General features: G+C 32.1%; 2 protein-coding genes and 1 long non-coding RNA gene across 3 annotated transcripts; all 3 read left to right on the forward strand.

The window, feature by feature from the left end:
- LOC110012620 lies at window positions 22,937-23,805 on the forward strand. Its single transcript, XR_002287845.1, has 3 exons — window positions 22,937-23,163; window positions 23,244-23,350; window positions 23,445-23,805. It is a non-coding gene; the product is annotated as an uncharacterized LOC110012620 (long non-coding RNA).
- On the forward strand, window positions 25,978-29,618 carry LOC105171179 (inositol-3-phosphate synthase-like). The gene is made up of 10 exons (XM_011092207.2): window positions 25,978-26,263; window positions 26,368-26,436; window positions 26,772-26,907; window positions 27,020-27,267; window positions 27,589-27,815; window positions 27,900-28,015; window positions 28,131-28,307; window positions 28,432-28,620; window positions 28,715-28,777; window positions 29,217-29,618. The coding sequence occupies exons 1-10, from the start codon at window positions 26,076-26,078 to the stop codon at window positions 29,334-29,336; spliced, it is 1,533 nt and encodes a 510-aa protein (XP_011090509.1). The 5' UTR covers window positions 25,978-26,075; the 3' UTR covers window positions 29,337-29,618.
- On the forward strand, window positions 62,409-66,311 carry LOC105171180 (protein UPSTREAM OF FLC). Its single transcript, XM_011092208.2, has 5 exons — window positions 62,409-62,819; window positions 62,947-63,016; window positions 63,696-63,808; window positions 63,898-64,717; window positions 66,088-66,311. Exons 1-5 carry the CDS (start codon window positions 62,597-62,599, stop codon window positions 66,200-66,202), a joined length of 1,341 nt encoding a protein of 446 aa, XP_011090510.1. The 5' UTR covers window positions 62,409-62,596; the 3' UTR covers window positions 66,203-66,311.

Genomic DNA, 72,089 nt, shown 5'->3' on the forward strand with positions numbered 1-72,089 from the left:
TAACATGCAAAGTAGATGCAAAGATCAACAAATCATCCACATATTATTTCAAGACTTATGATAGATACACTTGTCACACTCATTTGGTTTAAAACCATTTTCAATCATGCATGAATCAAATTTTCATGCCATTGCTTACGTGCCTGTTTTAAGTTATATAGGGATTTAGTTAATTTATAAACCTTGCTTTCTTTGCCTGCTTCCAAAAAACCCTCAAGTTGGTCCATATAAATTTCTTCATTTAAGTTCTCATTCAAAAATGCAGTTTTTACATCCATTTGATGGATATGTAAATCAAATATTGCAACAATAGCAATTAAAAATCTAATGGATGTCACTTTAGTTATTGGAGAATACATATAAAAAAAACACTAGACCTTCATTTTGCTTGAAACCTTTAGCAATTAGTCTACCTTTGAATTTATCAATTGAACCATCCGCCTTTTATTTTTTTCCTGGGGACCCATTTACACCCAATTGTTTTATGACTCAGTGGTAAATCCACTAACTTCCAAGTTTTATTTGAAATTAGAGATTCCATCTCATCATTCAGACTCTTTTCAAAAAATAGCATTAGGTGATAAAGAATCTTATTTTAAAGTAAGAGGGTCATTTTTAATATTAAAAATATAGAAATCAGGACCAATTTTTTTCTACTTTAGCTCTTTTACTTCCCCTTAGTTCAACATTATTTTCCTTATTTTTCAAAAAAGAAGTGGAAGAGCTAGGTAAAAATAAAATATTCTTTTCAATATTTTGACCCCCACTATTTTTAGAACTAAATGAAAACGTTTCTTCATGATAGCATCATCTGATTCTATAATCACATTATCTTCCAGATTTAAAAATCTGTAAGCGGTACTATTAGAAGCCAAGAAAAGCACAAGTTGTAACTTTTGCTCCCAATTTAGAAATTTTATGATTGGTTAACCTCACATAGGCTAAACAATCCCAAACTCTAAGATATCCCAAGTTGGCTTATAACCATAGCTCAAAAGATATTAATTTAGTTTTTTTATGTGACACCCTATTCAACACATAACAAGCAGTTAACATAGCTTCACCCCAAAGATTTGAAGGTGCACAAGATTCAATAAGCATGGCATTTATCAAATCAATCAATGTTCTATTTTTTCTTTCAACTACAGCATTAGATGCAGAAGAATATGGTAGAATAACTTCATGAATTATTCCCAACGATGTAACAAAAGAATTAAATTCATTTGACTCATATTCTCAGCCCCTATCACTTCTAATTCTTTTATTTTCTTACCGAATTGTTTTCAACTTCATGGAGATAATTTTTCAACTTTTCAAAAGCTCACTTTTATTTTTCATCAAATAAACATACCTATATTTAGAAAAATCATCAACAAAAGTAATAAAATAACGATTTTCTCCACGAGTTAAAATTCCTCCAAGTTCACAAATATCAGTGTGAATTAATTCTAACAATTTAATTTTTTTTCAATACTTGGATGCGGCCTTTTTGTCATTTTGGCTTTACTACAAGATTCAAATTTCTCAAAATCCTTTTTTATCATTGGGATTAATTCTAAATTACTCATAATTCCCATATAACAATGATTAATATGACATAAACGAGCATTCCAAAAATTAATAGAAGAGAGCATATAAACAGAAGTAGAAGATACTTTATTCACCTCAACATTTATTTTAAACACCCCATCACATGCATACCCCTTACCTACAAAAATACATTTTTTGGTAATTACATATTGATAGATTCCATAATCTGTTTGAAACCTGCCTTGCTGAGTAGAAAACTCGACATCAAATTCTTCCTCATGGAAGGATTATAGAATGTCTTTCAAGGTCAATATCCTTCTTGAGGTAAATTTCAACTCAACTTCTCCAATTCCAAGCACTTGGGTGGTATGAGAATCACCAAGCATAATAGTTCTTGGCTCATCAAAATGAGTATACACCTTGAACCAATTTTTCTCATAACAAACATGGCGATTTGCACCAGAGTCCGCCCATCACCCATCAACACTTTCAACTATGTGTATGTCTATTATCATTGCCACAAGTGGCTCCTTTATCACGTTAGCTTGCGAAGCAGGCTCACATTTTCCGTATTTGCAAAATCGAGCAATATGCCCACTCTAGCCACAGACATAACATACTCTTAGATTTTGATCTTGTGCTTGATATTTTCAATATTTTTCTTCGAAAATTTACCATAAATTTTCTTGAATTTTTTTTTTTTGGCTTCAAACAGGTATTTCTATAAGAGTTGGGTGCAACATTATTTGGTGAAATTAAATTCACCTTTATTGTAATAGGTTGTGCATTACTTTGGTGGCTGCATAAGTGCATCTTGGCCCCTTGCCGCTTCTTTTATGCGGATTCGCATTATCAATATTTCCAGTGACATTTTCTTTACTAATGCGCATTGTTTTTTGAAATTCCTTCCATGAAGGTAGAAGTTTGTCAATGATGCCACAAACAACAAGGTTATCTCCAATTTTGATGTCCTCCGATTGAAGCTCTTCAATAATCATAATAAAATCTTGAGCTTGGTATGCCACTAATTTGTTATCCACCATTTGGAATCGAAAAAAATCTACTAGCAGCATATTTTTTAACAACTGCCTCTTTGGTATCATACTAATTCTGCAGCGTTTTCCAAATTTTCTTTGCAGTAGAGTATGTTCTATCATAAAATAATCATAGAAATTATCAGATAGATAGTTGAGAAGATAATACCGATATTTGAATGCATCATTGTTGTAGTTCTCCACTTTCTCTTGTTGGATAGCAAACTCATCATCATTCATGTTAGTGTCATCAATCGGGTTTTTTTCAGTGAAAATATAGAAAAATTGAGAAGGCTTAGGTAAAAAGTACTTACCCTTCCATCTCTTGAAACGGGTACCATTGAAACAAAATGGCTTGTCGAAATCTCCTAAACTGATTTCAACTGTAACCATTGAATCTTCTTAAAATTATTGTAGAAATAACAATTTATAATTGAAAATATAAAAATAAATTTTCAGACTGAGGCACAGATATCTCGCTCTTTTTAAGAAGATTCAAGCTCACTGCAGTAAACTTCTCACTGGTCCAGCAGTATCACTCTTGACTTGTCCCCTCCAGGCCTGACAACGTCATACAACTCTAACTCACTCTAGACAAGTAGTAGAGTCCAAAGTTCCACAAAAAAACAACGTCTTCCAACAACTAATATAACTCTCTCTTATAATTGCATGTAGTATATGTATATGTGTGTCACAAAACAAGTAGAATGATTTCCTTTTATATGTGTAGAAATTATTCACCATCTTAATGTGAATTAGTGGACAATTATGTAATAGAAAGTGGTGATAAATGGGTAGTAATATGTATGAATATGTTGTAGTAGTGGGATGATGATATTGAAGAAATATTATTACAAACATTATGACTATAAATATCCACTAGCCTCAACTTCAATAGGAGGAATATGAAGAGACATATATTTTAATTTAAATATTAAAATATATATTAATATATACTCACACAAACAAATTTTATTTATTTTGTATATTACTCAAATTTAACTAAATTATATTTCCATTCGGATTTTTTTATTTCTAAAAATGTCAAGTTAAAGTTTGCTTAATTTAATCATAAAATTAATTTTGAGTGATTACATAATCAATATGAAAAGCTCTAGAACATTCGATCAAAATTTCAATAAGTAATTAATATAAATAAAATATGTAATGAAATGATTATTATTTAATTTTTTTAAAAATTAAATAAACTTAGTTGATTCATTTACTAAAGTCTAGAAATTCAAATTTAAATTAATGAATAAATGAATATTTTTGGGCATTAGACTATATCAATACTCATAGGTATGTTAGGGTATTAAATGATTACCTATACCTATGGGTATTTTAGGGCATTAGACCCTACCCTATCCTTACCCACTCATTTAATTTCATTGGCCTAGGGTAGAATAGGGTCTCTTACCCATTAGGTAAGGTATAGGTATGAAAATTGTTTTGGGTATGGGTAGTGTAATACTCTATCCATTGCCAAGCCTATCTGTAGGTTAGTATAACTACTTGGCTAAGAAATACTCAGTTTATATGCTATGTAAGAATGTTCCCTGCAAGTGTTAAAGTAATGCGAAGTAGGATAAGGGAGGTTTCTCTATCTCCTACTAGTATAAGAGATGCTTTACCACACAAGTTCAGCCAGAAAACTAGGTAAGTAGGTAAGATAATTCTTAACCTAAGTAGATACTCTTTTGCTGGAACAAGCCTGTAAGTTTAAGCAACCTATTATAGAGCAAGAAATATTAACCTGCTTTGCCCAATTGATGCATGCGTACTTGTTCTAGCTGCTCCTATCATTAGCCAACCCTTACTAATTTATCCTGGTCTACGAAAAAGTAGTTCGAACCCTATCAATTATTTATCAAAATTATAAAAGTAAAACGAACCCTTATAGTAATTGTCGAAACCAAGACATCTAGAAGGCGGGGATTTTGACAAGTCGATCTACCAAGTATGAATGCTTGGCAATACTTTAGACAACCTAGGATTAAGATACGTCATTTAGAGTGATTATATATGTGTTTAGCTCTTCGAACTTATATTCAAACTAATTTAAGTATCGAAAGGCCTTATTCAGAGAGCTCTCAACTCGTCTAATGTGTGTTTATTATTCAAGTTCCCCACTTAGTCCAAAGATTACACTGCCCTTGAGGTCAGTCACTTTCTAAGTTGGATCAAAATTCAAACCCACAATTCTTTAACTATCAAAACTTCAATCTTATTAGTCGATCAAGACTTTGAAACAAAAGAAAACAAGTCCAAGATGAACAGAAGTTAAAGTCCAATTTCTACTGACAATGAAATGTGGTGAAACAAAAATCAAGTACAGACAGGATTTTCACTAGAAAACAATGTTTGATGGAAATAAGTGTCTCTTTTACCTGTCGTTTTTCATGCTCAAAGATGTAAATTTTCCAGAGACTTCCTTGTCAATTATTTCTGTCTTGTCACATTTCACCTTATCTTTTACTTTTTCATCTCATTAATTGTCACCAAAAAACCTCGACATTTATTGTGATTCTTGATAAAACCATTAAATTATTAAGAGGGTGTTTGGTTGAACTTATAATAAATTTTTTAAATATTTTAATATAATATCATAAAGTATTTGTAATTATAATTACGTGATCATGCGGCTTATAAAATATTCGATTATTAACAAGAAAGTAAGAGATGCTAATAATTAATCTTTAACATTTAAATCGATAGACGCTACTTACTTAGTTTGATCATATCAATTATAAAATTTTATAGTTTTATTTAAATTATATTACGTTCAAATATTTGGAAATCTTACTTTATCTTAATTATATTTTAAAAAATATATTCTACACAAATATTTCAGAAACTTACTTTATATTAGTATTTAAAAGTTGTATAAACTATCCAAATAATCTTAAAACTTACTTCAAAAATAATGTTATTATCTGATAAATTTAAAATTAATATATCTGGTAAAATATAGGGAAAAAAGAACCATTTTGGCCAAACAACCTTAAAGTAGCAGATCAAGAATTTCAAAATACCGTGTTTGCTTAGACCACATATATTTATACCAAACACATAATACCCCCCACCCCCCAACCCAAAGAAAAGAAAAGAAAAAGTAAATTATTAACTTTGTAACCAACACACTTGCAAAAATCAACTCTTCCTGCACTAAAAAGAATTACTATTGACTATAATAGTAGTGAGGGAAAAGTATTATTTTAGTACGCTAAGTATGCTTAATTTTAATTTTAGTTCGATAACTATGTCCATTTTTATTTAGGTCCAATAACTTACGAAATTGCTTAGTTTTAGTCCACTGGCTGATTTTCAGACAATTTTACCCCTATGAGTGCATATGGACTAAAACTGCCTTTCAAAAGTTGTATAGGGGTAAAATTATCCGAAGATCAGCCAGAGGACTAAAAGTAAGCTATTTCGTAATTTGCTGGACCTAAACAAAATTGGATATAGTTATCGGACTAAAATTAAAATTAGACATACTTAGCGGACTAAAATAATACTTTTTCCTATTAGTGATTATGGTTAAAAATTATGGTAAATGACTATTATTAACTATGGTTAAATAAAATCGATGCAAAAAAACTAAATTTTTCATTATAAAAAAATTATTTGACACGGCTAAGACTTATGGTCAAAATATTTGCCATGACTTTTTAGTCATCTTTGCAAAAAATACGGCCAACAACCGTTGCGTGACCATAGCAGATAATTATTTGCTACAACTATTTGTTATTAACTATGATAATTAATCATAGTTAAATATTATAATTCTTGTGGTGACGGTAACTACAAAATGTAGTGTCAAAAGATGCACATTCTCATACCTAAGTAGATGGAAACCCATCCCTTACCCTTTTTCTCATAGTTTTGCTATTGCACTCCAACTACTTGATCCCAATTACCATATAATCATCATCAAACCAACTATATTACATAAAATCTCCTAATACTTCATCAAACCCTAATTTTTGTATAGGTCAGCTCCACTATGATCGTTCATTCACAATAGACACTAAAATAATTATTGAGCCCAACCTTAACTAGTACCGATCCACAGCTTCTTGATGAGTCTAATAACCCAGACCTCGAACCATCACAACCCTTCATTTATTAGGGTTTACGTACGTTCCATAGATCTAACGCCACGATCTTGTAGTAGATTAAGACTTATCAAAAACTACGAATTAATGTTCAGAAAATTACATAAAGCTAATTAATATTATTAATAGGGAAAAGTATTATTTTAGTCCACTAAGTATACCTAATTTTAATTTTAGTCCGATAACTATGTCCATTTTTGTTTAGGTCTAATAACTTACGAAATTGCTTACTTTTAGTCCTCTGACAGATTTTCGAAAAATTTTACCCCTATGAGTGCATATGGACTAAAACTGTCTCTCAAAAGTTGCATAGAGGTAAAATTGTCCGAAAATCTGCCAGAGGACTAAAAGTAAGCAATTTCGTAAGTTACTGGACCTAAAAAAAAATGAACATAGTTATCAGACTAAAATTAAAATTAAACATATTTAGCGAACTAAAATAATACTTTTTTCCTTTATTAATACGGAGAAAAACATGTATAGTAGGGGTTTGAGACAAGAAATGCACAAACATAGTAGTATAGTTGAAAAAAGAAAATTAAAACATACTATAGAAAATAGAAAGATGAAACCTTTCATGTGATCATGTTCATGGTCCTCCCCTTGGAGGGCATAGGGTCCACCCCTTAAGAAAGTGATTGTACCTTCTAAGAGGAAAATGTTAAATGGGGTTGTACCCTCCTCAAATAATTGTTGTAGTAGACTGCAAATGGGCAAAGGAACAACTGCTCAAAACATGGTTTCCAAGTACTTAGGCAAGTGAAGGGCCAATCTTGGCCACAAGATGACCAAAGTGAGCACATGGCCACACACAATTTTAGTGGTAGGTGATTTAGTATCTTTCTTGAAAAATTCTAACTTTGTTTTTTTTTTTTTAATAATCTTTTTCCCAATGTCTTGGTTTTGTCCTTTGGGTATGAGAGATTGGGACATCCCCGTAATAGGCCAAAGCTTCTTTAAATAGTCTCATTCCATTAGAATGATAATGGTCCCAAAAGCAAGACTCTTTATTTCCCATTTTTGTGCTTTATATCTTTGCATAATATTGATGTCGACCGATTTTAAGATCATTTTACAGTACATCGTAGTATGTATTATTTTTAAATTATAGCTGCGGCAAAAAATTAGGCATTTTCAACGTTCATTTTTCTACTAGCTAATGGTGTATATCGATTTCTTATTGAACTATTCCATTAAAAAAAATACAAATCATTGGTTCTTATCCATATAAAATACAGTCAAAACATAAAGAACTGTAGGGCTCACGTGTCTATTGTGGAAATAATGAAACGAAAATTTCAGAAAAAGAACGAATTGTTTTACGTCATCAATGTAGGATTTTTTAAGTTATTAGAAGTAAAATTCCCATAATACTTTTGTATTCCCTACTCTTGCTTGATATTTTATTTTCTGTATATCAGTATATATTTACGCTACGTTTGAATTGCATGTTGAAAAAAAAATTACAAAATTGATAAAAAGAAAATATAATATATATATATAGCACGAAATATGAGAAGAAACACTAATTTAAATTAAAAAATTTAGACTGATAATTGGTTCATAATTTCATATGATAGATGCATTGATGATCTAATTAACTAAAGTCGCATTCGGCCTCTAACTTCATAGGAGGACCATTGTTTTGGGTATTGGTCCACATGCCAAGAATACCAATTATATTTTGATTCCTCCACCATCACAAATTACACTATAATGATCATTCATATCACGAGTGAAAGTTAATTTGCTTTCTGGGGCTGGTGGAAATAATGAGTAATGTTGTGGTACAATGATTCCTAGGTTCAAGAATGATGTTGGAGTTAATTATATTGGAATAGTCTAGGAGGATAGATCCAAATATACAAATATTTTTTATTTTTATAAAATTATAGTTATATTTCTTGAATGATGTTAGTATAATATTTTTTAGGATAAAGTAATTTTTTTTTATTTTTTTGTGGAAAAAATATCACATGTGCACTGCATGTGATGTTTTTTCGACAAAAAATTTGATTGAGAAATAGTTATAAATGGCTAAGTACAAGATTTTGTTAAGTTGAGATGGTAAGTTGACACAAAAAAGTTCAAATGTCAAAGTGTAAAAACGGTAATAGTTTGGATGACAAATGTATTAATCCTATTTTTCGAGAGGTATTTGTATAGCTTTGCGTTTGAGGGAGTGTAGTTGTAATTACAACTATAACTTAGGGGGTGTAGCTATAATTTTGCAAAAAATGCATATGATGTTTGTATATTTGGATATAACCTCAGGAGATGTCAATGTAATTACCCTAAAAATAATAATAAACGGAATGTTTGCAACTATTTAACATAAGTTGAAAAAAGTATTTTTCTGCATTACAATTTTTATTTTTGAATGGTTTAAAATTAAGTTAATTCAAATCAAAATCTATAAGTACTTAATTCTCTACAACTTCAACAACTTGTTGGTAAAAATATAAATATTAAGTTTTTTCGCCAAAGACTTTTACTTTAAACTTTCTCCATTTTTTATTTTTGTTTTCAGACCACCCCAACTTTCACTGCTGATTAATTTAAACTTTTTTCAATATTTTGTTCTCACAGTAAAAGCGGAAGGTATTGTAAACATATAATATTAGGTAAATTACAACGAGCTTTCCTAAAGTTTAGCGTAATTATGAATACCTCTTGTTGTTTGAAAAATTACCAATATCCTCTACTTTTAACTTCCACTCGACATCCAGCCAAATCCATTAGTTTCCGTTAGATTTGATCCAATTTTTATAGTGAACTGATCATAATGCCCTTGTGAAATATAAATTATAATCTTATTTTTAAAAAAAAGTTAGAAATTTTTTATGGACAAAGTGGAGAATATTTCTTTACACGTTTTCAAAGTTTTTCATTCAAGTTGTTTGATATTTTTATAATTTTTAAATTAAAAAAACAAAGTACATCGATAAAAAAATTGATAATTTCAGGCTCCATCCAAATACTACATAATTTCATAAACCATCGCGAGATATTGATACTTTTTAAAATAATAAAATGATATTTACAATTATTGTAAATCTAAGAGGGGGACTCGTTAAAATTCACCCTATAATATTGGTTGCTTTCCTTTTCGTATAACATTTATAAGTTATGAGCCGGATGTTTCATTTTTATGAAATTGAATAGAAATATAAGAGGGCAACCTTCAGAGTTTAATTTTGAGTCGAACCTAAATAATTTGAAATATTTTTTTAAAAAATTCATTAGAGCTTTTGAAAAATCATGCTGTCAATAATTGTCCCCACTATGTAAGCATTAAAATTAAATCTATGAAAGAAAATGACAAAAAAAAAAGGAAAGGAAAGAAAGAAAGGCAAAAATAGGAATGTGTTTGTGAGCAAGTGATGTGACTTGCAATGGAGATTGAGTATGACCTTAGTAGGAAAAAGAAAATTGTGGAGCCTCATAGTCCACATGTAGTTACCCTCTTTGTGGCCCTCTTAAAATATTTTCCAAAACTTTCACTTCTATATCTTATTATTTAATAAACTCTATGGTTTCAAATCGAAACAGTCGAGATAAGATTTATATAGAATGCGACTATCTGATTTGGGTTGGGTGTCAAAAGGTCGTCTCGAGGACAGTTCGGATAGCAAATATTCGGGAGCTTGGAAAAGAAAAACAGATTGCCAGACTCGTCCGGTAGTTTCTAGTAAAATTCCTTTGATACTTAAGTTGATTCAAGTGACACTGAAGTAAAAGTGAAAAATGTCTTTTTTAAAGTAATAAATGGCATATCATGATCTAAAATAGCGGCGGGTCCATACTTGTACAGATCTATGTGACTTGATCTTGAACTTCAGAGTATGACAGAATGAACGGTTGTGGTTGTAGCTAGGTCAGACCAGATACGGCCTAATTTTGAGGTAAAAACACACGGATCTTTGTCCTGTTTTGCATTTAGGGAAAGGGGTATTTTTGTCATTTTATTGTGATTGCTAATATGTAGCAATCACTATCTGCTATGGTGGTCGATTGATTCCAAATTTACTTTCCAGTTTGTTAAATCTCACGTTACATGTAAAATCTCTTATGCGCATTCATCTCAAATGTGTACTAATTGTGGGTTATATGGAGTGGGGCACAACCAGAATCCCACATCGATTATTCTCCTTATTATCCAACAGAGAGACAAATAGAAATGCTAACTATATATTTCTTGACTATGAGAATAGCAATTTCGATGAACGACAACATATTAAGTGATAATTTTAAAATTAAAATTAAGAATATATATTAATTAAACAATAATAATTTTGATTTAATTATCGCGACATAATCTTAAAATCTTATTAGTAATAATTTTTGCTGTCATTATTGATAATTTTTTAAATATCTCACATTTGATTATTTTTTAATAAATTTAATCCGGCGGTGATCATTTTAGTCCCCTTCACTCTAACATAAATCATTTTTTAATAAATTTAATCCGGCGGTGATAATTTTAGTCCCCTTCGCTCTAACATAGATCATTTTTTAATAAATTTAATCCTGCGGTGATAATTATAAGTTGTTGGGATTAAAATTATTAACGACGTATAATTACATGACTAAAAATGTAATTTTACCTCAAAACTAATAATTGCTAGTAAAAACTATTACACAAATATTATCATTAGTGTAAAAATTATGCAAATCATTACAACAACTAGACAAAATAAATTATCACTTAATATACATCATTAATAATGATTCTAATAATTATCATTTATTATTTTTGTCTCTTATATATGTTTTAGTGATAGTATGTCAAATTTAAATTAGGGGTTAATAATATTTTATAATTCGAACTATGATAATTTTTATATTTTGGCATCTAAACTTTTAGTTGTGTCAATTTAACGTCTCTTATTTACAAAATTTTATACTTTGCTATTTATAACTATTTTTTCATCAATTTTTTTGTCAAAAAAAAAAAGAAATCACATACAGAGAACATATGATATTTAAGGGTTGTGTGATGTAATATTTTCACATATGCACAGCATGCGATATTTTTTCAACAAATAAAATGGTCATCTATGACAAAGTGCAAATTTTACGAAATTGAGATGATACGTTGACGTAAAAAAAAAAATTTAAATGCCAAAATATAAAAACAAGTATAGTTCGGATAACAAAATATAATTTACTCTGTAAATTATAGTTACTCTCAACAAGATGAAAGCCCATCCACTAAAAATAAAATTATAATAATAACATAAACATATGACCAATTTTATTTTTTTATCTAACATGATTAGTGACCCTTCTGTTTTTTACGTGGCTTGTGATTCGATCTGTGTCGTGTTATTCGATGTATTGTTTATTCTGATTTCGTATAAGTTTTACGATGAAGTCGTGAAGATGTGTATTACTACGGAAATAAAGTTTTTTTGGTTTATAAATCATTCAAACTCCTCGTTTGTCGTTAATCAATATGAGTTGTTTGCTTTCACCAATTCTTTTATTAATTTCACAAAAAGAAAAAGAAAAAGAAAAGAAAGAAGCTGGGACAGTTTGGTCATTAATATAATTCATTGAATTCTCATGAGTCGCCTTCAAATGCTGGTTCCAGTACGTTCACACAATAAGGCCCGTGGGCCATTCTCTGAAAACCAACCAATGAAAACTTGACACGTCTCTTCCACGCGTAAAGCCCACTCCAGCACATGTCCATTTGTAACCCCTTCCTCTCCTCATCTCTCCCCCTTCCTCTCCTCATCTCTCCCACGTGTCAACAAGCACTTTTCCTTTTCTTTCTTTTTGCCGATTGAATTTCTATTTTAAATTATTTTATATTTTTAATTTTATATAATATATACAGTAGAATTATATTTTTATAGAGAGGTTTAATATTTTTAATTTTTTATTTTACAAAATTTTAGAAATAATTTTTAAATTTTAAAAAAATTGGACACATTTGATCATATGCTTTACGGGATTCATAGGACTAAATATATCGAGTTATTTTAACTTTGAAAATACGGTAAGCATAACGTGCCAATTTTTTTAATTTTAAAATTATTTTAAATAATTTATAAAACAGATAATTAAAAGTATTGAATTTTTTATTTTAAATTATATTATATTTTTTATTTTATATAATATATTACAGTAGAATTATATTTTTAATCTCATAAAATAGAGGGGTTTAATATTTTAAATTTTTTATTTTACGAAATCTTTGAAATGATTTTTAAATTTAAGAAAATTGGACACATTTGATCATTTGCTTTACGAGATTTATAAGATTAAATGTATCGAGTTATTTTAATTTTAAAATTATTTTAAAAATTCGATAAGTCTAGGACTAAACATACCGAATTTTTTTAATTTTGCACATCTCTTAAAAATAACAGAAATTACAATCATTATACCAAAATGGAAAAAATTAACCTCAACAAAATTAGCAGTACCAAAAAAAAAAGAAAAAAAAAAGAAAATCTCGATTTGGAGTGGGTAACTTTCTTTTCAAATTGAAACGGACTTTGTAATATATTTAGAACGAATCTTTGATGTCGATGTCATCTAATTATTTTGTTGAATTTTCGCTTTTTTGTAACGGGTAATGTGTTACAAGACCCCTTTTAATTATTTATTTAAAGAGTATGTTCGTAAATTCGTTCCAAAATATTGTCGCAATGGATGATGGAACGGTAGAATCTGTGCCTACATTTAAACAACATTGTTTACAAAATTTATATCGGATTTTAGAACGTTTTTTGCTCGTAAAAAATTCAAGTATATAAATAACACTTATCAGATATTTTTCCACACTCACAGTACTTCCATCTCTCTCTCTTTCTCTCTACCTCCCATGTCACTGGCCGCTCCTTAGACAAGATCACCGGCAGTGACTTGCGGAGGACGTGCGGGTGGCTAGAGGATCTAGTCGGCACGCAGGCGCAAACGTCCATCGAGCAGAGACTTCTACCAATTAGGGATTGCATACTATTCATATGAGAACTTTCTTAACGTGTGGGGGTGCTATCCGCCAAGTATGAAGTCATTTCGAGGACGTTTGGTATAGAGATATAAGGGTGAAGATTGGGCGCCACCCTACGTGCAAGCATAAGAGAAATCTGTGAAGCAGAGTGCTTTATCCTTTGAGATTTGCAGAACTGACTCAATTGCGAGATCCTTGGGGTGTATGTTTCAGAGTTAGACAGTTCCGTTTTAGTAGAAAACGATGACGATATTTGGAGTCTGCCAGTGTAGTGGCGAGACTGTGGTTTCAGAGTATTGCATGGGCAATTCCTCAGCGATGGATGATTGGATGGGCTGAAAATCTTGGATTATGATGTAGAAGTCGTAGGCGATGCAACGGTTCAAGCGACACGTGATTTGGACGTCAGTTGAGGGAGATGCAGAAAAAGATGCGCTCCTTGGCCATTTCAATGTCTACTCTTGAAACAAGGAAAAATATTTTTAAGCCTATTATAAGGGGCACATGCAGTGGTGAGCTCCATCAAGTCATTCCCATGCACAATGGTAGCGACTGTAGCAACTCTGGCACTAAATGAGCATCTCTTGGGGGCATGTTGGGGGCTTCAAGAGCTGTCTCTAGGCGTCTCAAAGGAGTGTTTAGAGTCCCCAAAAGGTTTAGAACTGGACGGGTGGCGTATGTCCAGGATGGCTTACATTGGGCACAAAAGAGGCCAAGAGGTTCCGTTTGACATGCAAGGTTGCTCCGCGGGCTGAAGGATATCAGGGGCAACACCTCTCGTGCGAATGAGTGATCGAGGCAAGCACTCTAAGACCTTGTGATCCAACTCATGGCACACGCTATTGAGTTCTAGCCATCTATGGTGGTCTGTTGGCGTGTTTCGAGATTGTGGGCAGACGCATGGCGGCAGACTAGCTAGTTGGGGCTGGCCGCGAGAATGTGCCAAGGTGTGCATGCCGAAAGCCTTAGCAAACATGGGCATTTTGGATAGGCGAGCGAACGGGCATGTAGTGCCACGCAGAGAGGCGTTTAGATATTGTGCTAGCGAGCTTCAGTGTCGAAGACACGCAGCGAACAGTTGGTAAACTCTGAGATGTGCGAAGGCTGGTCAAAGATTGGGTGTAATTTGAGATACTGCACGGGCGAAAGATACATTCCACATGGAAACAAAAGAGTCCGCCCGTTACACCCCGCACTCCGCCTCCGCCTCTAGCCTCCGATTTATGTTATCCAGGTAGGCTCCACAAACTCTTTTTTGTTTTTTTCCCCTGAATTTTCTATGAGTTTTTGCATTTTTTTTTGAAAATATGTGATAGTTATTTTCATTTTTGTATAATTTTATGAATATAAGAAAAAGAATTTGAGATTTAATTTTATGTAATTTCTAAAAATTTGTAATTTTCAGAACATGTAATTTCTGAAAATTTCTATAATTTTATGTAATTTCTGAAAATATATATTTTTTTGAAAGGGTTAAATTCATTTTGACCCCCTGTGATATAGACTAATATAAAAAAAAAATCAGTAAAAATTTAAATGTAAAAAATCATCCATATGATATGAACAATGATCCACACCATCCCCTAATATATTTGAACCTATTTTTTAGGGACAATCACCACTTGGTCAACTTAAGCCTATTAAAATATATTTATAATGTATCTATTATATATAAATTTATAATTTTATAGAGAAAATTATTTTTTTAGTACGTTAAATATACTTAATATTAATTTTAGTCCGATAATTATGCCTGCTTTTTATAAGTCCATTAACTTTAAAAATTGATGAAAATTTGTTCTTCAATGGTCGAAATTTTTTATTTTTGACCAGAATATTGACATTGACATGTCAATTGAATATTTTTTAGGAGTTTTTAGTCCTACGTGGCTTTAGAAAATAATTTGGATAACATGTTGGATACAATTATATTATATGTATTATTATAATTTATAAAAACAAAACTATTACAATTTATAAAAGTAAAATTATTATTTATAAAAATAATAATCAAATACCCCCTCCCCCCACCCCACCCCACCCCACCACCGGCTTCCCCATCCTCCACGGGTAAAATTCATTTTAATCCCTAACTTTTGATTTTATCTTCAAATTCCTATCTTTTCAACTCACTCTAAATTAGTCCCTCCAATATGTGATTTTTCTATATTACCCTTATGAAGCTCGTTTTTTATTTTTTTTGGGTTCTTTTTTATATCAAATCAGGCATTAACATTCTATTTTTTAATTAAAATTTGACACTTCTATTTTTAAACTTAAAAAAAAATATAACCTTTTAATTGAAATAATTTATTGTTGGCCATCAAATAATAACTTGTCTAATGATATATACATATACTTATTGTTAATTTAATGAACTTATTGAAATTTTCGAATAAAAATAATTAAATAATAAAAGTTTAAATAAAATAGAACAAAAAATATTTAAATAAAAATTTTAAAATTAGAGCATACATTATATAATTGAATACTACCATTTTGTTGTCTTCTGTTTTTTTCTTTTTTTTTTTTTTTTTTTTTTTTTTTTTTTTTTTTTTGTGTAGCACCCCCCTACGGTACTGCACCTAATTACTACTAATTAGTATACCACTTCCTTAATTATAACCTCTTTCTATAAAATATTTTCATTTAATCCATAAAATAAATTCTATTTTATTAATATAATATATATATATATATATCACGAGAAATAATAGATATTACAAAAATTTATAATTACTTTCCCACAAATATACACAACCTAAAAAGGAGATAACAAACATCCAATTATACAAAAATTTAAATGCAAACCCGACGAACACTAGGATGTATAATATACGTAGCCCAAAACTCCCGACCTCCAATGTTACGACTGTCCCACCTATTCAGAGTTACGACACGACCCAAAATCCGATGGTATTAGTCCATGTGACCTAACTCCTGAAAAGCGTGTGATAAGGAATGAGGTGTCTATTCAATAAGTATAGTCATTCGGTCTATATATACACAAGCAACAAGTCAAGTATAATGTAATTATACCAACACAACCAATATTCCCCATACACTATCAGCAGATGCAAGAAATAACACATAGCTACAATCAAACATCAACCTAAGACATAATAACGATACTTTAATTTATTTTCTTAGGGTCTTATTATAACATCAACCTAAGATATAATAACGATACTTTAATTTGTTTTCTTAGGGTCTTATTATAACCAAATTATATTGCATCACTGAATGAGCTTCCCGGCTATCACCATCGTGTGTGTCAATCACAATACTTCTTCCTCTACTTTTTACTTTTCTTCTTTCTTCCCCCCCCCCCCCCCCCATCATACAACACATAGTTCATGTGATATCCCATCTAACTGATACTACATAGCACACAACTCGTTTGGTATCCCATCATCTCCATTAATCAATGGCAATACACAGCTCATTATCATATCATCCTAAACCATTGCAGTATGCTCCCCTATAAGAGCCTGACCTAAAATTTTCTGAACCATGCAATTAATATTACTATTGATTTTATTACTCTTATTATCATTAGTATTACTGTAATTACCTCATTTATGTTCTATTTTCGAGTTTAATTTTACCCCTCTAGAAAAATAAGATTTTGACGAGTTTTTAGAGAGTTGGATTGAAATTAACCCCTAAAGTCCATCTACATGTCAACCACTATTCAAAACCTAACCAAAATCCAAAACCCTAATTTTTACCTATACCTTTCATAAGCGGCATTCATCAAAATCCTTCCCTTCCATAATTATTCATAGTTTGTTTACGTGATTCTAGGTGACTCGATGATAGAAGCAAACGACGAGGAGACTGAAGCACACCGAACTGCTCCAATAATGAGGTAGAATTCTATCCAAATATGTTTCTAACATATTCAGAAATTGAGACACATCGATTGATAGACAGAACATGCTAAACCATTGATGGAACCACTATTAACTGGGTAAAAATTAGAGTTGTTCTGAACCCTCTCAGTCGGGGTTAAAAACTGAGTACTTATGTAAGACCCTCTCAGTTGGGGTATAAATTGAGAACTTATGTATGATCCTCTCGGTTGGGGTTATAAACTAAGAACTTATGTATGACCCTCTCAATCGAGGTTAAAGATTAAGGCTCGGACTATGGGTTATAATAATAGTCACAAATAAATTCGATGTCTCTTATGTTGCTAGTGAACCATGCGCATTTATCTAACATGGTTGATTTACGAAACTTCTTGCACTATTTAACAAAAATTGTGATTGTCATACGTGGATATTTTATATGCCTCTGTTTTGATCCAAAAGTTTAGAAATCCCGTTCTGCTGGCAAATTTTGTAGCTTTATATTTTACTATACTATTTCCTTTGGTTTTGAATGTCGGATGCATGTATTGGCAAATGATGGTCGTGTACTATTAACGTGTTATGCTCATATTAGTAAGAGGTAGAAACCACTTACTAGGCGATTAGACGCTCACGCCATTTACCATATCTTGCAGATGAGGTGTATGAGTGTGAGGAAGAACTATACTGGAGTTGGTAGCTAAATCAAATGATGCAAGTGGCGTCGAATCCATTTAGTTGTTAGGACTTATTGCTAGAGTTAAAATCTTAAGATTTATATTTTTTCCGATATAAATAAGTATTGGGTTTTTATTGTTTAAGTATTATTACTATTAAGTTCGGATCTATAATTCAATAGTGAGGGCTTCATGCTACTAAGGCTATGGGCTTGGTAGCATGGCCATGTCGTGACCCCTGATAAGCCACTTCTCCTACTTTTTTTCCAGTACGTCATATGGTCCCACGTATATCAAGGGCTTAGTATCCCATAGTAAATTATAATATATACAATCAATACCTCATAAATATCGTAAATTATAAATACGATATTATATAATACTCATATATTTTTCACTAATTCTTTTTATATTCTATTTATATTGAAATTCAACCTTCCGTTCCATTTTCTTTTAAATAATTAAACTTTCTACACTTTTCAAGTACATATTTAATTTATCGACTAACTCATATGAATTCATTTTATCAAACCCCTTATATCTTTGTACCTACCATTCTTAATAATATTTCTAACTTAAATTATTATAAAAATCTCATATTTTCTTAAATATAAGTTTCTAATATTTCTATTAATTTCTATCAATTCCTCATTACTATATAATATAATTAAACACCAATACATATAATCAAGTATTTAGTCAATAGGTATGAAATTGAGTAAATTAACTATAGTAATAATTAAATCTAACCAATCTAGTAATTTAATTATCCAACTATAACAATTTTAAATAGTCAAACTCATAAAACTTTTTAGTTAAATAGTAGATCGGTCAATATAAACTACATTTAGTAAATAAACTAATTAAATAATATAATTATATAAATTAATATAATTTAAAACAAATATTCTTACATATGTTCTTCCCGAGAGAGAGAAAAAAATTTCAGTTGTACATGTTTATGTAAATGGGGTTTTGTGATTGTGATTTGGGTGTCTATGAGTTCCCACATATGTACATGTTACTGGTGAGGTGGTGGGTTGGCTCCCTCACTCTTTCTCTATATTTATATATATATATATATATATATATATATATATTATAAATTTTAATTTCTTTTAAAAAAATTTCATTACGTCTTATTTAATTTTTAAATTAATATAATTTACTCCCAAATAATATACTGAGCTTCAATTTACTCCGTTCAAATTTTCATATATTTCAATTTCAATTTATAATTTAGATATGTTTAAAGTTTAGTTTTTTTTTTCTAAATAATTAACAATTAGTCCCCCAATTATATATAAAATCTATAGACGTTACATTTTGTTAGCCATTTTTTATTTTTAAAATTATTCTATTAATTTGTGTTTTTCTTTCTTCTCAATTTCTATTTCTCCTTTTCTTCTCTCACTTTTTTTTTTCAATAATTTCTCATAACTTTCTTCTACTTTTTAATATTTTTTATTTATCCAATTAAATATATATTTCTAAAATAATAAGTAATCTCTAAAAAAATTAAGAATTAAATGTACACGAACATCTGAATAATCGTTAATGATAAGTTTTCAATTAAAATAATTATTATTTTCTAAGCTAATGTATGAGGGACCAAATTGCAATGAAAAATAGAGAGTGAAGCACTAGAATAATTTCTGTAAAAAAAAGTTTGAAAGGGATAATATGGGAAAATTAACTGCTAAAGGGACTAATTTGAAGTTAATTGCAAAGACAGAGACTATTTTGAAATTGAAATTAAATGTAGAGGGCTAAAATAAATTTACCCCTTCCCCCACCCGTCCCCGCCGTCACACCCCGTCCAGGGGATGACATCACCCTGATGTCGAGGGCGACTAGGGGTATGAACAAGTCGAGCTCGACCTTTTTTGGTGAGCTCGAACTCAAGCTCGATTTGCAGTAGAGTGGTTCGAGCTCGAGCTTTATTCTTACATGATGAGCTTGAGCTCGAGTTCGAGCTTGATATAATTTATTTTAGTTTTTATTTTTAATTATTATTATTATTATTATTATTATTATCATTATTATTATATTAAATCATAGGATTGAATCACCAAATTTTGACATAAATTTATAAATAATAAAATATATTGCATAATGTATACTATGTTATAAATATACCAAAATATAGTATGAAATTTTAATTTTGTTATATATATAAACTACTAACTAGTTTAGTAGTAATATAATTAGTAAAATATCATAACAAAAATTCATACGAAATAATTTAAATTTGTAGAAAAGTATCCATTATCTGGAATAATGCAATTGAAATACGTAAAAATATTTTATAGTTGAGATTTAATAAATGTTCACAATCTGCAATAAATTTATATATTTATAATTGTTAGTATTACATTGATGTAACTATTATCTTACATTGTTGAACAACATGGGTTAATCAGGCCATCAAAATTCAAATCAAACCGTTATATTTGATCAACCTTACAGAAAAATACATTTGGTGAAATTTTAAAACTTATTGGATATACGGATGTTGAGATATCGTACTCAGAACATAAAGGTAATAATTAAAAATAGTGTATCACTGAATCAGGCCATGTAATTTTAAATCATAACGTATGATATGATTTAATGGACAAGTCTATTATATATTTAAATTTGGTGTGAATTGGGTGCCCTAATTCTTAAGATATCGTAATTATTGTTTAAACCTTTTGATCTCATTTATATATAATAAAATAATAATAAAAATAATTAAAATTATTCAAAAATTATTATTATTATTATTATTATTATTATTATTATTATCATCATTATTTTTAGATTAATTCATAGAAATCACTAAATTTTGATATAAATTTATAAGTAATAAAACAGATTGTATAATGCATAGTATAAATATAAAACTCCGAAATAGATAAAAAAAATCATTAGTAAATTACTTGTTAATTTAAAAAAGGTATAACACAATACAAATATATATTAAAATATAACATAAAATCAATATGTGCCATATTAAATAATAATATTAATTATAAAAAAATATTATAATTTATTAACTTGTTGATTAAATTTGATTTTTTATAAAGATTAAATGTATAAATAAAAGTATCATAATTTATTATTATCCAAAATAAAATGTATGATATTAATTAATAATTATAATATATGGTCAATTTTGAGTATAAATTTGATAAAGTATTGAATATGAAATTAAATATATAAGTTTGCAAGCCGGCTCGCGAGCTGATGAACAGAGAGAATTGAGCTCAAAATCGAGCTTTGCGAGCCGGTTTGTCTGCCATGCCACCCCTAAGGGTGACGCTCGTCGCCCACGCCTGCGACGGTGATTGCCGTCTCTGCTGGGTAACCACCGTCGCCCAAGGGTGAGGAGGGCGCGACGGCGCACTTCTCTGCAGTAGTGGCGTTGGTACTGCTATTCTTTTTAGAATTATTTTTTTAGTTAATTTTAAAAAATATTATGTTAAAAATATTAATATACTTGTATATTTACATATAAAATAATATTTTATTATTAATAAATATGTATATATTATTTTAAAATTTATTAAAGTATATATATTATATAATACATATAAAATTGTATATATTAGATTAGAGAGAAGGACAAAATTATCAAAAAATACACTTTTCAGACCCACAATCACAGTCAATGCACATGTACCACCAACTCTAGCCTCAGGGGGTTTTTTGAATTTTTTTTCATATCACAGGAAGTGAAATTGATCCTTTATTTTTTACAGAGGATTTTTTGAATATTTTCAATATCACGGGGGAGGGGATCCTTGTATTTTTTTCTTTTTTAAAAAATTATATTTTCTGAAAATAATTCTTATATTTTTTTGTTTTTTTCCTTGTAATTTTTGTGTGTTTTTCAGCAATTTTCCATAATTTTGGACAAAATTCTATTAAAGTATATTAATTTTTCTTCAAATTTCTAAAAATAATATATTGTGATGAGGTTAATAATATACTTTATACAATGTTATATTATAATATAATTAATTAAATATTTATAATATAGGTTTTAATTAATTATAATATATTATATTGAAATAAAATATTATAAATTTTCAAGTAATTTATAATATATTTTTAGTTTCACTTTCACGTTATAGAGTCATGATGATCGAGGGTCTACCTCCTCCACCTGGATGTGGTCATTATCGTGGTCGTGGTCGTCTGTTCCATAGTTGTTGAAGCTTTCCATAATGTGGAAGCATCGACAAGACTACTCCTACCCCAGAAGCTTGCTCCAGTGCTTCAGACCCCACCAATGGATCCAACCAGAGCGATTCATCTACCCGGGGCCCAGCACATTAGAGGTTGCCCCCCGCTTGTAAAACTTACCAGCACCACCACCACCAATGCCACCATCATATGCCTGTAGATATATTAGCCTCACCAACACGAGGTAAGGGCACAAATTTCCAACAAATTATTTTCATTATATTTTTCTGGCCGAGTATTACTGATTACTTGTTTTTTCAGGTTGGATCAAGATTTCTACAGTGTCATCAATGTTGTGGTGTGATGCCATTTTCCCCATCCCCGGAGATGTATGCGGAAAATTCTATTGGAGCATCAAGGTTCTAGTTCAACAATCTCAAGGTAAAAATTCTAATAAAATTCTTTTTATATTTTTAAATATTTATTTTATCGATTACTTACAATATATTTTTGCCTGTGTGAAATTGCAACTTACTTACTAGTGAGATTGCAATGATGAGGTCATGTTCAAGGTGTTCTAGATGTTCGGCGGGAGGTTCCTACGGAAGCAGTTTGCTGATGTTATGGCAGAGCTGGTCCAACCAATGTGGCTGGTCGAAGAAATCTGGCATCAGTTGCAGGAGTAGTGGGCCAGCCTAGACTTTTAGGAGGAGGCCACTAAGAATAAGACCAATGAGGAGGCCAATACGACAGGCAACAACTATCCTCCCGCAGGCATCTCTCATTAGGATGCACAAATGGAAACTAGTAACTTTCTTCTTTTTTTTCTTTAAACGAAGTTTTTATGAATAATTAATTTACCGTCAATTATTTTTTTTTTTTGTTAGACAGGAGACACAGCTTGTTCAGACTCCAAAGCAAATGGAGTTGTTCTCCAAAGCTATAGGAAGAAGGGTGATAGGAACTGGAGCGGTCCGAGACAGAGCAGGTGGTGGTAAGTTGTTTATAACAACAGTTCTCATTTTCAATTTTAATTAATTTATATTTTGTTACTAATGAATTTTTCTGTTTCGTGGGAGATTTTTCAGAAGATGTTAGAGGAGCAACTGGTCTAGGCAACGCCAATGGGCAAGATCCTCCAGCCTTTTCTAAAGCATCGATAGACATTACTGAGCAATAATTATGGATGTCAACAGTGGGAGGCGGGAATAAGGAACGTGTTTTCGGTCTACGTTCAAAAGCCCACAATTCGGCTGCTAGATCATCTCAGCCCAGCCAAACGCGTACGTCGACACCGCCAGCCACACACAGATATTGATGAACGGGTCATGAAGAGATGTTCATGCATGTGATGATGAATCTACCCATTCCTCCGTTGCCCGACCAATCGCAGCCTCCAGCTGATCCCCCAACCCTCGACCACGGTGCACACAGGCCGATGCAGATGATTCTGACGTGGAGGATGATTTAGATTTAGATTATGGATCTTTTATTTTTTAAATATTATATTAAAATACAATTTTTTTTATATTAATATTACGTTTATTTTGGTTTTGTTAGTTATGTTATTAATATTTACTTGTATTTCAATTTATTTAAACATTTCAAATTTAAAAAATTTCAAAAAAAAATTATAAACTAAAATTCAAAGAAATTATTAGAATAAGAAATATTAAATTAATTTAAATATAAAAATATTTAAAATTAATTTAATTTTTTTATAAAATATTTTACACTTGTAACGAATTTTATAACGGATAATGTGATAGTATTTATCAGCACGTAACATGAAATCGCCATAAAACCCTTTCCAAAAAAAATAAAAGGCCATTCAAATATGCAAAACAAAATCCTTCTCTAAATGAGGTACAAAAATAGTTAAAAAGAGGTATAAAACCCGTTCCAACAGATAAAAAATCATTCAGAAAAGCGGAATAAAATCCGTTACAATATGAGGTAAAAAAAAACCCGTTTTAAAATAAGGTACAAAAACTAGTTCCATGAAAGAGGTACAATTATCGTTCCGAAATAAGGTATATATCACATTCCAAAAATATTGAAAAATTACAAATTGCGTTACAAAAACGATTCTCAAATGCGAAGCAAAATCTTTAATTAATTTATTTCAAAAGGATGTACAACGTTAATTTACTAATAAACGGTTGCAATGATGTCGTAAATCATTACAAGAGTCGGTGACACATTGTGACGACTTTTGAGAAGTCGTTATAATATCTTTAAAAGTATGTTTTGAGCTTAATCTATTAAGGTCGTGTTTGTTTTTGAGATTTTTCTCATCTCATCTTGTAAAATATCATTGGGTTGGATATGCAACTATTTGCAAGATTTATTTCAAAATATATTTCAAACACACATTACATCTTTAATATATACATATATATATATATATATATCACATCAATTAATATTATTATATTTATTTTTTCACTAAATATTTTTTACCCATTCCATCAACATCTCACTTTCAATCATATATTCAAAGGACAACATCAATTTATCCCATGATATTAAAAATGAGCAAATTACTTCCTATAAAAAAAAAATATAACAATTTACAAGGAGTTAAATTGTTTCGTTTTAAAAAACATAGGAAGATAAATTATTGTATTTTAAAAAGTACAGAGAGGTAAATTACTATTTATTTTTTCATAAAAAATAATTTGCTCATTTACAATATTAAAAAATAATTGCTTGCATTTTTTTCCTTATATTCAAAAGGTTAGAGTAAACCCAACTAAATTTTATTTCATCTCATTTCCTTGCACTGAAATTTGAGATGAGATCAAAAACTATCAAGGATAATTAAATTTTCCTCTCTTGAGGTTTAATATAAATTATATATAAATTTTACGTAATTTGAAAAATTATATTTAGTATTTTTTTATATTTATTTTCGTTCAAAATATAGATTTTAGTCAACATAAAATTTTTTGATTTTAGTAAACAAAAGTGAATGAAAATATACATTTACTCATAATTGACTTACTATTAATTTATTGTAGGTCAAATAAATCTTTTCTGATATGAGGTAAAGATGTATTTTTTCACATGCATTAGTGCGTGTGAATATATAAAGGGAGATTGATCAAAAAGATTTATTTAACATATATTAAGTCAATCATAAATGAATTAAAGGTAAATATGGATTTTTGTTTATCTTTTTACTGATATTAATAAATTTTATAAATTTTGATTAATAGAAATATTTATTTATTAAACAAAACCATACATCAAATATTTTGAATATAATTTTCAAATCATAAAACGTTTATGATTAATTACATAAAATTTCAGAGAGAAAAACAAACAGCAATAATAACCCCTCTATTTCTTCCCGCATGGTGAGTCTTTCTCGTGCTTGTAGTGGGTGTGGGGTGGGTGTGGAGGTGAGGCCGTAGGTGGGGTTTAATGATTCTATGCAAAAATTCTGTGACCTAAGGTTTAATGGTTCTTTCCACTCTTCTCGGGACAATCACAAAAACGATTGCATGGCCAAGCTTCACTTTATACGATGAACCGTTTATCACACAGGAGGTAGGGCCAAGCCCACTACTCCCACGCCGCGTGGACTCCCAAGTCCTCTATATATACAACCCCTCCCGCTGCCAACTGAGAATAACACACACACTGCAAGAATTAACCAGAGATAAACATTTGGTCTTTTTTTCTCTGCTATCTTCTTTGAATCCAACAAGAAAATGTTTATTGAGAGCTTCAAGGTTGAGAGCCCGGACGTTAAGTACGCAGAGGGTGAGATTCATTCTGTGTACAACTATGAAACCACAGAGCTTGTTCATGAGAACAGAAATGGCGCCTATCAGTGGATTGTCAAGCCCAAGACTGTTAAATATGAGTTCAAGACTGATACCCATGTCCCTAAATTAGGGTATCATTTTTGAATTTTTTGTTCTTGTTTTTACCCTTTCTTTTCTGCAGCCTTTTGATTGTGGATTTAACGTCTTTGATGGTTTTTTTTTTTTTTTTTTGTAGTGTTATGCTTGTTGGATGGGGTGGTAACAATGGTTCAACCCTCACTGCTGGTGTCATTGCGAATCGGGAGTGAGTTCTTGATCTTCTTTATTTCAGTCCAACTTCGTCGTAGAAAGAGCATGTAGGCTGAAAAGTGTTTTGTTTCAAATCCAAGAATTGATTTTTAACATATTCAAGAATGTGAAACTGGGAAATTTTCGAAGAAAGCTGGCCCCACTTGAATTAATTATAGGACAAGAGTTGTACACTTGTCATGGATTCGATACAATGGTCTGGATAAGAGTTTTAGAAAGGTTGTGGGCATTTCTAGTTTGAGAAGAAGGGAAGAATTAAAAAAAGATCCCTTTTTGAGCCTTTTTCTTTGATCAAAAAATTGAGAGATGTGTTGATGGAAACTCTTGCAGAGGGATTTCATGGGCAACCAAAGACAAAGTTCAACAGGCCAACTATTTTGGGTCACTGACTCAGGCATCCTCAATCAGAGTTGGGTCCTTCAATGGAGAAGAGATCTATGCTCCATTCAAGAGCTTGCTCCCCATGGTAGTAGAACTCAATAACATCTATTTCTTTATAGTAATAATACTATGATACTATGATGTTGTGATCATTGGTTTTGTTGCTAATCTTGTTTAATGATTTGGACAATGATTAGGTCAACCCAGACGACATAGTGTTTGGGGGATGGGACATCAGCAACATGAATTTGGCTGATGCCATGGGCAGGGCCAAGGTGTTGGATATTGATCTCCAAAAGCAGCTCAGGCCCTACATGGAACACTTGGTCCCACTCCCTGGAATCTACGACCCTGATTTCATTGCTGCGAATCAGGGAGCACGTGCCAACAGCGTGATCAAAGGAACCAAGAAGGAACAGGTTCTACAAGTCATCAAAGACATGAGGTATATATATAGCTATGGTTCTTGCAAGAATTATCTCATATTATTGGTGTCATTGATCATGTCAAGCTTGAGCAGTTCTATGTTCAAGTTTGAAGGAAATTTTGATACTGAGTTGTTTGTATTCAAGCATAAGTATTACAAGAAAACCCCTCGATTTGGACCCCTGTCGTCCTAAAGCTGTAGTGTTAGACATGAACATAAGAGACTATGCTTAAATCTGGGAGAAAGCCAGTGTAATTATTAGTATTTTGTATTTAGGAAATTATCCTTGATACAGTAGTAACTCGGACAGTTTTTCTTGATTGTTTTGCTAATTAATAGGGAGTTTAAGGAGAAAAATAAGGTGGACAAGGTAGTGGTTCTTTGGACAGCCAACACAGAGAGATACAGTAATGTTGTTAACGGGCTAAACGACACAATGGAAAACCTTATGGCCTCCTTGGATAGGAACGAGGCTGAGATATCTCCTTCAACCTTGTTTGCTATAGCTTGTGTTCTTGAAAATGTCCCTTTCATCAATGGCAGCCCACAAAACACTTTTGTTCCAGGTACTATGGAAACTTGCAGTGATTACTGAATTTTCTCAGAAATAGATGGTAAAAACTAAGGCTAAACGAGTTCTTGTTATCTAGGGCTGATTGAGTTGGCCATCCAGAGGAACAGTTTGATTGGTGGAGATGACTTCAAGAGTGGTCAAACCAAGATGAAATCAGTGCTAGTTGATTTCCTTGTTGGAGCTGGTATTAAGGTATAAAAAAGCTCATCATTTTTATGTTAAGAATCATATATATCAGGCTCTTTCTAAGTCGTAGCAAATAATTCTTGATCGTGATAATGAATTTTTTTAATTCTTTGAGCAACAGCCAACATCCATAGTTAGCTACAACCATCTGGGAAACAATGACGGGATGAACCTATCTGCCCCGCAAACTTTCCGGTCCAAGGAGATCTCAAAGAGCAACGTGGTGGACGACATGGTTGCCAGCAACGGCATCCTTTACGAACCGGGGGAGCACCCTGATCATGTTGTTGTCATCAAGGTATATATGAAAGACATCTGTTTCACACTAATCTAATTATAATGTTTATTGTGGCGATTTTGAGCTAGTATTCTTTTGTAGAATGTGGATTATTAATCTTGATTCGTGTGGGATCTGTATGTAGTATGTGCCGTATGTGGGAGACAGCAAGAGAGCAATGGACGAGTACACATCGGAGATATTCATGGGAGGGAAAAGCACCATAGTTTTGCACAATACTTGCGAGGACTCTCTTCTCGCAGCTCCCATCATCCTGGATCTGGTCCTCCTTGCTGAACTCAGCACCCGCATTCAGCTCAAAGCCGAAGGAGAGGTCTGCTGTTTTAAACATTAACTCGTTGTCCTGTCTTTATTTTTTCCCCCTGAAAATAATGTAGTTCCATCTTGTCTGGATCAATATTTTGCAGGGAAAATTCCACTCCTTCCACCCCATCGCCACCATCCTCAGCTACCTATCAAAAGCCCCCCTTGTAAGTAAATTTCAAGAATGTATAACTATAAGAATTCACTGCAAAATATGATTCATTTTACATAGTATTTGACAATAACTAGGAAGCTGTTTGGGTAAAGATGGGACACACAATAGTATAATAACCGTTAACAATGGTTGCCACGACCTTTGTCCGCGTAGCCACTCATGTCCCTAAATTTGATGATAAGAAAACATGTGGTCCGAACCAACCAAGTTATGGTACACACAACACAAATCTTTGTCGAAATCGCTTTTCTACACTCTCTTGATTACACTTGAACACAAGACATAAGAGAATACACAACCAACGATGGCAACGGAGGCCACACAAGTCACGGGACGTTACATGCGTGTGTTGTATAATTAAAGTATGTGTAACTATGTATGTATCTATATGTGTACGTATTCATTGAGAGTGTGTGGTTGTCTTTGAGCAGGTACCTCCAGGGACACCAGTTGTGAATGCACTTTCAAAGCAAAGGGCAATGCTTGAGAACATTTTCAGGGCTTGTGTTGGATTGGCTCCTGAAAATAACATGATTTTGGAATACAAGTGAGGATTTGAGTGTGAAGATTGGTTCAAGATATGAGCATAGGACCAGCTTCCTCTCTTCTTTTTGGCTTTTTTTGTTTAAAAAAAAAACATATATATATATATATATATATATAATTTAGCTAAGTGTTGGGATGTAATATTATGGCCCCTATATTTTCCTTTTTCTTTAATTTTATTATTCTTCTTCTAGTTTCTTGTAGCTATGACAAGTGTATTTTATTTGTTTGAGCTCGTTTTGAGTTTAACAGTTCTCATATTAGAAATATATGAAACTATTGGTCCTCTGATGCAAATATATGAAACTATTATTTGTTTCTTGTATATTTTTTTGTTTATTTTATTGCTCAACGTATTTGGCTGAATTTATAAGCTTATGGAGTAAAAGCAATTGAAATATGTTAAAGAATTTCATTAAATAATTAATTGAAGATTATTTTATGAACATGTTTGAAAATTGCAAACCAGAATTTAAGCTCTCTTCAATTATTCATTAAAAAAATAAAGATTCTTAAGCTAAGTATACAATATTTTAAATTATAAATACACTTTGCTTCCTAAACTATACTCAGATTAACATTTACTTCCTAAACTTATAAATGTAATACTTGCTGTCTAGAACTAAATATTTGATAATGTTATCCTTATATTATATATATATATACATATTTGTAGTTCAAAAGATTTTGAGATAATTGCACTCTCCTTCTTGAGGTTTAGTGTAATTACTCGTAGTCCCCCTATAGTTTGAAATATTAAATCTGTTGGGAATGACTAATGCTATTTCTCTTGTCCCATATAGGTAGTGTAACTCCTTTCTTTCCCATATATATTGAATTACTTATTATCTTTGGAGTAAAAAGTGTGGGTAGGAGAATTTTGGTAGAATTACCACATGCACGCGCCTGCCCGTCCAATCCCCGTCCGAAAATGGCCCGCGCAGTTATATTCCTTTTTGGGAAAATTACATTGAAATCTTTCATCCTTCTCGGTTTTGGACTCCAAAAAAGACCAAATCATAGAGGTTGAGGAAAATCCTCCCCACTTGGCCGATTTTTGGTTGCTGATAAGAGGCCAATGGCTTATTTTTCTCAACTAACCAAGCTGGCCCTTCTATAAATAGCCTCACACAATTTTTCGAGCTCTCTTCTTCTGGTTCATTCATACAGTCCGAGCTCTCTTATGCTCTCTCTAGTCTTCCTCCTCTTCTCTAATTTTCTGTGTTCGTTGTCCCAAACTCTCTGCTACGAGTGCACGTGTTAGAGAGTTATAGTTGTGTTAACCTTGGGGAGCTAGAGCCACTTGACGGGACCAACTTTAAACGATGGTCATAGAAGTTGCGCATCTTTTTCGAACAATTGGACGCGGACTATATGTTGTTCCAGGATCCACCAGAAACTCCAGCAGAAATCTCCACTCTTGCCATTACTACAACATCGATCTCCCAGATGGAACGACCGTAAAATTTGAGGACGAGGCAAAGCTAAAATACGATAGAGACAATAAAACAATGAGAGGTCACCTGCTTAATCATATGAATAATTCTCTGTTTGACTTGTTTGTCAACTATAGGAGTGCCAAAGAAAACTGGACTACAATGGAGGCAAGATACGGAGGTGATGACTTGGAAGAAAAAAGTACGTCGTCGGTAAATGGCTCCAATTTCAAATAGTCGATGAGAAGTCTATAATGGAGTAAATCTACGAATATGAGAACATAGTGACAGAAGTCCTGAGCGAGGCATGAAAATGTATGAGATTTTACAAGCCAATGTGCTACTTGAAAAATTCCCTCCTACTTAGAGTGAATATCGAAACCATTTGAAGCACAAGAAAAGGGATCTAACCCTCCAAGAATTGATCGGCCATATGAGAACGGAAAAAGCAAATCGCTTGAAAGATAAGGAAACTTCTCTCTCTTCTCTTTTAGTTAAAGCTAACCTTGTTGAGTCTGCTGGATCTAAAAGCAGGTTTCACCAGTATAAAGGGAAAAACCTTCAAAAGAACAATTAACACAAGACATTCAAAAAGACCTGACGGTAAGATCCAAAAGAACAAAATATCATGCTATTGCTGTGGGAAACCAGGACACAAAGCGTAACAGTGCTACCATAGAAAGGATCAACCTAAAACAAAAACCAGCCACTCAATCTACTCCACAAGTCAACCTAGCTAAAAATGACGAGATCATCGATGCGGTAGTTGTAGAAGGGGTGAATAGCAATTTATCCCCCTGTGATATTAAAATGAGCACATTACCCTCCTATGAAAAAAATATAGCAATTTACCCCCTTATACTTTTTAAAATGAAGCAATTTACCTCCTTATACAGGGAGGTAGATTGCTTCATTTTAAAAATCACAGGGGTACATTGCTGTATTTTAAAAAATACAGGGAGGTAAATTGCTATTTATTTTTTCATAAGGGGGTAATTTGCTCATTTGCAATATCACAAGGGGGTTGTTTGCATTTTTCTCGTTGTAGAAGCTAACCTGGTGGAGAACAAAGAAGACTGGATACTAGACACTGGCGCATCTAGGCATTTCTGCTCCAACAAACCACTATTTCCTGAACTTCTTGACGCAACAGACGACGAGTGTGTCTTCATGGGGAACTCTACAACTGCCGGAGCCTTGGGTAAAGGAAAGATCTTCCTTAAACTTACTTCTGGAAAAACACTTTCTTTGAATGACGTATTATATGTGCATTCTTTATGTAGAAATCTAGTTTCTGTAGTTTATTGAATAAATGTGGCTTGAAAATTGTGTTAGAATCTGATAAGATTATAATCACTAAAAATAATGACTTTGTAGAAAATGATACTTATATGATGGTTTATTTGTCCTAAACACTGTTTCCACTGCTATTAATAAAATTTCTTCCAGTTCTGCTTATTTGATGGAATCCATTGATATTTGGCATGGTAGATTAGGACATGTGAACTATTCCTCTATTAAAAGATTGAAAATTATGAATTTTATAAATACTTCTGACACAAATGGATGCTCTAAATGTAGAGTCTGTGTAGAGAAAAAATACGTAAAGAAACCTTTTAAACCTATCACAACTAGAAGTATTGAATTACTCGAATTAATCACTCGGATGTAACTAATTTCAAACACATTAAGCAATAGTGGTAAAAAATATTATATCTGATTCGTTGATGATTTTTCTAGATATACTAAGATTTATCTATTAAAATCAAAAGATGAGGTTGCTGAATGTTTTTGAAATTTAAGGCTGAAGTTGAAAATCAATTAGACAAGAAGATTAAAAGACTTAGATCTAATAGGGGCGAAAAATACAACACTAAATTCTTGAAAGAATTTTGTGAGATCAATGGAATAATCCATGAGATTAGTGCACCTTATGCACCTCAAAAAAATGGCATAGCTGAACGGAAAAATAGGACTCTGAAAGAAATGATGAATACTGCTTTTAAGCTCAGGTATACCTGATAATATGTGGGGGGAAGCGGTTTTGTCTGCATACTATATCCTTAATAGAGTCCCACATAAAAAAAAAAAAAGAATAAAACCCCTTATGAATTATGGAAAGGGTTTGCTCCTAACTTTAAACTTCTTAAGGTGTGGGGTTGTCTAGGTAAAGTAGCATATCCAGAATTTAAAAAAACAAACATAGGACCTAAAATCTTTGACTGTGTGTTTATTGGATATGCCAAAATAGTGGCGCATATAGATTCATGTATTAAATGATAACTCTCTTTGTGAATCAAGAGATGTTGGATTCTTTAAACTAGTTTTTTTCATTGATTAAAACTACTAAAACAGATATAGCCTCCTCAGGCAATAAACCTTTGTTAACTTCCTCGAATTCTGTTGCGAATGAACCTAGAAGAAATAAAAGATCGCAACCATTAGAACTCTAGTTGCACTATCAGCTATTCTTGGCTTAATAATCCATCAAATGGATGTAAAAATAGCCTTCCTAAATGGTGACTATGAAGAAGAAATATATATGGAACAACCAGAGGGGTTTATGGTACCTAGCCAAGAAAATAAAGTTTGTAAACTCAGGAAATCACTATATGAACTAAAACAAGCACCCAAACAATGGTGTGGAAAGTTTGATCATACTTTAAAAACTAATAGATATATAACAAATGTATCAGACACATGTGTATACTCAAAATTGTTTGGGACAAAATGTGTTATTATATGCCTATATGTCGATGATATGCTGATTTTTGCAGCAAATAAAAATAATTAGGAACCAAAAGATTCTTATCAGCACAGTTTGATATAGAAGATCTAGGAGAAGCTAATGTAATACTAGGCATTAAAATTAGAAAAACTGAAAATGGGTTCTCTCTTTGTCAGTCACACTATATAAAGAAAATCGTGGCCAAGTTCGGTGGTCAAGATGAGATACCAGTCAAAATACCTTATGACCCGAGCGTATGTCTAAAAAAGAATAAAAATGATAGTGTCATAAGCTGAGTATGCAAAAATCATAGGGAGTGTCATGTTTCTCAAGAGCTACAATAGACCTAACATAAGTTACACTATGAGTAGACTAAGTCGGTATACTCATAATTCCAATAATGAACACTAGAATGCACTATGTTGCCTGTTGAGATATCTAAAGGGTACTATAAACTTGAGTTGCACTTTAATAAATTTCCCGCATTGTTAGAAGGATTTTGTGATGCAAACTAGGTTACCGATAATGATGAAGTAAGTTTAACTAGTGGATATGTTTTTACTTTGAGTGGGGGAGATATTTTATGGAAATCTGCAAAACAAACTTGTATAGCTCGCTCTACTATGGAATCTGAATTTATAGCTCTTGAACTAGTAGGTCAAGAAGTAGAGTGACTGAGAAACTTATTGGAAGATGTGCCCTCGTGGAGGTCAACTATGCCAGTGTCTTTGCACTGTGACTTCCAACTATCTATTGGAATTCCCAAGAACTATGCTTACAATGGCAAAAGGAGATATATTCGTATCAGGCATGAAGCAGTAAAAGAACTCCTAAAGAATGGGATAATCTCCTTAGATTATGTGAGGTCCAAGAGAAAATTGGCAGATTCTCTAACAAAAGGACTCACAGGAGATTATTGGAGCCCTCAAGAGCAATGGGGCTAAAACCCCTTGATTAGAGTATGGTAAATATAAATCCATAGTCCTGTGTTTGGATGGTCCTAACAAGGACTTGATGGATAACCCTGATTATGTTCAGGAGGATAGCCTCATAGCTCAATTATTGAGTGGTCTATAGACATGATGAAACTATCTCGATGGGTGTGAAGGTGGGCCGCCTTCTATGAAAGAAAATTAGAAGTTCTTTCTAGAGCACTCATTAGAACCAAGGTATTAACGAAAGGCCATTAATAGCGCTCGGAACTTTTATCGGGGAACAACGATCACCAAGGAATTTATATGTGATTGTGGGGGTATCAATCTGAGCTATCGAAAGTTCAAGAGTTATATCACTCTTGTTAGCAAGTTTGATTGCCTCACTTCACTATGGATTAATTCAATCGAAAGATATCAATGCTTAAGTATACTTTTTCGTTCACTCAGAAAATCATATTCTTCATCTATATTAGTTATTTGTGGGGGATTGATGGGAATGACTAATGCTATTTCTCGTCTCACATAGGTAGTGATCCTTTCTTTCCCATGTATATTGAATTAACTTATTATCTTTGAAATGAGAAGTGTGGTAGGTGGATTTTGGTAGAATTACCATGCACACCGCTCGCTTGTCCCGTCTCGGTCTGGACTGGGCTGGGCACCCGCGGTTATATTCTTTTTTGGGAAAATTACATTGAAATCTCTCATTGTTCTCGATTTTGGACTCCAAAGAAGACCAAGTCATGGAGGTTGAGGAAAATCCTCCACACTTGGCCGATTTTTTATTGCTGATAAGAGTCCAATAGCTTATTTTTCTCAAGTAACCAAGCTGGCCCTTCTACACATAGCCTCACACAATTTTTTGAGCTCTCTTCTTTTGGTTCATTCATACAGTCCGAGCTCTCTTCTGCTCTTCGAGTCTTCATTCTCTTTTCTATTTTTTTGTATTCGTTGTTTCAAACTCTCTGCCACTAGTGTACGTGTTAGAGAGTTATAGTTGTGTTAACTTTGGGAGCGAACGTTTACACTATTTGCACCGGGGTAGCACCGAAATTTTGCTTTCAAGGCAGTGGTTTGCCCACGGCACAACTTTTATTTTCCAACAAAATCTAGTAACCCTATGTTTTACTTGTAATAACAAATAGGTCCATCCATTAGTTAAAATTCACTTATTTTGTTGATGTTAAAAAAAAAATTGAATAAAATTTGATATTTACCCTCAATTGATTTATTATTAACTTATTGCAGGTCTAACAAAATTTTTGTGACTAAACTATTCTTATAACAGTGATGACATACCTCCTCACATGCATTAACATGTGAAAATATATAACGGTAATTTAATTATAAAAAAGTGGTTTGACCTACAATTTATCGGTAATGAGTCAATTGGGGTTAAACATGAATTTTTTTCCATTTTTTTTTATTAATATCAGCAAATTTGATAAATTTGTTAAACGGAAGCGAGCTCCAAGAATACTAGCCATAGGAGGTTTACGTATAATTACATCAAACTATAGGAGAGGAGAGTGTACTTATTCCGAAGATTTTTATTAATTTGTTAGGGAAAAAAGAGTTAATATATTTTCTCATAATTTTTTAAGAAAAATATATTTAAAAACTTATATGTAACTAATTCATTTTTATATTTGTGTATTATTGTACTCCTTCATTACTTAATTTTGAATATATAAAATATAACAAAATTTAATACTTAGTTTACAATTTTTTTATTTTATTGTAATTAAAATATATTTTTTTCGGTTCAGAGAATTTTAATTGAATTTAAAATGCAAAATATAGAAAGAAAAGTCGTTTGAACGATAAATATGTGAATATATAATAGAAGGACAATATTGTCAAATATTTATTCTAGAGAGATAAGTGTTATAATAATTAATTTAGGGGGTTAATTGCTACCACAAGTAAAATGAAGTGTGCAATGTGTATTTAACCCTATTTTGAATGTCATATTTTTCTACAAAAGAAAGAAATCATAAATTGTTATTTATGAGAATTGCTTTTTAAAAAACTATAGTTTTAAAATTAAATATTAAAGTATTATATTATATTATCCTTTCCCGTTCCTGAAATGAATAAATTTAATAAGAGAAAAGCATGGGACTATTTAGGAAACTTAATTCATGAAATTCATAAATATCATTAAAAAAAAGGATAAATTACAACCACCTTTTCAGAATTTGTCATAATTATAAATATTTCTTTATTATTTGAAAAATTATAAGTATTCCTCTAATTATTTTTGTAATTATTTTTGTTTTAAAAAATAAACTTGTTAACAATAAATTATGAACGTCTTACTCTTTTTCAAGAGAGCTTATAATTTTCTGATGTTTTATTTTTTTTATTTTATTAACTCTTTTTTCAAAAACTTTATCAAATAATTTGTAATTTTTTATAGGGTAAATCACGACGAACTCCCCAAAGGTTTGATATAATTACAGATATTGTTTTGTTATTTAAAAAATTATCAATATCATCCTGATATTTGATGAAATTATGCAATTCTTAAATGGGTGTACGGAATTATCAACTTTGCCCTTACTGTATTTTTTTAAAAAATAAAAAATAAAAAGTAAAATGGAAAAGGTGAACTGAAAATATTGAAAAAAACTGTAAAAAAAAATTATCTACTTTGTCCCAAGAAAATTTTATAAAATAATAAAATATAGTTCCACAAGGGCATTTTGGTCAATTTATCATAAAAAATGGGCGAAAATCTAGCATAGACTAACAGATTGAGTAATTGTTGGACGACCCTTAAAATCATAGAGGTATTGGTAATTTTCTAAATAACGAGAAATGATTCATAAGTACTCCAACATTTGGGGAACTCATTGTAATGTACCCAATTTTATAAGATAATTTAAAGGGCAAACTACATTGACACATTTTGAGATCAGACAAAATTACGCAAATACTTCCTGTCTTTTTGCAAAATTACAGCTATACCCCTTGAGAGATGTTAGTGTAATATTTTCTGGAGATGTTTGCGTAAGCTTTGCCTTTGAATATGAGATATAATTATAATTACAACTATACCTCAAGTAATATAGCTAAAAAATTTTAAAAAATAAAAAATATTTATATATTTTAGCCTAATTTCTGAAATATCAATCTAATTTAGCTTATTTTAAATGTCACATATACTTAAAACATAAGTTCGTACATTAATTGGGCGACAGCCGACAGCCGACAGCCGACAGATTTATAGTGGGAACTTGAAGCAAAGAGGCTCAGTCAGCTAAATTGGGCCCCACGTGAAGTTCAAGTCCAACAAGTCAAATTTTGGCCGTAGATTTCAAATTCATCACAATCTAGGGTCGATCAGACAGGCCCATTTATAGAATTAAGAATAGGATGAAGCCCAAATATAATGGACCCGGGCCCATATTTTGGCAAAGTCACTCTAAGAGAGTATTTGAATAAACTTAAAAGATTTTATAAGCTCTTATATTTTATTAAATGTTCTTAAAACTTAAGAGCTGTCAAAACTTGTTTTAAAAATAAGTAAGTGAAGGAGTTGATGATAAGATGATAGTAATGACAAATTGTAATTAATTAAAAGAGTATGTTAAGATCTTAAAAATAAGTTAGAATAGTTATACCGTCCGTTATTTCATATGTGACGACAGGCCGAACCAAAACAAAATACTTTTTCTTGCTAGGTGTGATCCGTTGAACATAGATCCAATTTTTCCATTTTTTGGATTCCTTGCAATTTTGTTTTCCTGTTCCTGGTGGTATCAAAACGCCGCTATGTCGGGATATCTTATCTGTCTCTCCAGGAAAATGGATATCTCCAGAAAAGATTTTAAGTTCAATTCTTTTTTTTTTTCTCTCCACTCGGACCAACCCGGCTACTAAGTTAGTGGTAAGAGAATAAGACCGTTATGCTTGATGAGGATTTATCCTCTTATCTGACTGGTGGGGAACTTTTGAACAGCCATATCATCTTTTTTAGGTGAATTTTTGCTAATTCTATGTAACATACTCCTTCTTTCTTTCCTGCTAGACCTTCTTTCTATTGTTGACAGCTATCTCTATCCTTTCTCCTAAGCTTGCCCACTTCTCTTCCTAAGATGCACACTAGATAGGTCATTAGCACTCTTCTGTATTACCGCTACGCCCCTGTGCTACAAATCATTCCCTATCAGAAGCCGTGAGCCAAGCGCTTATAGAATAGGGCAGACTAAAGAACATTTCCCATTTGTCACTCAATGATGGAACTTTACTTATTTCTTTTTTTGAGGATCGATGAATCAAATGATATTTCTGTTCCAATTTTTGCCTCTTCTTCTCCCTCTGAATCAAACTTTTCCTTGCCATAATGGTTCTAAATTTCTTAATTTGTTTAAAAGAGTTTATAAGTTCATAGCATCTTATTTTTAGAGCTTTTTTCTAGGAAACAAACACTTATCAAATACTTTGTTATCTTTTAAAAGTTTTTAAACATTTTATAAGCTAACCCGTGTATCTCTTCAATTTTGATTAAGGTTAGTGTGACTCTTCGTTGCACTAGTCGATCGAACCAGTATAGTGACTTTTCAACCACTAGTGAACTAGAGCTGTATATCAACAACTCTCTAGTTCAAGGTATACAGTGGATCGGATTAGTTCAAGATAGGCACAGATCATCTTGAAAAAACTCGATCCAAGATCAAGTCACTAGTGTTCATTATTGGTCAAACGTTTTTAAATGAACTTCAATTAGGTAAAATAAAAATTATATACTATACATTATTAAATAATAATAATAAAAAAAAAGCCCCAGAAGCCCGACTCAACCTGGTCCAAGACTAGGTGGTTCTAGGCCACTGGGCTAGGCCTGTCCCAAGCGGGCATGAGTTAATCCAGCCCACTTTTTCATTGTGTCAATCCAATTCTAGCCTGATCTAGCCCAGCCCGTGTCTTTTTGTTGCAATCCTGCAGTATTTATAATAGACCCCTCTAATTGTGTTTCATACATCAAATTACTTATTAACATTCAAGAGTATTATAGCAATACTTAGTCTTTTTCTACAAAAAAAGGTTCCAAAATATTTTTTAATTCGTGGTTTCTTAAGATTTATAGTGCTACTCTCTCGACAATAGTTACCATTAACAAAAGGGTGAATTACATAGCACCTACACACTTCATGTTTGATTGATAAGCTTTCACCATCTTGGTCTAATTTTGCTAGAGATTTTAACATATCAACAAGGTGTGTTAACTCAAGCTTTTAAATTATTGAGAATAGAGGAGCAATAGATGCTAAATATTAAATAAGAAGAGATGAAGGCCAAAGTTAATATAGTGGAAGATAAAAAGAAGTATAATCAAAAGAACTTCAAGCTTGGGGTATTATGTTTAAGAACAATAAAAAGGGTTGGAGGAAAAATATCGTCATAATAATACTCAACCTAAAATTCAAAATCATAAAAATGGTAAAGGCAAAGAAAAGGAAGAAAAGAGAACTTTGTATGTGGAAGGACCAGTCATGTGGCTAATGATTGTTACTTTTTAAAAACTGAAAATAATGCTTCTAAATTCAACTTTAAGCCTAAGAATCAACATGGACAAGTGAATATTTTGGTTGAAGAGGAATCGTCTGTCAGGTTACAGTCTATACATTCATTAATAAATTTTACATATCAAAATAATGATTGGTAGTTAGACTCTGGAACTAATATACATGTTTGTTTTGATAAATCAATGTTTAAATCCTATAACAACTCAAGTGAAGGAAGTGTGACACTAAGAAATAAAACTACAATACAAATTCATGAAATTGGGAACACTGATCTAAAAATGACCTCTGGAAAGATATTGATTCTTGAAGGACTGCTACACGTTCTCGACATTAGGAAGAATTTAATTAGTGAATCTTATTAAGTGCCAAGTGGTTGCATCTCGACATTAGGAAGAATTTAATTAGTGGATCTTATTAGTGCCAAGTGGTTGCAAACTAGTTATGGAGTCATATAAACTTGTAATCACTTTTGTTGGGAAAGAATTTATTATTGATGGAATCAAAGAAGGTTCCAACGATTTGGCCGTTACTATTTTTATATTTATGTGGCCATGTATACGATCACAAGAAAACTAGAAATCAGTCCATAGTCACGTTGCCAAAACTAGGAGAGTATAAAGTATTTCTCGAAAGTCACATAAACTCTTTATCAAAATACAAACACATAACCCTCAATGTACCAAATGAAAAGGATGATGGCCCTTTAAATAGATAATAGAATTTGACGTTATAAAGAATTAAGTCGCCTAATTAAGGCATGAAAGATTGGGATATGTAAGTAATAGAAAGGTTAAAAAGACTATGGAACTTAGTCTGTTTCCAAATTTCAAGTAAATATTGATCATAAATGTGAAATATGTGCACAAGTAAAACAAACTTAAAGGCCTTATAAATCAGTTGAAAGAATTTTAAATATTTTAGATCTTATTCATAGTGATGTTTATAATCCAAATAGGTCTCCAGCTAGAGGTGGCAATAAATATTTTGTAAACCTTTATAGATGATTTTTCCAAGTATTGTTATGTTTATCTTATTAAAGCTAAGGATGAAATTTTTTATAAGTTTAAGGTTATAAAAATGAAGTTGAAAATCAATTAGAGAAAATGATTAAATTACTAAAGTCTGATAGAGGAGGAGAATATTCTTTAGGAGAGTTGTCAAAATTTTGTGAAGATAATGATATAATACATGGATCCGCACCCCCTTATTCACCACAATCAAATGGCATGGCTGAGAGAAAAAACAAGACTTTGGTGTATATTTAATGCGCTGATGTTAAATTCACGAGTACTAGAGAATTTGTGGGGAGAAGTTAATTTAGGTTCTTGTTATACATTAAATTGCATATTACTTAAAGATAATAATAATTAAAACACCTTATGAGTTATGAAAAAATAGGATTCCTAAACTAAATTTCCTTAGAGTGTAGGGGTGTCTAGTGAAAGTAATTATATCTAAATTCAAGAGAAAGAAAATAGATCCTAAAATTGTAGATGCTATCTTTATTGGATATGCGCAAAACAGTAATCCAAATAGGTTTCTAGTGTTTAATTCTAAGGTTAGTGGAATATCTGACAATACAATTAGTGAGGCTAGAGATGCTATATACTTTAAGAGGTTTTTTCTTTTAAGACTAAAATTCAAAGTGAGTCATGCATTTCAAAAATTGAATCTTCTAGAGCTGAATCATCTAGTAGTGCAATGTTAGAAAATAAGCAAGGAGAATTTATGGGATTTAGGAGAAGGAAAAGAGCTAGGTTGAAAAGAATTTTGGAGGTGATTAATGCTACTTTTTTAGTTGAATGGGATCCACAAACTTATGATGAAGCAATATATTCTATAGATGCTTTTTTGGAAAGAATCTACCAATATGCGTATAGTTCAATTATTCAAGATAATACTTGATTTTATATGATTACCTCTTGGTAGTAAATCAATATGAGTAGATGGATCTTAAAAAAAAAAAGTTAAAAGTTGATGGATCAATAGATAAAAGTTTTCTTGAGCAAGAACACTAAGGCGTGGACTTTACGAGCTATCCACTATGAGCTTCCTCGTCATCAACAATTAAATGACCTTACCCCTTTGCGAACTTTGGGTCGTTCCATTATTGAAGGCGACGCAAAGTGGGAGGGTGATTTTCGATTTATTGGAGAATTCCACTACACCATAGGATATTGGGAGTGGACTGAATATGTATTTAGTCGCTGAAGAGGTAAATTGCACTTCATCATAGTATACAATATTTTTTACTTATGATTACAATTCTGACATTGTCAAGGTATTTTGTGAAGCGTGGTGCCCCCTTACGAATACTTTGCCTACCTCTGCCAGAGAATTATCCATTTTCCTGAAGGATTTACATGACTCGTTGGACTTTCTATAACGGGTTGCCTTTATGATGAAGTAGTACCAAGTTATATAGAGCTTACCAGCATTGACGAAAAGGGAGATAGGATCATTCCTCATTCCAATAAGTATTTACTTTACGTTTGCCACTTACTTCAAAGTGTTGGTGGTAATCAATGCTTCAATCTATCTATTGAAAAATTGGTGAAGTTTTGGTCTAAGAAGGCTACCAAATACCATCCGCCTCCTCATCGTAAAGAGAAGAAAATGGTTTGGCCTAAGTCAACTCATAACCCTTTTAGCAACATTGAAGCTCATAAGAAATGGTCGACTGCCGAGGAGGCTTTATTCTTCTAGCTAAGCATTAAAAGAAATCTCAAGGAGGAAACTTAGCTTGTTAGCATTATGCGTTTGTTCTTCCTGATGAGAATGTCAACTCCATACGTCCAAGTACCTTTAAGATGGCATCCATGATGGCAAGTAGTCAACGAGTGAGCCTGGCTATTCCTGTCTTAGAGAATATTTATGAGGTTTTGAATACTATCGCAACTTTTCCAAAACCTACTCGTATGAATCCTTCTTTTTTATCCATTTTGTCTATGCTTGGTTAGCATAGTACTTCAAAACTCATTATTCGATTTGACAAAGGGTTGTGTGGCCCGAAAATGATGCGATTTTTTGGTGAAGGGGGTGCAAAGTATTAGGATCTGCGAGAAGCACGCAAGCGAATTTATAAGGCCGAGTTCGTCTCTTGGACTTGCAACATGATTGAAAAGAATGAGTTCTACAAATTCGTTGACAATGACAATGCTGAAGAGTTCGAATATAGTTATTTTATTGCAATTCGTTCAAGTTATCCTACTCTTCGTCAAGGCAATAAATTCATTACTGAGCCACAATCCGTATAAATTTGAGCATCAATTTCGGTACTATCAAGACGTATCGGGGACCCTTAAATAGCACATGCGTGCAGGTTGTTTAGAATAAGGAATCCGTTATTAGCATTTATGTGTTCTATCTAAGTCTTCATTAAAAGCTTGGCTCCCTTGTTCGCCTACTAACGCTAAGAAATTATGTTCGAAAACTTATAAAACATGGTAGGCTAAAGTCCATGGGACTTTTCTTGATGACAAGAATGCATGCTTTATTAACCAAAGTCAACTAAGATTACACTCAAATGTAAAAAGTATGAGAACAAGCAAGTTGATAGTTATGAGAACAATCTTCCACATGTATTTGTTCCTTCTATTGTGGCCAAGTGTAACCCTCAAGCTGAAATTGTAGAGGCAAGTAAAGAAAAGGTTCCTTGCATAATTTGGAGGATGGAAACAGTAGCAACAAGGATCATTACTGAAAAAGGCAAAAGAAAGAGCTTGCACCTTTAAAAGCAACAGAGACTGATGAATGTATTTTTTGCATAAGCTGCTGCTTATGACGAAGCAAGATCCTTATCTTCTAAGAAGTAGTCCAGAAGTCTTCTCGAGCAACAATTAAAGGAAGCTAATATCGTCTCTAAGATGCTCAAGTTAAAGCGAGCGAAGAGGCTTCTAAAGTCCAATCTACTATGGCCAAGTTAGAGCGTATTGCGAAGGAGATTGTGAACCTTAAGGAACAAAAAACAAGTTTGTGTGCTACTATGAAGGGACAAAAGCAACTTAGCCACAATGCTCAAACCAAAGTTCATGAGATCAAGGACATTGCAACACTTGAGAATACCACCCCTCTAAATGATGCAATAGTTGAGGATTTGGAGTCTTCAAGACCAAATTTGGAAGTCCTCAAGGAAGACTTGAAGAGTTTGAGTCTTTTTGTTTGAGATTTGTTTAGGATTTTATCTCTTATTGAATTCTATTATTTTTTTATTTTTGCTTTGCCCCCATGTTTCGATTGAGATTACATAATATATTTTTTTTTATCTTGCAATCTTTGAGTGTCCTTATTTCTCCTATGTTAACAACTTCATACGAGAAATAAGGGCATTTTATATGTTATGGCTAAATTTTGAAATGTCTAAGCTGCCTACATACCTCATCAAGAGGATCTAGTCATTACAAAGTTTAAAGTACAAAATATTTATTTGAAAAAGAGAGGGTCATTCACAGTTTATACTAATGGGGACCAGGAGTTTTCCTTTTTCATTTTTTCATCTTTTATTTTTTTTTTTGTTTGCTTAAGCGTAGTATCGTTTCAAGAACTTTCCATTTATTGGGTCTATTCTCAAGTCGTCTTTAGTGAGCAAGTTATACGCACCATTTGTGTAGACTTCTTTTACAACATAGGACCATCAGATTTTAGCAAGAATTTGTTTCCCATCCGATGCGGTATGATTATAGGCCTCCTCACTGCGAATACTAAACCACCAACTTTGAAAGAACGCAGGCACACTTCTTATTGAACGCCATAGACAATCGAACTTGGTAACACTTGAGCCTTTGTTGTGCTTCTAATCTCTTCTCACCGAGAGCTTCCAATTCTTCAAGTCGTATTCTACCATTTTCTTCATATGTAAGTCCTTGTATTGCTATCCTCAATGATGGGATTTGATGCTCAAGTGCAAGGACTGTTTTTAGTCCATAGCCTAGTGCATAGGGAGTTGCTTGAGTAGGCGTTTAACAGTAGTTCTATATGCCCATAGAGCTTCTCCAATCCTCTCGTGCCAATCTCGCTTTGACTTGACCACCACTTTATAGGCTACACAAAGTTTTGTTGAAAGTTTTAGCAAGTTCATGTGTAGCAATATAATACATAGAAGAGTTTCTTCATTTACAGTCAAACTTTTGACACAACTTGTCTATCAAGCTATTGCAAAAGGGCTTCCCATTATTGGTGATGATATACCTAGACATACCATAATGTTAGATGATATTGGTGTGGATAAAATCAACAACATTCTATTTTTTTACTTCTTTAAGAGGTACCTCTTTAGCTCATTTAGAGAAATAATCTGTTGGAGCCAAAATATACAAGTGACCACCAGCGGACTTTGTTATAGGCCTAACAACATTTGAACCCCAAGCATCAAAGGGTGATGAGGCAATGGTAGGATGCAACTGCTCAGGTGGCTGGTGGATCAGATTGGCGTGGAATTAACAAGCTTGACATCTTCTTGAATAGTCGATGCAATCTTCAACTATAGTAGGCCAATAATAACCCATCCTCTTTATGCAGAAGTGTAGCTTTGGTCCTGATTGGTGAGCACTGCAAATTCCAGAATGTGTTTTTTTTATAGCTTGATTTTTTCATCATCACTTAGACAGCATTGAAAAATTTCATCAAATGATCGTCTATTGCCTTTAGGTAGCTTCCCGTGTTTCAAATGGTCGACAAGTAGATGTCGCCAATCTTCGTCCTCAACTTCAAAAACCTTTATGACGTGATTTTCTTCTTCTTGGGACGTGTCATTCTCATCATCACTAAAAGATTGATGGTATAACATAACTTTTACGTATTTGTATCGTGCTTCTTTATCGGTCATTAAAAGTGTTGAGACAAGTTTCGGAATGCATCAACTTGTTTATTATTTTTTCTTGGTAGATACTCCAGCTTTGCATCTCCTGATCATCCCATCAGCCTTTTTGAGTAGTTATGATATGGAAGCAACTTAGGTTTTTTGACTTCGTAGAGACCAAGGAGTTTATTTACCGCTAACTAAGAATCTCCATACACCTTGAGATGTAGTTGCTTTTCGTCGATAGTCATTTCTAACCCAAAGATTAGAGCTTCATATTCCACAACATTGTATGAATAAATTTATCTAGCGTAAAGGAGTAAGGCAGTACTTCTCCTTCTGATGTAATAAAGACAACTCCAGCACCGACTCGTTCTTTATGAGAGGCTCCATTGAAGTACATCTTCCAAGGAGGTTTAACTTCAATCACAAGGACCTCTTCATCATGTAAGTCATCGGATAACTCCCACTTGACAAGCATGGGATGATCAACTAGAAAGTCTGCTAGAACTTGCCCTTTCACAGCTTGTTGGGGAACGTATGTGATCTCAAATTACTGCAGTTGGAGGTACTATCTTGCAAGCCTATCCTAAATACTAGTTTCATCATGACATACTTCAAATGGTTAGCCTTTGAGACGAGATGGACACTGTGAGATTGAAATAGTGCCTCAACTTTTTGATTGCAAAGATGAATTCCAAACACAATTATTCAATAGGTGAATATTTGAGCTCATTTGGTGTCACCATTTTACTCAAATAGTTTAATGCATTCTCCTTTCCTTCATCATTTCTTTGAGCAATAAGATTCCTATAGAGCGCTCTTGAGAGCAACATAAAGAATTAAAGGGCGCCTAGGAACAACACGAGATGCTTCATTAAGTAAGACTTTAAACTTTTAAACACTCTGCCACAAGCTCTGTCCCATTCAAATGGTACATCCTTTTTCATCCGGCGACTGAATGGTTGACAATGGCCTGCTAGATTATAAATGAATCTCTGAAGGTACGCTAGTTTTCCTTGCAAGCTTTTAGGCTCGTGGATGTTTCGAGGTTCTGGCATTCCTCAAAATAGTATCAATCTTGGATTTCTATACCCCGCTAGCAAACAATGAACCCAAGAAATTTTTCAGATGTAACTCCGAGGCATATTTAGAAGGGTTCATTTTTAGTTGGTATCTCCTCAAACCATTCAAAAACCTTTCTCAAGACATGAAAATGATCGCCTCACTTCTTTGATTTCACAACCAAGTCATCAACGTAGCATTTGACATTCTTGTGAAGCCTGTCATCGAAGATCCTTGGCATAGCCCTTTGATGTGTGGCATCAGTATTCTTTAGCTGAAAAGGCATGACTTTATAGCAATATATACCTTCTAGAGTACGAAATTCCATCAATTCTTGAGCTACTGGTGTCATACGTATTTGGTTGTATTCGGATGATCCATCCATGAAAGATAAAGCTTTGTGACCCGTAGTAGCGTCTGCAGTAGTTCAACAATTGGTAATGGGAAGTCATATTTAGGACATGCGTTATTCAAGTCCCTAAAGTTAACACATATTCGAATTTGACATATCAAATGAAATCGACTTCGACGAGTTTGTTCACTTTGCTTTCAACCAATGGGATTAACTCAAGTCGAAATCTACGGTGCCTTTATTTGACAGGACAAGTTCCTTTCTTTACTTATAGGTGTTGCACAACTACTTTTGGGTCTAACCCGAGCATTTCTTTGTAGGACGATGCAAACACATCTTTAAATTCATGGATTAGTGCAATATAAGTTTCCTCATCTTTCGGGATTAGTGAGGCACTTGTGTAAATTGACCTAGGGTCTTCAGTGTCACCTACATTAACTTCTTTCAATTCATTGACGGTGGCTTTAACACCCTCCTCCAGTTCTATAGGAGCGTCTTCGGCGTCTTCTGATTCAACCTCACCATCTTCAATTAAGGTGATGTGGTAGGCTTGGGAAAAGTATTCTTCATCAACATTGCTGATATAATTAGACGATGCAACAGTTTTCCTATCATCCTCATCGTCAGATTGTACTTGTGTGAAGATCATGATTTGTGCTTTAACCTTCAAGACTCTGGCACACGATATAATTAAAGTTGTCTGGCACCTTACTCTATGAGGGATCAAACTTCTAAGTTTTTGTGTATTAGAAAACTTGGTGTTTTCCTTTGAACGTGCGGCCACCTTAATCATGCATTTATTTTTATACACCACTCTTTTACATGGACCCAATCTATCGAAGAAAGATTATTTGTTGGTTGTTCCACGCACCATTCTTCTATGGAGGCCAAGTCTATTGAAGACAGATTCTCTCGAATTTTCTTCCCTCTTGTCATCTTCAATTGGAAAAAACTCTTCTGCAACATTATTGTTGTTGACCTTCTTTATGGCGATGCAGATAGGCTTAGGAGGAGTAAAGTCCAGACTTACTCGAGAATCTTGAATTGCATGTCTTTTTTTCTTTTAGCATTATCAAGGTAGCATTGAGTCCATGGACCTTTTTGCTGGTAGCATCAGGTGGAAGTTTCCCAAGGCTTAGGTTTTCTTTTGGGTTATATCCAACTTTAATAAGAAATTTGAAGGCTTTATGATCAAATCCTTTTCCATCTACGACCAACGTCTCATGTCCTCCTTCTTCTTCTTGGGTTGAGGGCACAAATCCCTAGAGTGGTGACTTAGACGGTTGCTTCACGTTGATCTAAGTTAATGGTAAAGTCAGATCCTTTGATAATTGGACTTGAATAGTGGATGAATCATTCTTTCTTACATTTTCATTACCATATGACTTTGTCTCTTCGGAGGGCAGAACCTCTTTTTCTTTCTTAGCATGCTTGATATAGTTTTTAGCATCGGCAAAGTGTGACTCAGCTTCAATAAAAGGTTTGTTGTTACTGAGCACTTATTTCACTATACCATCATGGCAATATTTGAAACATTGATGCCATGTAGATAGAACTACGACATTTTTGTGTAACCATGGATGAGTGAGGAGCATGTTATAAGAAGTTTTGGCGTCTATAACATGAAATAATGCAGTCGAACCATGTCTTCCATAATTAATTGCATCCTTATAATGCCAACAACCCTTTGTCCTCCTTATTTAAAACCTTAGATCATAAGGCAACTGTTTGAGAGTTCATTTATTGGGATTCCCAATCCTTTAAAAATTCGCATAAGTAAGATATTAACTACAGACCTTCCATCGACCAATATTCTATTTACTTTTTGTTCATGTACATATCCAACAATGAATAAAGGACAATTATGAGGCTTAGACCCAAGAAGCAAATCTTCATGAGTAAAACTAATTGTGGACATACAGTCATTAGCATCAGAGGGATTTTCACCCTCATTGATTGCAGTATTATCCCCATGCGTGGTGTTGCATGAATCCTTGCTACCATGAAAATATCCACACTTGATTGTATAACATTTGTTGCGGCAGTATCTTCCTTATGAGTGATTCTACCTTGGTGAGCCAGTTGCATAACTTTATCATTGAACACGAAACAATCTTATATCACATGTGCAACTAAGTGATTGTATTTGCAATATTTTGTATTATCCATCAGTTTGGCTTCCTTAGGTCGTTTCATTTCTGACAGATCGATAAGATTAGCCTCCAATAAATCATAAATATTTCGGAGACATTGGAATCAAGGAATGGATATTGTCTGGCTTGCATTTCCTTCAAAGTTAGTTTTGTTTGTGGTTTCTTGTAAGGAGCATTATTTTTTAGGACAACGTTGTATTTTGCAGTGCTTTTGAACTTGAATGGTGCTACATTCACAGCCATTAATTCCTTGCTAGGAGCTTTTGAAAAGGGTTTTCCCCCTTTCTTTATTTCTTGTTTCTCCTTGGTCTTGCGAAACTCCTGAATAGGTAATCCTTCAACTCCACTCCTTATCATACTCAAATCCATATAATGCACTCGAGTGATTAATTCTTTGAAGGATTTGGGTAGGATTTCGTGGAGAATATACTGAAGGCCCAATGCATCTCTTGAATGCACATCTCAATGGCAGAATTTTTAAATAATCGATGTTTGCAATTAAGGCTCAGATTCCTCCACCTATTGATATAATCGGTGACTGGTTCTTCTTTCCATTGGTGAGAATTCATGAGCTCAATCATGCTGACAATTTGACGAGTGCTATAGAAACAATTGAGGAGTTCTTGCTCTAGCTTTTCCCATCCATCAATTAAGTCAGCCTCTAAGTTAATATACCAGTTAAATACATTACCGTTTAGTGATCGGACGAACTGCTTGACTAAATGATCCCCATATGTTCCAGCATTATTGAACATTTCGACAAAGTGAGCCACATGCTTCTTAGGATTGCCCTTCCCATCAAATTATTGCAGTTTTGGTGTTGATAGCCCATTTGCATCTTTAAGTTGTCAATCCTTTGAGTGTAGGGCTTGGAGTAAGCAAGGGATGACCTTGAGCTTCCTTCAATTTTGCTTCTGATGGTTCTCCCGATGGATTCTTTCAGTTGGTCCACGGGAATCAGTTAATTTTGAAATTCTTTTGCAGACTTATCCTTCTCAGTATAATGTTGCTTCGTGGATGCTCTACTTCATCATGAGCCTCAACTTGTTTCCACATGATATGGCTTATGTCGACATTATCGGTCTTGTTAATCAATCTAGAAATTTGAGAATCTTGCTCTTGGTCATGCTTTGTAACTCCTCTTGTCAGGCTTACAAGCTGCTCTTCTATAGTTGTAGCATTCGTCATCATAACCAGAGCCACGTTTTGTTGTGAAGGAATAGCTAGACATGGAGCGAAGAGAAAACAAAGGAGATTTATTTTCATCATCTTCACTTGCATGGCTAGGTAAGCCTAAATCATTCTGGACGTACTTATTGAGAAGAGTCATCTGAGAAGATTCTTCGAGTTTCTTCGACATGCTCCTCGTAGTAACACCAATACTCTTGGTACTAGAGCTCGAAGATTTTGGCACGGTGAGTTTAGAGTTCATCGACTTCACAACTTTTCTTGAGTATCTATTAAGTGCTCCAAATCTTGATGAATTGAAGAGATGAAGGATATGAAGGCCCCACTGGACGTGCCAAAATTTGTGAGCGCTAATTTATCGTGTTTGAAAAATCAAAACACCAATAAATTATCACATAAAATTATCTGAATTTAAATATCAAAGTGAGTACAATCTCTATTCTATTCCTTGATATTTCTCTTCAAAAGTAGTTGGATCAAAGAATAATATTCACGTAGATTTTCTTTGGACTTGAATTTGAATTTCTATAGCGTTAGTTTGAGGGCTCATGTCTGTAATTTCGAATTAAACATTATAGTCTTGACTTGAAATTTGAGGATTTGCAAGTGAATTTGCCACTCGAATCTTCTTGAAAATATATTTGGATATATTTATAATGTTAATTCGAGGCTTAGCGCTTGTAATCCTGAATTAAATGCTATAATTTGTAGCGCACCTTTGACGAAAGATCGATCTCTATCTTTAACGCTTTAAAATATTCTTGAACTCGAAAAACTTCGTAGAGATGATTATTTGGCCTTCTTCCCTTGCTTTGCTCTCCATTCTCTATCTCTGAGCGTGTTGATTGAGGTAAAGGTGTCAAAGAGGTAGAGTTGTGATGTATTTAAACACCTTTTATATTATCTCTTTATAATTTAATTAAAAAGATAAATAATCATATATTTGGAATGATATGATTGGTCAACTTGATTTATCTATTTGATATTTATATATTTTAAAGAGATAAATATCACAAATATTTATCTTAACTTGATTGGAGCGTATATGCAGTTGCTCCATGTGGCGTTGTCAGATTGGTTAGAATCTTTGACTGCGAAGCATGATTTGATTGGCCGAAACCCTTCGTTTTGACACTTGTCAACCATTAATTTCATGACTAGATATATATTAATAATCAATTAAATTAATTATTTACACTTAAAATTAATTTAGTAAATTTCAAAATATAAATAGAAATATTATAACCGATAATAAATATATTATTTGACACTTGTTATTTATTAATTGGGTGCAAAATTAATTGGCCTACATTGTTAACAATGCTAACCCACTTTGAACAAGATTGATGCCAATATTGTGTGTATGACGTATTGAAATTTGGCAAAGGGACCTAATTCAAGGGGTAGTTCGTTATGGCTTCCTCAAATGAAAATCGTCGAACACTAAGTATAGGCTCAATCCCGGAAGGCTCCTGCACCTATTACATAATATTCAGTTGTCTTATTATATTTTCTAATATATTATTTCAAAAATTTCAAACCTGTGGAGGATTGTTACAATTTTAAATTTAAAATCTTCAAAATAATATTTAACTTTCAATTTTGAAAGTCGAATTGTGTAATATCCTTTTTAATTTTGTAACATCCCACTAATGGTCATTATTTCTATATTAATTTGGGTGTTAGATGTCCTATTCTAACACTAGAAATAGGATGTACTAGGGGTCTAGGTAGTCACAACAACTCACTCTTTTTTCTGCCTTTTACATTCTTATTGAGTCAATTTGACAATTTGCCAAAATCTAATTTTCGTGTGAACGTGCTCACACTAAAAGACACCGGTTGTGGCCTTCTTGGGTTTGGGGAGGGGGGGGGGGTTGAGCCGTAGTACCTACACGGAGGGAGGCCATCAAGATCTTAGGACGTCAAGTTATATAACCCCTACATACCAGCCATTTTTAATTCTATATACTTAGATGATATGCATTATTTATCTTGATTTACTCAAAATTATTTTAACATTAGACTAGAATTTTTCAGAACAAACTTGAAAATGTGCCTCATCTCCCATGGAAGCTGATTTGGGATCTTAAAACACTTTCCAGAGTCAAATTTTTTATCTGGTTAATTGCAAGGCATGCTTTACCTACTGCTAGCTTCCTTTTCCTTAGACAAAAAATACATAGTCCTGTCTGCTTACTTTGTCAAAAGAAGAAGAAGAAGAAGATATAAATCATATTTTGTTTAAATGCCAAAAATTTGATCATGTTGGTAGCTCATTTCCAAGCTGTCCTCATAATACCAACATCATTATCTTACCCAATAGACTAAAGCACAATATTCATTCATTTTGGTACATATGGAATGAACCCCTTTTCAGATTTTTGCCTATCAATGAATATTGAAAAAAATGCAATTTACCCCTATGATACTAGAAAGGGAAAAGTATTATTTTAGTCCGCTAAGTATGCCTAATTTTAATTTTAGTTTGATAACTATGTCCATTTTTGTTTAGATCCAGTAACTTACGAAATTGCTTACTTTTAGTCCTCTGGCAGATTTTCGGATAATTTTACCCCTATGCAACTTTTGAAAGGCAGTTTTAGTCTATATGCACTCATAGGGTTAAAATTGTCCGAAAATCTGCCAGAGGACTAAAAGTAAGCAATTTACTAGACCTAAACAAAAATTGACATAGTTATCAGACTAAAATTAAAATTAAGCATACTTAGTGGACTAAAATAATATTTTTCCTACGAGAAATAAGCAAAAGAAAAAATTTTGTGAAAAATAAAATAGCAAATTACTCTCTGTATTTTAGAAACTAAAGCAAATTACCTCCCATTTAAACCATTGATAAGAGCGTAATTTGCTTCATTTTTCAAAATACAGAGGTATAATTTACTAATTTTTTTTTCACAGAGATTTATTTATTCATTTCACGTATTACAGAAGATAAATTGCATTTAACCCAATGAATATCTCATATAAGAAAAAATTCTTGGTTTTTCACGCATTACCACTACCATAAAGCACCTTACCGATAAGATATATCACTACATCAAATGGACCCCTCCCCCATTAGGTTGTTTTAAACTTCATATTGATTATAAATTTTAATTTGGTTTTGTTCCAAAAAAAATAAAGAGAGACAAAGTTACATCGCCCTCTCACGAAATTTGATATAATTATACATAAACCTCTTTGTGGTTTGAGAAATTATACTTAGTACCACTGGCGTTTGTGCTGTCCAACAAATAAATTCAATCGTTAGTCAAAATTGACAAAATATATTGATATCAGTAAAAAAAAATTGAATAAGAGTTCAAATTTACCCTCCATTGACTTATTATTATTTTGCCGCACGTCAATCGATTTCTTCACTCTTATCAAGGTAGTTTGGTCAGAAAAAAAAATTTAATGTTTGACCTACAATAAATTTATAAGTCAATCAGGGGATAAATATTATTTTTCATTTAATTTTTTTACCGACAACAAATCCTGTGAATTTTATTAATAGATGGATCCATTTTTTGGACGAAAACAAATGTTCGGATACTAAATATAATTTTTTAAATTATAATTACATATAATTATAATAAATATCATGGGATACGAGTGTAATTATAAAAAAGAAAAAAAAAAGAAAGAAGAATTATTATTTTCTATTACAATTAAATGCAAAATTAATCAAGCTAATGTATGATGTGCAAGGTTGTGGAGGGCCCCTACCAAAAATTGACTTGGTGGTTGGTGCAGTTCCCAGTCATTAGCAGACTTGTCATTAATTTCTTACATTTTTTAGACATGGAGAATTAATTTGGCCGGAAGGAATTGAATTACTGCCCACAAAAATTTATCCTTATGTTCGGATTTGTATTTTAAGTGTTTTGTTTTGTATTTTAAAAATAGAGAGAGAAAAATAGAGATAAGTAAGTGTGTGTTGAAAATATATGATATGTTTCGATTTGTGTTTTGGGGTAATTTAAAAGTATTTTAAAATAAGTGGTGTAGGTTTGATGCTGGAGTTTGGAATACAAAAATCACTGTTCATTGTCAAATAATATATTTTTTATATATATTTTATATAAATATGTATATATACAAATATTTTATATTTATTGTTTTATTTTTTGGAGATAAAAATCACTGTTTATTGTCAAATCATATCTGTTTTATATTATATATATATAAATGTGTATATATATTATATATAGAAAGTCAAAAAATAAAACACAGATAAAGTGTAAAAATACAAAAATAAATATTGAGTGTGTTTTATTTTGTCTCGCAAAATGCAAAAACATAAATCCACAAGTTATCTCATACCACGCGAAAAAATATTATTTTTGGTAATGGCTTTATAGTGATAAATAATATTTTAATTACAACAACACAACGGCTTTTTAGTCATTATTTCTACAAGTGAAGTCAAAAGATTAACCACAATAAATATTTTGTTTATAATTAAAACTGTGAAAAATATTTATTAATTGTGGTTAAAATTTAATATTTATATTGGTTGTTTTTGTTTGATTATGATGGATAGTATTGATTTATCATAATTTTTAAACTGTGGTGATTAAAATATAGGGAATAATTCATTTTTTGTTTGTAGTGTATATTTCTATAAATTTTAAAATAAAATCGGACTATTAATTTATTGATAAAATAAAATATCGGACCATTTCAAATGAGAAATCTGCATTGAGATAAATTTGTACAATGTTCATAATTCTTAAGAAAATTCTGCCCTAAAATATTATATATAAATCCTTTTTCCAAAAAAAAAAATATTGTATAAATATTCAACTTATATATTCCCATCAATTAATTATTAATATTTTTTTTTGCAATTAAAAACAAAGGATATTTTGGTTATATATATAGTAATATTTGTACACTTACAATATAAATTTACAGATCATACAAAACTATTAATATCATCGAATTGGTTCAATCGGTAAAAACTCCTTAAAAGACCTATATATCCCTGAAAAAGGTTCAAATTATCTAAAAAGACGAAGATTTGAGCGAATTTTTTTGCTCCGAAGGGGGCCAACTCGACCTGAAACACTAGTTGCTGACACTTTTCCCATACGAAGGCTCCAGAGCTAATATGTGGATCTCTACGGTCCAAAATATTAGACCCTAGTAAAATACTGATTGACCCAATAAGACGTGCATTAATTATTGTGAGTCTAGCATGTTTACCTAAAACTCAACGATGACTTAGGTATTAGAGCATTTCAGTTGGGAGCCAGTCGAGCAAACCCAACGATCTGTGCAAACCCACTCATACTACTACAAAAATCGAGGATTGTGAATATAACAAATCATTGTCGAAGGTCAAAACTATCTGATCGAGGTCGCTCGATCATCATCGATCTCGGTGCGGATCATCGTAAGTTGAAGAAAGCTTTCACCATCAAATTAAGGAGGAAAATGAAACATCGAATAGTTTAAGGAGTACATAATGATTGAATTTTTTTATTTCAAATCATGTTGCATCTTCTGATGTATTTAACATATACGCATCACGTATACAAAGTTTATACCATTTTTTTTTATTTGGAAGAAGATTTTATACCACTAAAGAAAAAAATTGATTATTCCCTGTGCTATAAATCAACAATATTTACTATGGTCAGACAAAATCGACGCGAAAACTTAAATTTTGACGATGATTAATCAACATTTATCATGATTTTACTTATGGCCAAACTATTTGTTACAATTTTTAGCTGTAACAAATGTGTTGTACTTGCTAGCAGAAACAACTAATAGTTGTTGCGCGGCCGTGGTTAATTAGTAGCCCCAACAATTTTTTGCTTTCAACTATAGTACTTAACAAATAAAACCATATTTTCTAGTGTACTCATAACGCGTATACGTTAAATGCAAAAAAAAAAAAAAAAGAAAAGGAAAAAAGTGTATTCAACCCTAAAAATTACTAACTAATTTTTAATATCTTAACATATTGATCTTATTAAAAAGAAAAAAGAAAAGGATGGCTGCAAGTTATATAAAGAAGTGGAGAAAGAAAGAGGGGACATGAATAGGATAACTCATCTGCAGTGCCCCAACAAAGAAGTCTTGTGCAGTTCCAACATTAACCAAAACAAAGTAGTAGAAAGTAAAAGGGAGATCTAGTTGAGTTGACGACAACAAAAGGCAAAAGTGTAATAAAATCCTCGAAAATTGCAATTTTGGTCCTAAAATACAGAATAATTTGTAATATTAATCTCATATTTTTTTGAAATTGCACTCATAGTCCCATATTTCAAGAAAACATTATAAAATTAATCCCATTGTAAAAAATTTGCAATATTCGGGACTAACTTTGCGATATTTTTTAAAATGTGGGACTAATATTTACAACGACGAAATTAACTTCACAATATTTTTCTAAAGGGTGGGATGAATATTAACTATTTAAAAAAATACGAGACTAATATTATAAACTGCCTTATATTTTTTTGGGAAAAGTATTATTTTAGTCCGCTAAGTATGCCTAATTTTAATTTTAGTCCGAGAACTATATCTATTTTTGTTTAGATCCAGTAACTTACGAAATTGCTTACTTTTAGTTTTCTGACAGATTTTCGAACAATTTTACCCCTATGCAACTTTTGAAAGTCAGTTTTAGTCCATATACACTCATATGGGTAAAATTATCCGAAAATCTGCCAAAGGACTAAAAGTAAGCAATTTCGTAAGTTTATTGGACCTAAACAAAAATGGACATAATTATCAGATTAAAATTAAAATTAATCATATTTAGCAGACTAAAATAATATTTTTCTTATTTTTTTAGGCCGTAAATTGTAATTTTCTACATAATCGTGTGAATTTATTGTGAGGGTGGAAGTAGGTTTGCAGGAGCAGATCATCCATCCATCAGTACCTTTTTGATGTCCTAGATTCTGTGAAAAGCTACAACAGCAACAGTACTAATAGCTCAGGGGCTCAAAAGCTGTGTCTTAAATTTCTTGCAACCACATCTGCTTGCTTGTTTGCTTTCTCCCATATAACTTTTAAAGTCAGACCCACCCAACAAACAATACATTCAACTTGGTATTGATCAAAAGGGTAAACTACAGTTTGCCCGGTCAACTATTTTTTATGTAATATTTATTTTTAAATTAATAAATTTAATATTTTTTTAATGTATGTAAATTTATTTTTTTGGTTGGATAAAAATGTCTTTTATGCTTGAAATAATTATATTTTTTTAATATATTTTATTATCTTATTTTTCAATTAAAAGAGTTCATAAGTCAAAATTTTAAATAAGTTAATATATATATAATAGATACACAATATATATATATAACATAACGAACAACACATATATGCTTTTGAAAGAAAATTTAACTAAATATATGCTTGGCTAAAAGTTAAACATTTTTAGAAAAAATGAATAAATGTATTTTATTATATTTTTGAAACAAAATAAATTCAAAAAACCATTATGTAATTACTCATTTTTAACTATTTAACTTACTAATTTTATTTTATTTTATTATAATTAAAACATATTTTTTCTATCAAGAAAATTTTAGTTAAACTTAAAATGAAAAATTATTAAAAAAAAGAATCATTTGAACTAAATATATTTAATATAAGGGCAATATATTTCAAATATTTAGTTGTAGAGGGTAAATGTTATATTTGTTAGTTTAGGGGTAAATGTTATATCAAAAATAGTTTAAGGGGCAAAGTGTATTTTATCCTAATCAAAATTCACTCCCATTTAATTGGCGAAACTGAAATCTCATTATTGGTCATAAATTGAGTCCCATTAATCTGTGGGTGTTTATATATTATAATAATAATAATAATAATGATTGATCTAATATAATCATAGTTATCAGTTAGTTATATATATTTAACATTGTTAATTTACGTTTATTGATTTTTTTAAAGTGGTAATTCTGGACATAATGGTGGGTGTTGATCTGCTTTAATAATAGTTGTTGATCTAATGTAATAATAGTTATTGATTAATTATATAATTTTTATAATACTAATTGACATATATCAATTTTTTTATTTTTTTCATTTTGGAGAGGTAACTATAGACATTATAGCGGGTGTTGATCTGTTTTAATAATAGCTGTTGGTCTAATATAATAGTAATTAGATATGATTACATCTACACCCCTTGACCTATGGTCTATTTAAACAAATCACTCATATATTTTAGAAAATTACATTTACATCAGTCAGAAATGTCAACATTATTTACACAAACCACCCTTACACCCCCTACGAACGTCAACAATGTTACACAAACTACTCCTCTTTTTTTGCTGTCAGAGATGGCTTCTGTAATTATGCAGAAAATAGGGATGAGTTGTATAAATAGATCATAGATTAAGGAGTGCAAATATAATTACTCCTAGTAGTTATTGATTAATTATACATATTTGATATTGTTAATTGATGGATATTACCTGAAACTTGTTCTTGGGACCTTAATCTTAACTATTGAGCTAAGACATTATTGGTAATATATATTGAGTATTATTATTTTTTTGCAACAATCATACCTTCATCAACAATAATAGAAAAAAAAAATCTAGACAAGACCTATTATTACAGTATACAATACTTACTATGTTTACAACATTCAATATTGTTGGGTATTCACCCTTCAATGGAAGCTCAAGAACCCTAATTAACTATTACAGATTTATGAGTTTTGAACCCTTAAATAATACAACCAGATTTACAGAATGAAAAATCAACAAATGAAATAATAATACAGTAGAAATAAAGAATACAGCAGATTCGGCTCAAGGAGCCCGAAATCCCGAGAGGCAAGACACGGCCACAAAAGGCCGGCAACCAATCTCCCGATTGCTCCGATTTTTCACCAAGAAAAATATTAGGATCGTTCACACATAACCAAACACTAAGGAGATTAAACCAACCACTGAGGATATCACAGAGATTCTCAAGAACACTAAGTTCTTTTGTCTCTAAACTTTCGGATAATACTTTCAGATTAGATAAACAATATTAGATAAAGGAATAATCTAGACAAGATCTATTATTATAGTATACAATACCTATTATGCTTTATATATAGTGAATTTAAATTCATACCATTTAAAATCATGAAACCTCTAACTAACAGAAGTAAAAACCTCATTGATTAATATATATTGATCATTAATTATTAAAATTTATTATATATTTGTAATCAATTCGCAGAATAAATAAAATGAAACAAAATCACAGGGGAATTTATTAAAAAAATGTCAAAAAAAAATTAATAAAGTAGGGTGAAATTGAAGGTGTTAGAAAAGTACGTGGCACCGCGGTGCCACAATTTTTTATTTGAAAAAAACAAATTCTTTGTGTCACCGCAGTTGCCAACCGCGGTGAATTTATTTTTTAAAAAAAAAAAAATTTAATGTGTTACCGCGGTGACAATTTTTTTTTTTAAAAAAAAAATTTATTTCACGACGAATTGTTGTCAACTTCTCGTTAAAATTTCAGCACCATTATGGCGAGTTGTCAACCATCAAATATACTGTTCGACTCCCCTTGATGAGACGAACATTTCTCCATAAACAATTTCAAGTTTTATCAATCGTAAATAATGAATTTTTAGCACGAACACCGCACCTTTCGGCCGTCGATTCGCCGCCACCGGAGCGACCCACGATCACGAACCACTGCCACTGACTCGCCTCGACCTAACGGTTCTAACGAGACCAACCTAGTTCAATTTTATTAAATATTTGTTAAGATATGAAAATTTGAAGTTTTTCCGCCGAAAATTCGCGCTGAAACTGTTTGCTGCCATTTCTCCACCGTCAGGACGAATCACAGATTAAGACCATAGCCGCCCGAATTCTGTCGTCCAGACAATTCCAACAAGACCAATCTTGCTCAATTTCATCAAGTATTTGTTTGTTCAATTTTTAAAATAGTTATAATTTTATTAAATTCTATTTAATTAATTAATAATACTATTTATAATAAATTTTAACGAGAAGTTGACAGCAATTCGTCGTAAAATAAATTTTTTTTTAAAAAAAAATTTATCACTGCGGTGACACATTAAATTTTTTTTTTTTAAAAACAATGTCACCGCGGTATGCGTGACAAAAATAATTTGTTTTTTTTAAATAAAAAATTGTGGCACCGCGGTGCCACTTACTTTTCTAACACCTTCAATTTTACCCTACTTTACTAAATTTTTTTAATAAATTCCCCAAAATCACACGTATATACGTAAATCTGTAAGTTAGGTAGATGCGATGGAGAAATTTGATTGATTCAATTTAACCTATATTTTTTGTGTCTTCCAAGATTATTGTTAGAATTAAATATTTATTTTATAATATTTTAGGAAGTCTAATTATATATATATATATATATGAGTATATGTTGCACACTTACATGTTATTGCACAATTAAGTTAATTTTTTTAAAAAAATATTATTATTTTAAAAATATATTAATTTGATTAATAAAACATTTTATAAGTATAAGAAATAAGAAAATATTTTTGAGAGAGAAAAAAGAGATGTAGAAATTGAGAAAATAGAAAATGAAAAGTTAAAAAATGAGGTAAAAACAAAAAGTTGACAAAAGAAAAAACCAAATCAATTAAATATTAAAAATAAACATTGACATATCAATAAATTAAAGATACCAATATATATAATACTTTTTAATTATATAAAAGTATAGATTTTGTTGATGGGTCAACTTAAAATCTTCTTCATACATATATAACATATGAAATAAAATGCAATATATATATAAAATTAATTTTTAATTAATAAAAAATAAACCGGTTACTACAGATATTATATCATATAAAGACACATTTAAAACTATGAGTGTTTTAAATTTTCTTAATTTTAAGTTATATTTGAATGGAATGATTCGAATTTGAAAGTTGAATTTAATTTGAAAGTTGAATTTTTAAGAAAATGATTTTAAATGATTTTGCAACAATTTTTTCTTTTTTGAAAAAAATTATCTAATATTTTGTAAAATATGATTTAAACAGGTTTGGCTTTCTTTTTTTATATATATTAGTTGTTGTCACGTTTCGTTTCTATGTGTATATAATAAAAAAAGATTTACATTTTAAAATATACTATAAATAAGAATAAAATATATAAATTAATATATTAGTCTCATATTAGGGTAAATTACATTCCCCAATTGTTAGATACAAATACTCGAACATTCCAAAATTACAATATGCCCCTTCAAATTAGGTGCTAATTACAACTATCCAATACAAAAAATTGAGTTTTCACTGTACTATAAATGATCACGGTTTAAAATCCATGATAAATCAATATTATTAACCACGGTTAAATAAAACTAATACAAAAGTTTAAATTTTTACCACGATCAATATTCGTCATTATTTTAGTCATAGCCAAAATATTTGTCATAATTTTAGCCATGACTAGTGCTTTAGTTACATTTGCAGAAACAACGTCTAATAGCCGTTACAAAACTGTGGATGATTTTTATCAGATATAATTTCTTTTTTATTTTTCCTATAGTAATCAATCGTATCGAAAAATTATATTTTTTCGGGCGATCCTATATTCAGATGAAAAAATTTACAAAAATATCTTTCAAAAACATTAGATACCACCCCTCAAAATATGTAACTATAATTTTATAAAAAAACAAAAAGATGTTCATATATTTGAACTGAGTACTCATATAAATTTACCCAATTTATTATCTAAGATTTCAAATCCCTATTTCCAAATCCATATCAATTCAAACTTAAATTTTTTTTTCTCGTGCTACAATTTTTTTCCCAAGAAAAGAGAGCTTGACCTCACACATATATATTCCTACCGTATCTCTCCCTAGAAGGAGAAAGAATTTTCTGTAGATGCAGTGATCGAGGCATTCTCTCTTTCTTTGCCTTGTCTCCATCCATATCTCTTCTGTTTGCCCGTGTGAGGGAGTGGGACTGAGATGAAAAAAGAGTACACTTTACGCCACTGTGTGTTGTGTGTGTAAACCTCTTCAAGATTAATAATTTCAAAGTTGAAGGATAATCATTAATCAGAGAGATGGAGATGGAGGTTGTCCGAGAGAGGAGGAGGGTTTGTAGAGAAATGAGCAGTCCTGATCATGAGAAGAGGGGCAGAGGAGTGTGTGTCCAAACAAGAATTATGCGGCAGCCCACCTTCAAGAAAGTTCAGGTTGTCTATTACCTCTCAAGAAACGGACATCTCCAGCACCCTCATTACATGGAAGTCACTCATCTTGCTCATCAACAACTTCGTCTCAAAGGTATATTACATGTTATTGGTTTTTTTTTTTGTTGGTAAATGCGCGTATCAGACAGACGTTGGTAGCCGATTTTGTAGTAACATGAGATATAATATTGAAAGCTACTCGTGGTTGTTTCTTGCTGCAGATGTTATGGACCGGCTTACAGTGCTCAGGGGCAAAGGCATGCCCTCACTTTACTCCTGGTCTTGCAAAAGGTACTATGTCTGTGTGTGGGCGCGATGTTTTCATGTGGTTTAATTCGCTTTCTAGTGTGGAAATTTGAATTAAATAGTTTTCATATTTGGATTTTTTTGGTGATTTTGGAGCTCTTGGTTGTTCGGACTTGCGCATAGATTGCATACATGGAGGGTAGTCATTGTGTTAAACGCAGACTCAAAGTTTCAAGAATCACCAAGAATTTTTCAGACAAAGATTTTGATGGGGTTGTTTGGCTACTTTTTAGTATGGAAAATATATAAATATATTCCTTTTCGTTAAAGGGAATTTCTCATTTCACGGAAAGGATTGTTCTTGGTGAGTTCCCAAGTCCTTAAATCATAAGGACTCAATTTCATACATGGATGGTCGTAATTGTTAGTTGGCAAGATTCCGACTGTTGTGAATCACCAAAAATTTTCTTCAACAAAGAGTAAGCTGTGTGGCTATGTTTTTTAATATGGAAATGTAAATATATTGTATTTCATATGTGGGGAGATGGGAATTCCTCGGTCACCAAAAGAGTGTTGTTGTTCTTGGTTAGTTTTGGAATCTCGGAATTATTCATATACATGAATGGTAGTGACTGTGCTAGAGTCAGAGTTGTGTGGTTATGAAGTCACAAATAGCATGAAGGATACATGCTTACATGTATTAATTGGTGGGTGATGGTGTTAGGAGCTACAAGAATGGGTATGTGTGGAATGATTTGGTAGAAAATGATGTGATTTATCCATCAGAAGGAGCTGAATATGTACTCAAAGGATCTGAACTCATTGAGGGCTGCACAGGTAATTTCTTGTTTTGTCTTCCTAGAATGTCTTGAATAGACCAAAATTGCACTGTACTGAGGTTTCATTCTTGAAACTATGGACTTTAGAGAAACTGCACCATCTTCAAGTTGGATATGCTGGCCAAGACTCAGACTTCCAGCCCAAACGCAAGTCGTTAGGATCGAAACAACGGACGGAGCCCGATGTCATGGCCAATACGAGGTATGATCGTCGTGGTGACGATGATGGAGGAAATGCGGAAGAAGATGAGGAAGAGGAAGAATATGAAGAGAAAAGGAGCTGCACAAGCAGCACGACCCCACACTCTCGGTGCTCGCGGGGTGTCTCCACTGATGAAATCGAAGAGTTTAAGCAACAACAAGAGGATGCAAGAAAGAATGTCCCTGCTGCTCAGCTTTCCCCTGACACCAACTCATTCTCGTCCGGTTCCACCACGTCGTCTGCCGTCTCCGACAAGGTGAACAACAGTGCAATTCAAAATAGCAACAATAATAATAACACGTCTAAGCGATTTGAAGACGGTGATCCAGTGGGGAGTGAGACATTGCTGAGCAGAAACTCTATGCTCCTCAGCCTGATTGCATGTGGTGGCTCGGTGTCGTTCAGGAAAACTGTGGCCCCACCAGTTGTGAAGCAGGCTTTGCCGCCGTGCGTGGCGGCTAGGAAGAGCAACGGTGGTGGCAGCGGCGACATCCATAAACGGGTTGTTTGCAAGGCGGCAGCAAAGGTGGCGGTGGAGGAGGCCGATGAGATGATAATAGGCTGCATGTCTGAGAATCCGCGGTTCGGCAACTTGCAGGCAGAGGAAAAGGAGTATTTCAGTGGGAGTATCGTGGAGGGCGTAGCCACAGAAAGAAGTCAGGTTGAGGCTGGACTGAAGAGATCATCTTCCCATAATGAAGAAAGGTGAGTACTCATCATGCAATCCTTTCTTACAAATTCCTCCTGGATTTGGACATGTTTAGTTTCTTATTCTTGTACATCATGGTAAGTCACTTGATCAGAGTTCTATATAAGAATTTAATCACACGATAAATATATTATACTTCATAAAAAAAAAAAAAGGTACTAACACCTAATTTAGACCAAAGGAGCAGCTGTTTCCCATAAAAAAAAAAGGACAAGAATCATAAGACTAACAAGAAAAAAAATGAGAGGGACATGAAGATGATGTCAAATGATTAAGTTGAACTGAAGTCAACTCAAATAGTTTGTCAGGTGTTGTTCTGCTGTGGAAAAAAGACAAAGGAAAAACCAAAAAGATCATAACAGAGATGATAAAACATCAAGAAATGGGCTTGTTCTTTAGCTTTTGGCAAGAAGCAAATTTGCATTTTTTAGTGGGGCCCATTTGGTATGTGCACAACAAAATTGAGTTTTGATTTTCTCTCCTTTCTAGGCTTTAGGTTCACAAGACTTGGAGCTTCCAACCACAATCATATGACACAGTAGTTTTCTATGTATTAGGTCAACTTTGGTTCTTAGTCTCATCATACGTTGGATTGTGGAGCTGAATCCAATATTATCATTACGTCCAGTAATTACGAACTTTTTACACTTTTTTTCGTCAAAGGATGCATTTGTAATCTTGTGAACTGCCTCATAAAGTAGTTGATGAATAGTCGTCCATTATGATTTTGATCGAACTATATTAATTACAGAGTAAGTGAATGCACTTTCTATGTTATTAATCATTCTCCCTAAATTATACACCAATTACACGACAAGTGTATTTACTTACCGTATAATCGATTTAGGTCCAGTCAAATAAATTTGAGTTAAAATTTTCTTATGATTTTACTACAAAATCTACCCTAATTGGTTTTGTTGTCATTCTCAGTATTCGATTTCTAGTATTTCTATGTGAGTTTTGTTATTATATTGCCTTTGTGTAAGAAATGAAAGTACGGTTGAATTAATAAGTTATGTAATACGTTTTTTCACAAAAAGACGTGACATAGTGAAAGTGCGTTTGAATGAAGATATCTTATAATATTTTTTATTATACAAAAAGACGTCATACAATGAAAATATATTACGATTAAGATGTTTTATGTTAGTTTTTTGTACAAAAAAGACGTGATAGAATGAAAAAAATGCCGAAATCATGATGTTTTGTGGGTTGCTGAATATTATTATATATCTTATGTCAGAACAATCGTCGGCACCGCCGACATGAGATAATTTTACTATAATTAAGGATATCGATCCTCGGGACATGCTAAGGTAATTTTTTAAATTTAATATGATCATACACTAGTTTTATCCTTGATCAGGAGCGCCATGAATGGGGTAGCAGAAGCAGCTGAGGAGGAAGTGGAAAAAGAGAGAGGGGTGAAAGGGAAATGCATTCCGAGGAAGAAGACATCTTCAAAAATGTCCAAGAAATGACAACATGAAAAGGCTTCATTGCATTAGCTGTCGTCTGCTTGCAACTTTTATTGTACCTACTTATGAACAGTTAATGTGGGATTTATGGCAATGAATGTGATTTTCCCAACTGTGTGACCAGTGAAATGTTGATAAAAGCTGTGCAGTTTGATCTGTGGAGGAGATAAAATTCCTGTTGTCTCTTTGTCTCTGCTGCTCTTTGACAGTGTGCGGAAATCATTAAATTGCTCTTCTTGTTGTAGCTGGTACTGAGTGTTTATAATGGGAGTAGTAATTATACCCCGGGGTAAATTACATCGCCAACTTTTAAAATTTAATTTGATTACGTAAATATTATTTTGTCTATTACATCGATGATCTTTGAAATTAGATCTGATTACACAGATATTTTATGCCACTTACATCGACAACTTTTGAAATTAAATCTAATTATGTAAATATTTTCATCCACTTACATCGAAAATCTTTGGAATTAGCTCTGATCATACAAATATATTCTGTCATTTACGTCGATGACCTTCGAAATTGATTTGACTACGCAATTTCGACCACTTGCAAAATTATAAGTACATTCCTTGGCAGAATGCTAATTTACTTATATTAGGGGTCGGTTTGTAAAATTTTGTTCCTAAGTATTTAGTAAAATTGTAATCACAACTATAATATCAGGGTGCGTATTTACAATTTGCAAAGATCGGATAAATTTATTTAGTTAATAATCATCTTAAAGATGTTTAAAATTAGATTTGTATTTTTTAATGTTAAGATTTTTTCTTCAAGAGTTTGGATTTTAAAACAGTCATGATAATGATAAATAAATTGTTAATTATTTGTTCATATTTTGATGCAGGTCACTAAATCTGGTACCCTGAGATCGGTTGGCTGATTCCCTCTTTGAGTTTCCAACTAGTGGATTTTGAGAACAGAACACACATTAGGTTTGCTGGGTAGCCCCTAACTAAGGCCATCCGATACTTAAATTAGAAAGTGGGGTCGAAAGCGATCAGTGGAGAGTGAGCAAGATAAAAAAAAATGATAAATACACTTCCGTAAATATTTATAAATGCTGGTATTTGTAGTTTACGGTACCACATGGTAAGGTGCCACGTGGCATCATTTGAGCGTTCTGGTGTCAGGTGATCCAACGACTATCAAAGCGGGCGGATCTATTGGTCTGGGTCAGGCGGGTTGGGTCGAGTGATCCGACCCGCGCCTTCATGCGCGGATCCTATCCATTATTGCAAATTCCTATAAAAAAATAGGGGTATTTTGATCTTTTGTAAATTACCCTCATCATATTTAAATAATAGTTTGATTTGATTATAAAAGAATTCTAGCTAAATAAATGAATTAAATTGAGTAAAAGACCGGAACAAAAATTATTTTTATTTATTTAATGTCAATTACTTGAATATATTGAATTAAGATAATATTAACTTTTTGAACTTTAGTTTAATGTGTCATTAAATTATCTTCAAATATATAGACTGTAACATGAATTTTGCTGCTAAACGACAAGTAATTGGCCCAGAAAAAAGATAATAGGTTTTATAGTGATATAGATCGCGCGAAATCAGGATCTCCGGGTTGGATCGCTGGGTCGGATCGCTATTCTTAGGTTGCTAAATACCTCTTTCGAACTACCTGTAGTGGATCCTGAGAACAAAGCAACGTGAGACTAGCCGAGTAGCCCTCGGCGATGGCTCTCCGATGCTTAAGTTAGAAAAGTGGGGTCGAAAATATGGTGATGAGATCGAGTGAGATCACAAATATGGCGGTAAAATGAAGTGGTGAAAACGTATTTGAATAATCATAAATGAGGCTATTTATAATTGTACGGTACCCTCTATGTATGCGACACGTGGCCCCAATGAAAGCGAGCCACATCATCCTCTATAAAAGCCTGCTGCCGCCGCTGTTGTACCTACACATTGGGCCCCACGCGTGCAGTCATGAAAAGGTGCTGAAAAATATAGGGGTATTTTGGTAATTATATAACTTCCCTTATCATATAGCAAGATCCATATATAATTTATTACAACCTACACATTAAAAAAAATATTTTTCTTAAATTTTTTTGTAAAAAATCAAAACTAGAATTATATATCTCAATAATGGTGGGAAAATAATTGGTTTAATAATACGAAAACAAACAAAAGTCAAGAGATATACAGAAAGATAATAGAATCAACAAAAAACTCAAAAATTTTGCCATGAAACTTTATAGGACATTTGATAAAAAGAATAAACTTAATAAATTTCAATTATTTATAAACCATAATAATTATTATATTAGTACTTCAATAAATAATTAATATTATATTATATTTTACAAAAGAATTCAAAGTTTGTAAAATATTTTATACTTTTTATAACTATTTTTTTAAGAAAATAAAGCAAATGTTAGTTCTGCACATACAACGCACGTGAATCTAGCTAGTAATTACAAAATTATTAACAACTTATTTGTTGTATATTCTTATTATATTCAAACACTTCAAAAGCTTATTTTAAACTCCAATATTTTTCGTAAGTTTCAAACATGAAACACCTTCTAAGTTTATAAGACGTTTTAAAAACTTAATGGGTTGAATCTTACTTTAGACATAAGCTTTGACGGGTTTTGATAAATAAAATGTCGGAACTTATAAGATGATCTTTGGTGTAATAATCCTCTTATATTGTGCATATCAGATTCGAGTAGCATCGCAAGGATCGAAAAATTTTCTCTAGATCCTGAAATTATCACATGTTTATAGTAGCATGTTTTGAAAAACTTAAGGATTGATTAGAGGAGGTTGAGATATTCCCAAAATCTTTGAAATTTCTATGCTATGGGAATAATGCATATCCCGTTGTTTGCCATGTCATCTAAACCCCACATCAGTATAACGAGTTCATGTCAGATCAACAAAAGAATAGCCTAGAATCAAGGAATTAGTTACTTGTGATCTTCATCCAGCCAAATCCAATTGACATGTGAATCCCTGTTGGTGTACTTTTAGAGTTAGGCGGCATTTGATGAGTGAAACAAGGTTGACGGGTCAGCTGAGGTGGATGAGTCCTAAGCTTTCTGATATTGAGCTTGAACAGGGTGGTGCCCCTTCAACAAGGCGACGAATGTTGAGCTAGTCCGGTTGCTGGTCCTTCGGCCTGCTGACAGTAGGTGGGCCAGTAGGGCTTGCGCATGTCGGTGTTTAGTAATGTAGCCCAACTCTACAGCACGATTTGGGTTGGATTTCGTCTTTGGGCTTGAAAGAAATAAATGCCTCGGGTATCAGTAATACTGATTAAAATAAGACCATTAAAACTCTTAGAATTTTAAATCACATAAATAAATATTTTTAACGTTAAGTAAAAATGTGAAATACAAACAAAATAGCAAGAATATTTTTGTCTTTTGGATGTTAAAATAAAAGAACTTAAAATTAGCCCTTTTGGCATATTACACCCTAAAACTAAAAAATAAAAATAGTATATTTCACCCATCAAACTTACTTTTTTTGGGCATAACGCATACTGACGCACAGAATGACCGAGTCATTTATTTTTTTATTATAATTTTTTTTTATATTAATATAATTTTTTACTTTTTCTGGGCATAACGCACACTTACGCACAGAATGGCTGAGTCATTTATTTTTTTATTATCAAAATTTTTTTTATATTAATATAATTTTTTTAAATATATTAATAATAAATAACGAGTCGCGATTTTAAATCGTGATTCCATTAATTTTTTTTTTTAAAACACGCCCAAGTCGCAATTAGGAATAGCGACTTGGGTGGGTGGGCAATTTTTTTTTTTTGGTTTGACCCGACCTACTGTGTATCTTGAGATCGTTTACTTATATTTTTACAATTGGTATATAAACTCTCAAATTTTACAATATGGACTAATCAACTTCTCCTTAACTTTCGTTTATATCAGATCAAATTTTAGGTGGTAAACATCGGACATAAAATTCTTATTCAGATATCCTCCGTTACACATGGCCCTTTCTCGAAATTACGTCTATAAATTGTGACTCGTTATATTATTATTAATATATTTAAAAAAATTATATTAATATAATTTTTTTTATAATAAAAAAATAAATGACTCCAGAATGACCACTGCAAAATAATTTTTCAGGAAATAAAACATCATTTTTCTAACAAACAGTTTTTGTTTCTATATTTTCACATATTATTTTGTGAATGCAATGTCAATCACTTTAATTGGTTTTAGATATTCCCAAAGCAGTTTTGCTTTGATGTACCGCAAAAAACCACAGGGGAAAATTATTTTTTTGTCCCCCAAGTATTCCTAATATTAGTTTAGTATAGCACCATCTAATGGCATTACGACTGTATTTTTTTTTAAATATTATATATAAAGTAAACTTTGTTTATACATACATAAATAGGGAAAAGTATTATTTTAGTCCGCTAAGTATGCCTAATTTTAATTTTAATTTGATAACTATGTCCATTTTTGTTTAGGTCCAATAACTTATGAAATTGCTTACTTTTAGTTCTTTGGCAGATTTTCAGACAATTTTACCCCTATGAGTGCATATGGACTAAAACTGCATTTCAAAAGTTGCATAGGGGTAAAATTGTCCGAAAATCTGCCAGATGACTAAAAGTAAGCAATTTTGTAAGTTACTAGACCTAAACAAAAATAGACATAGTTATCGAACTAAAATTAAAATTAGACATACTTAACGGATTAAAATAATACTTTTTCCTACATAAATATACTTATAATTCAGTTCCAGTTGAATATATTTACACGTCATTTCAACGTTACAACAAACATAATCAACTTTTCATCTATAAGATAATATATATATATATATATATATATGCCCATATCACATACCACAAAGTAAAAGTGTTAGAATTGGTTCCCACACCATCCACATTTTTATTTCCACTTATGCATTTTCAAAATGTGATTTGTATTCTTACAGACGAATGAGAAGAAAATTACATACTGGTTCGATCTGACTCGAATGCAAGGTTTAGACCTAGCTCTTGGAGGGTAGACACCTCAAGATGTACTCCTGAAAAATATGAGTAGAGAAATGAGTCTCCAACTCAATAAGTAAATAACCGGCGCCATCTATACATTTACATCGAATATAGTCCAGACAAGAGAAAATAAGCAACATCTGTAGAATATAATCAATTTAATTCCAACATAATTAACTTTCTTACATAACACAACCAACTCATAACAAGACAAATTAATTAAACTCCTCTTTTCCTAGTCTACTTACCAGAACGTGCTATAGTAACACCTCTACCAACTGAACCTCATAATTTATTACATAATATTTAAATAAATTCCCTTGACATGCAACACAGGTTCATCAACCTCATTTCGCATCAAAATTCTTTTCATATCATCGTAGTTTTTTTCACATCGCATTATATCTTTTTTCATATCGTGTAATATATCTTTTCATTTCATTTTGCCACACAAGCTATTGAACAATATCAAGGGCTACTCATATCATAGTTATATTTAGTTTTAATCATTCTCTCGTTTCCACATATCACCATTCTTGTAAGCAACTAGTGACGTAAAGCACGTCTCAATATGTGTTCATTTGCAAACACTAACAACACATTATTAACCAAATAGAATATTTTAATACATTTTCATATTTCATTTAACAACATAATCATTCAAATTAAATCATCCACCACATGCAACTCCATATAAATTAGTTCCAGCATGAATCATGAATTTACATAAAACTAGTATCACAAGAAAATGAAACACATATAGATAATACGAATTATTTACTTACCCCGATTTTACGCCAACGTATTTAGCAGATAGGGAATTGTTTAATCCTCTACTTTTTCCCCAAATCCTATACTAAGTTATAAC

Source organism: Sesamum indicum, linkage group LG9 (assembly GCF_000512975.1).
Source record: "Sesamum indicum cultivar Zhongzhi No. 13 linkage group LG9, S_indicum_v1.0, whole genome shotgun sequence".
In the NCBI taxonomy this organism is placed as follows: domain Eukaryota; kingdom Viridiplantae; phylum Streptophyta; class Magnoliopsida; order Lamiales; family Pedaliaceae; genus Sesamum; species Sesamum indicum.

Excerpts from the sequence above, each read along its gene's own strand:
- LOC105171179 (XM_011092207.2), top strand. The coding sequence starts at position 26,076 with ATGTTTATTGAGAGCTTCAAGGTTGAGAGCCCGGACGTTAAGTACGCA. Across the intron at positions 28,016-28,130 it reads TTGTTGGAGCTGGTATTAAG|CCAACATCCATAGTTAGCTA; the intron begins GTATAAAAAAGC and ends TTTGAGCAACAG. Across the intron at positions 28,621-28,714 it reads AGCTCAAAGCCGAAGGAGAG|GGAAAATTCCACTCCTTCCA; the intron begins GTCTGCTGTTTT and ends AATATTTTGCAG.
- LOC105171180 (XM_011092208.2), top strand. The coding sequence starts at position 62,597 with ATGGAGATGGAGGTTGTCCGAGAGAGGAGGAGGGTTTGTAGAGAAATG. Across the intron at positions 63,017-63,695 it reads TACTCCTGGTCTTGCAAAAG|GAGCTACAAGAATGGGTATG; the intron begins GTACTATGTCTG and ends TGATGGTGTTAG. Across the intron at positions 63,809-63,897 it reads ACTCATTGAGGGCTGCACAG|AGAAACTGCACCATCTTCAA; the intron begins GTAATTTCTTGT and ends TATGGACTTTAG.